This window comes from Oncorhynchus nerka, linkage group LG25, assembly GCF_034236695.1.
Source record: "Oncorhynchus nerka isolate Pitt River linkage group LG25, Oner_Uvic_2.0, whole genome shotgun sequence".
NCBI classification, from domain to species: domain Eukaryota; kingdom Metazoa; phylum Chordata; class Actinopteri; order Salmoniformes; family Salmonidae; genus Oncorhynchus; species Oncorhynchus nerka.
Genome location: NC_088420.1, coordinates 17657221 through 17709172, shown reverse-complemented (window position 1 = coordinate 17709172; position 51952 = coordinate 17657221). Strand labels below are relative to the sequence as shown.

The 51952-nt window shown below is 42.3% G+C and overlaps 1 protein-coding gene across 1 annotated transcript; it reads left to right on the top strand.

Annotated features, from left to right (window-relative positions):
• Positions 1-7600: 7600 nt before the first annotated feature.
• LOC115109098 (zinc transporter 7) lies at positions 7601-41668 on the top strand. The gene is made up of 11 exons (XM_029633693.2): positions 7601-7762; positions 8317-8418; positions 8860-8973; positions 12774-12861; positions 13049-13181; positions 20504-20692; positions 22007-22054; positions 24580-24715; positions 39893-39983; positions 40079-40228; positions 40623-41668. Exons 1-11 carry the CDS (start codon positions 7683-7685, stop codon positions 40668-40670), a joined length of 1179 nt encoding a protein of 392 aa, XP_029489553.1. The 5' UTR covers positions 7601-7682; the 3' UTR covers positions 40671-41668.
• Positions 41669-51952: the final 10284 nt, after the last annotated feature.

Sequence of the window (51952 nt, the reverse complement as noted above, 5' to 3'; positions counted from 1 at the left end):
AGCACTTGTGTAGCCTAAGAAAGTAGCAGAAATGTGCAGAAAGTAGTTGTGAATGCATTTTATTGAATGGAAACAATAACAGTCTTGAACTTTTTTGGCAACATAGGGATATATTCTTATATACTGTACAACGAGGAATTCAACTACAAAATACTACTATAAATTCTCCCATTTTCTATTGCCCCCACTCACAAGGTGTATAAACAACAACAATAAATAAGAATAAAATAAGATAATAGATACAAAACAAAAACGTGAAGAACATAAATCAATCAACTCTAATTAACACATGTAGGACAGTATGCAAGTGTGAGTGCATGGACTTTGCAGATGTATTTCTCACATGTGCAGCACATAGCATTTGTTTTGCAGTTTTTCTTTGGGGGGGGGGGGGGGGGCAGAATTGCCATCTCCTCCTCTTGCCTGCCACAGCTGTAGCCTCAGGTGGATCAGGACAAGATTCAGCCCCCTGAACAGCTTTCACAAGCGCTGCAGGGGCTGCTGTGGTGGGGAGGCACTCCCTTCTTTGAATGTGTGCCTTTCTCAGCTGCTCCAGGAACACCCTCCTCTTGTTGCACTTATCAGGCATCCAGGTAGGGTTGCTCTTCTTCCATATCACGAAGCCATTGAATGAGGACACATCAATGATGTTATGGAAGATGACCAGGGGCCAGCGGGCAGTCATCCTCCCGCAGCTGTAAGTTCCAATCACCTAGTCCAGGTTGTCCATGCCTCCTTTGTTGTGGTTGTCCAGGATGATGGCTGTCTTCCTGTCCTCACGATCACTGATCTCAGCCATTTTGTGCAGTGTACTCAGGAGGACCACATTCTTGTTCCTCTTTGGGAGGTAAGAAACTAGAGTGGTGGTGGGGGTGAAAGCAAACTTTGATGAGAAGGCCAACCATGGTGATCTTCCTCTTCAGGAGCTGCTGGCTGAGTTCATAAGAGGTGAAGAAATTGTCACACGTGACATTGTGCACCCTCAGTCCATCTGTCACATCAAGCACAATCCGCATCCCCTGGTTCTTCTCCGGGCCTTCACTGGTCGGCTTCCCTGTGTAGACTTGCATCTTCCAAGGGTAACTGGATTGTGCGCCACAGGTCACCCATATCTTGATGCCATACTTTCCTGCCTTGCTGGGCACATACTGCCGGTGTCACACCCTGACCATAGTTTGCTTTGTATGTTCTATGTTTTGTTTGGTCAGGGTGTGATCTGAGTGGGCATTCTATGTTGGATGTCTTGTTTATCTGTTTCTGTGTTTGGGCCTGATATGGTTCTCAATCAGAGGCAGGTGTTAGTCATTGTCTCTGATTAGGAGCCATATTTAGGTAGCCTGTTTTGTGTTGGGTTTTATGGGTGATTGTCTCCTGTGTCAGTGTTTGTACCACACAGGACTGGTTTTGGGTTTTCACATTTATTGTTTTGTAGTTTGTTCATGTATAGTTTTTCTTATTAAAAAACCATGAACTTCAACCACGCTGCGTATTGGTCCGCCTCTCCTTCGACGGAAGAATCCCGTGACAGCCGGAAAGGACAGCAAACTTTTGCCAAAAGAGATTACTATCAGCAATTAGTATCAGTGTCACAGATAACAATCACATAAATCAATGATATTACAGCAATACATAATAAAATTAACATTGAAAATCACTTACATTACAGATATGAAAATAAAAATGTACCTCAGAATGGAACCAGTTGCTCATCTACCTTTACTTCAGGCCCAGGGTTGTAGAGGTATGGCAGACGCTCCACCCACGTCTCCCAGACCTTTGTTATGGCCGCCAGTTTATCTCTCACATGTCTTGCAGGTCTTGACTCAAGGTTATCAAATCGTAGCATTCTTGAGAAAGTGTGAAAGACTTTCAGTGGCATCGTGGCACGGAAAATTGCCCTTCCACTCTCTGCATCCCAGAGACTACATGTAGCCTTGCCTTGGGACCAACACACACACGCTAAGATTAGCAGCCCTGTGTAGGCACGCAGGTCAATCTCATCCATTCTTTTCCAGTTGTCTCCATATTTACGGAAACCCTCCAAATTTGTCATCTCCAGGAGGATTTTTTCGATGGCTGGTGTGATGAACATGTAGAATGTTGAGGCGATGTCCTGGGCATGGGCAACTGCATATCTTGTGGGCCCTGGGGTCGTCCTTATGACATTTTGTCCTGCCATCCTGCCCTGGTTGTCATATGGTGACAAGGACCATGTTATGTTGCTGTTTTTTGACAAAAATGTCTCTCTTTCAGCATGGGAGATTTCTTCTTAATTTGAAGATGATGCATCGTGCTCTGGGTTGTATTCTTCCCCATCTTCTTCGTCAGATACCTCCTCTTCTTCTAAATCATTGTTCTCTTGTTCTTCCTGGACATCTGAAAAAAATCTGATCTACGACCTGTTGGGCAGTGAAACGTGCACTCATGGCTTCAGCAGAGAGAACTGGGGGGACTGTCATCTGCAGCACCTTTATAGCCTCTGACTGCATTCCCAATTAGTAAACAAGACTTTCAAGTAATTCTTATTTTGTCTGAAATTTTGTTTAATTTGTCTGAAATTTTGTTTATTTTGTCTGTCGACTTGTGTCATGTGTGGGGTCGTGGAGGGGTCGTGGAGGGGAGATGCTGCACCTGCACATTAAAGTTTTAGTTTTGTCTGAGTTCAATCAGTAGCACAAATAATCTACATTTCTAATTGTGTGTGTGTGTGTGTGTGTGTGTGTGTGTGTGTGTGTGTGTGTGTGTGTGTGTGTGTGTGTGTGTGTGTGTGTGTGTGTGTGTGTGTGTGTGTGTGTGTGTGTGTGTGTGTGTGTGTGTGTGTGTGTGTGTGTGTGTGTGTGTGTGTCTTTGTGGTGTGTAATTGATTTTATAACTGTCGGGTCAAAAATACCCTAACACAATCTTTGTACCCTGCTGGTGTACAGCTTTCATGGAAATATGAACAAAGGCGATGTTTCACTTTTTTAAATGTTGGGGTCACTCTAGGAAAAGTAATCAAATTTCATTTTGAACAAATATAATTTATTAAATCAAATCAAAGTGTATTTGTCACGTGCACTGAATACAACAGGTGTAGACCTTACAGTGAAATGCTTACTTACAGGCTCTAACCAATAGTGCAAAAAAGGTATTAGGTGGACAATAGGTCCACCTATAGAGCCTTGCGGTCAGAGGCCGAGCGGTTGCCGTACTAGGCAGTGATGCAACCATGCTCACGATGTTGCAGCTGTAGAACCTTTTGAGGATCTCAGGACCCATGCCAAATCTTTTTAGTTTCCTAAGGGGGAATAGGCTTTGTTGTGCCCTCTTCACGACTGTCTTGGTGTGTTTGGACCATTCTAGTTTGTTGTTGATGTGGACACCAAGGACCTTGAAGCTTTCAACCTGCTCCACTAATGAGAATGGGGGCGTGCTCTGTCTTCCTTTTCCTGTAGTCCACAATAATTTCCTTAGTCTTAGTTACGTTGAGGGATAGGTTGCTATTCTGGCACCACCCGGCCAGGTCTCTGACTTCCTCCCTATAGGCTGTCTCGTCATTGTCGGTGAGGTAGTACACTGTTGTGTCATCTGCAAACTTAATGATGGTGTTGGAGTCGTGCCTGGCCATGCAGTCGTGGGTGAACAAGGAGTACAGGAGGGGACTGAGCACGCACCCCTGGGGAGCTCCAGTGTTGAGGATCAGCGTGGCAGATGTGTTAATACCTACCATCACCACCTGGGGACGGCCTGTCAGGAAGTCCAGGATCCAGTTGCAGAGGGAGGTGTTTAGTCCCAGGATCCTTAGCTTAGGGATGAGCTTTGAGGGTACTATGGTGTTGAACGCTGAGCTGTAGTCAATGAATAGCATTGTCACGTAAGTGTTCCTTTTGTCCAGGTGGGAAAGGGCAGTGTGGAGTGCAATAGAGATTGCATCATCTATGGATCTGTTTGGGCGGTATGCAAATTGGAGTGGGTCTAGGGTTTCTGGGATAATGGTGTTGATGTGAGCCATTACCAACCTTTTAAAGCACTTCATGGCTACAGACGTGAGTGCTACGGTTCTGTAGTTATTTAGGCAGGTTGCCTTTGTGTTCTTGGGGGGTTTTCTCTGCTGTTAAACATCGTGGCGGGTCATTTTTTACCCTTAAGACAACACAAGAGTTAAAGAGCCCCATTGGACAGGCAACTATATCTCACAAGTTCACCAAGGACCATCTCAGTACAAATTTGACATGCATGCATTTGTATGCTAATTTATCATAAGCATAATAAAAGATTTCAGCACAAAAGTGGTGGTTTATAAGTGATGGTTTACTGTATATAGCGATTCCCCAGTCTTGTAAAGGAAGAGACTCACATTCTTCAGGACTTTGATTAGAATGGGTATGCAAACTGAAACCAGGCTGACTTACACTTTGAGCCAGTGTCTGGTTGCTGGAGAAGTGCCAAGGTAAACACAATTATTTTAGTCAGACATGCCTTTGGAGAGATGAACTGTGCGATGGTGGTCTGGAGATGAAAACATAAAATCTGGGCTATTTCTTAACAGGAGGACGCTCCAATTCTCTATCCAAATCTATACTGTACTATACTCTAAATTTACAAAGTAATATTGCAATAATGCATTATGCAAGATGTTCAAAAACACATAGGTTGTACCATGGACACAAGGGCTGAAAAACATCCTGGCAAGGTTTGGATGTCTTGTGCACTGTTGTTTTGACAATTCAGATTATACAACTTTAGGAATAAACAGGCAAGACAGATCATAGGTGACATACAGAATCAGGGGATGTGTGGAACAGGATCCTTTACATTGTGTACATTTTTCCGTCTGAGGAGCATCTGTTATTCTATAGACATAAAAGAGGAACTTGTTCCTGCTTCATGTATTAGACAACATCTTGTGACTTGTTGTTTTGCAGACCACTTCATGTTAATGAGACCAGAATGGGTTAGTCATTCATTGACAGTCACGATTTATGTGTTATACTCCCAAACAAAACACTTGTTATTATACTGTTGTAATACATATTCATAAAGTTATTGAATGAAAGAAGACTTTGAAGACGTTGGCCCTTATTTTATACTCTGCCTTATACACCAGTCTCTTTGTCTTTTGGATCAGTACTGTACTGTGATTAAAAATGGCAAAAGAATATGAAAGTCATTATACAATAAAGTTTTGGTATTATACTTATCTTTCTTCATTTCAGATTGTTGAATAATCCTAAGATTATTCAAAGTGTACCAACAGTTTGATAAGGATTACAATTTCAGAGGCTAAATGAAGGCTTGGCATTAGGTGAAGGGTGTTACCCAATTTTGGGTAGCAAATTTATGGCACTGCAACGTGACAACCAGTTTAGCTGCCAGTTCCCATACTTATGCAAATTGCTAAAAAACAACATTTTTTTCACAGAAGAACAACTGTTCAACTAAATCAATCCTCGCCAACATTGTCTTAGTGGTAATTTATGAGATGTGCATGGGTGTTGTTAAACTTTTTAGGTACCCAAACTTTTTTGTACTTTCGTCAGTTCTGGGATTTTATCAAAGCAGACACGTATTGTGTGTGTCTGGTTCTTCCATTTGGATCAACAGACACAGTTACCATGGGAACATTTCCCCTCTGGAAGCACAGTTTTAATGTTCACAAACATTGCTTTTTTTCAACTGTTTAATATTCAGCCCTTATGCCCAGTTTCTCATCATTACCTTCACTTGTTGCTTGATTATCTGAGAATCCAACAGCTCTCATGTTTGTGAAGTGTCTCTTTGTCACCTACTGTATGCTTCCACTTTTCTATTTTATTTCACCAGACAGATATAATTAATGCATTGGCCAGCATACCTATATTGAATAACATATAACAACAAACTTGTAGCACAGACATCATCCATCTCTAAGCAAAGGAGGGAAATGGTGTTGGTGTAAAACACAGGGGAGGAGAGGACCTTCCTTGGATCTTTTTATAAGCACGGGAAGTTGCCAAACTTGAGATGATGTCACGCCCTGATCTGTTTCACCTGTTCTTGTGCTTGTCTCCACCCCCCTCCAGGTGTCGTCCATCTTCCCCATTATCCCCTGTGTATTTATACCTGTGTTTTCTATCTGTCTGTTGCCAGTTCATCTTGTTTGTTCAAGCCGAACAGTGGTTTGTCTCAGCGCCTGGGTTTCCCTAGCCACGCTTTTCTCGGCCTCCTGGTTTTTGACTTTTGCCTTCCCTGACCTGCCTGCCTGCCTGCCTGCCTGCCTGCCGTCCTGTTCCTTTCCGCCACCTCTGGTTTACCGACATCTGCCTGTCGTCCTGTTCCTTGGCCTCTGCTCTGGATTATCGATCCCTGCCTGCCTTGACCTGTCGTTTGCCTGCTCCTGTGGTTACAATAAACATTGTTACTTCAGTCTGCACTTGGCTCTTACCTTGATTCTTGATAGATGATGGTTATTTCCCAGCACTCCCTGGTTTCCCCTAATGTGGTATCCTCACTGGGATTCATGCATTCTCCTTTTATAATAAAGAGCAGGAAATGAGTGCCTATATGGATGCACTTGCAGCACTATTCTCACAGTGGAAGAATCAATGTTGTGTAGTGTTTGCAGTCCAATGTATAGCCAGTCATACGTTTTCTAAATATATTGGCTCTAATTTTTGTCTGTCTTTTTTACTCAACAGCCTAAACAGCAATGTAGATTTCATGTCATCACCAGCAATGGGGTCTAGCTTGCTTATCCAGAGCTTGGGGGGTATCTAGTGGTCAAAAAGAGAAATACATAGGCAGATTCTTCATATTGCATGTTGTACCTTTCTTTTAGCAAACTCGGTCTAAAGTTTAACAAAATTGCATTACATCATTGAGGGCTTAATTTCAATACATTTCTGATAATTGACTAGTTTTCTATTATATGAAAAAAAATAGGGTAGCCTATGTTTTTCCTATAATGGAAAACTGAATTTTGGCAACCTTAATACTAGATTGTTAAATGAGGAACTCAAACTTTGTTCCATTTTAGACTTTATTTGGGAAATGTGAATTATAAGCTTCCATGAGCATGTTTTTCATTCAAATTAAAATAAATATATTATTTTGTTGAATAAATCAGAAATTACTCTGCGACACAGGATAAACATTTTTAATTACTTTTTGTAATGACATTGTATTTGTAAGCACTATTGTGCAATCAGGGTAATGTAGCCTACTCAGGGTGAAGAACTGTAGGCTGAATTGATCTGAGACAGTATCTGATGTGATGGTGAAAGTGTTGTATTAAAAAATAGTTCTTTTTTTACCCCTTTTTCTCCCAAATTTCGTGGTATCTAATTGGTACTTACAGTCTTGTCCCATCACTGCAACTGAACGATAACTATATGATGGGGAGCAGCATAGCCTTCTATTACGATTAACGATTCTGGGTAGCAGTAGTATCTGATGGGGAACAGAACCCCCGAATGTAGGATAGCCAACTGTATCCATACACCAACATATCATTGGCTTTATTTTAGTTATGTCTCAAAACCTATCCACCTTATTATTCTATTTAACCTGTGCCATACTCGCTTTAGGTTTATAGTAATATGTTTGGCAGCGCGAGCGCCCTCTATCAACCGGATGCATGTCTCATCTCCTGCTTGAAGGAGCTGAGTTGGTGGTTGCAGCACAAACCAACAGTCGCTACCTAGCCACAGTCTGGGACTGCTAAAATGTTACCATTATCTATAAAAGACGACGAGTACAAGCCAGCCAAATTCAACCTCCTTGCCAAGATTTCAGGATGGTTCAGGTAAGTTGTTTTGTTCGTACTGTCTTTTTATGTTTTATTTAGCTATTTTGAATCTATGCTAATTCAGATATCTGAAAATCAAGCCAAAATCTGATGCTTCTTGAAACATAATGGATTTATTAGCTAGCTACTTTACAATCTATATTGGTTGACCAGATAGATATTGTTGTCAGCTAACGTTACATAGACATATTTATAGGGGACATTAGTTGGCTAGCTAACTTAGCTTCAGATGCCGGAATGGAGGTCTTAACTAGCCAACACAGCTGGAAGTTAGCTAACGTTACTTCCGACTTACTTAGCTATCTAGTAGTAGCTATCTAACCTAGGGCGGTTGTATAATATTCAATATTTATATGCGGTCAACATGCTTTACAGCTAAATGTATGTAATATTTGCTATAACTAACGTTACTTCTCATTCATAAACTGCCAAACAAAAGCAATACGCTTGACTGTTGTGATTAGCGCAGGGCTAGCTTGTTTGATAACTCGCGCTAGCTTGCGGCTTTCATCAGCTGGGATTCTAACTCAGTGCAATTTCTTATTTTCCAGATCAATCCTATCTGATACAACATCACGCAATTTGTTTTTCTTTCTCTGTCTGAATCTGTCCTTTGCTTTTGTGGAATTATCGTACGGCATATGGAGTAACAGGTAAGTTCTGACCGTATATAAATCGAAAAACACGCAACTCTTATTTCAGGATGTGCCACGTATGTCTAAGCATTGTGCCATAAACCGTTGCTTGCACTGCCCCTATCAGTGGGAATGCACCACAAACTATATATATTTGAGCTACTTTGATAATTGTTATTCCCCAATGTGTATTAAAATGTCTATTCAGCTTGACGTCTGTACATTAATTTCTGCTAGGACATCCTCTCTGCAACGTGTTCAAATGACCTGGAACCAGCTGATTATCTGTCTGGTCTCCCAGGCTAGTATTCAAATGTCACTTTAATAAAATGTAATGTCTTCCCATAGACAAGTAACGAGCTATCTAGAACTAAATGTATGCAAGAATAAATATGTTATTGTTTTATCAGCCATTACTTAGTTATTCATAAAAGTACTGTTTTTTTTTTTTGCTTTCAGTTTAGGCTTGATATCAGATTCCTTTCACATGTTCTTCGACTGCACTGCACTTTTAGCCGGACTTGCAGCCTCAGTGATCTCCAGGTGGAGGTCAAATGACTCCTTCTCATATGGGTAGGTATGCAATCAATGTAGACCAGGGGTTTCAAACATAGGTGGGTGGTTTGATCTTTTGTTATAGCAGTATCGAAAGGAGTTTGTAAGATGTTTTAATTGAGGTACACTGAGCACTCACATACCCGTCTCCCGTGTTTTCAGTGTTGCTCCTAGAGGATTTTCCACCACGTACCAACAGACTACACTGTCGTACGGCTCCAGAAGTGTCTTTAAACCGGTATCATATTAACCAAGTTGACTAATAAAACCAAGATTATTTCTTGACAACAAGGTTCTTGCGTGGTACTCTTTAGATGCCAAGGGAAACCCCAACAGAAGGTTCCACAAAAGAGGAGTACTCACGTTTGACTCCCCTCCAGAGAGCTGATTCTGAAGCTGCTTTCAACCAACACGGCTAAAATCCTTAGCATCCTTTACATAATAGCGACGAGGAAAGGATATTTTCAGGTGAATAAAAAAGAAGCGCAATCGTTAAGTTGCAACAGGAAGACATCTCCAGAACAGAAGTAGAGAAAATGTCTAACAGGCCTCTTGGCAACGCCCTTTATATTCTAATCGGACAGTACCAAATGTTCTCTAAACATAAGCCAGAGAGGCGGTGACTATGCCACCTGCTACAGAATCGGTGTTTATAATGTCATCAATACTAAACTCAGCAAAAAATGAAGCGTCCCTTTTTCAGGACCCTGTCTTTCAAAGATAATTTGTAAAAATCAAAATAATTAATTGTAAAGGGTTTAAACACTGTTTCCCATGCTTGTTCAATTAACCATAAACAAGTAATGAACATGCACCTGTGGAACGGTCGTTAAGGCACTAACAGCTTACATTTACATTTAAGTCATTTAGCAATCTTAAGAGCGACTTACAAATTATTCACCTTATGACCTCCAGTGGAACAGTAGTGCATCTAAATCTTTTCAGGGGGAGGGGGGTGAGAGGGATTACTTTATCCTATCCTAGGTATTCCTTAAAGAGGTAGGGTTTCAGGTGTCTCCGGAAGGTGGTGATTGACTCCGCTGTCCTGGCGTCGTGAGGGAGTTTGTTCCACCATTGGGGGCCAGAGCAGCGAACAGTTTTGACTGGGCTGAGCGGGGACTGTACTTCCTCAGTGGTAGGGAGGCGAGCAGGCCAGAGGTGGATGAACGCAGTGCCCTTGTTTGGGTGTAGGGCCTGATCAGAGCCTGGAGGTACTGAGGTGCCGTTCCCCTCACACTCCGTAGGCAAGCACCATGGTCTTGTAGCGGATGCGAGCTTCAACTGGAAGCCAGTGGAGGGAGCGGAGGAGCGGGTGACGTGAGAGAACTTGGGAAGGTTGAACACCAGACGGCTGCGGCGTTCTGGATGAGTTGTAGGGTTTAATGGCACAGGCAGGGAGCCCAGCCAACAGCGAGTTGCAGTAATCCAGACGGGAGATGACAAGTGCCTGGATTAGGACCTGCGCCGCTTCCTGTGTGAGGCAGGGTCGTACTCTGCGGGTGTTGGAGAGCATGAACCTACAGGACAGCTTACAGACAGTAGGCAATTAAGGTCACAGTTATGAAAACTTAGGACACTAAAGAGGCCTTTCTACTGATACTGAAAACACCAAAAGAAAGATGCCCAGGGTCCCTGCTCATCTGCGTGAACGTGCCTTAGGCATGCTGCAAGGAGGCATGAGGACTGCAGATGTCAGGATGGCAACAACAACTGCCTGAGTTACACCAGGAACGCACTATCTCTCCATCTGCTCAGACTGTCTGCAATAGGCTGAGACTGAACTGAGGGATTGTAGGCCTGTTGTTAGGCAGGTCCTCACCAGACATCACCAGCAACAACGTCGCCTATGGGCACAAACCCACCGTCTCTGGACTAGGCAGGACTGGCAAAAAATGCTCTTCACTGACGAGTCACAGTTTTGTCTCACCAAGGGTGATTGTCGCATTCGTGTTTATCGTTGAAGGAATGAGCGTACACCTAGGCCTGTACTCTGGAGCGGGGTCGTTTTGGAGGTGGAGGGTCCGCCATGGTATGGGGCCGTGTGTCGGCCTGGGCTTGTCATTGCAGGCAATCTCAACGCTGTCTTCCCTCATGTGGTACCTTTCCTGCAGGCTCATCCTGACATGACCCTTCAGGATGACAATGCCACCAGCCATACTGCTTGTTCTGTGTGATTTCCTGCAAGACAGGAATATCAGTGTTCTGCTATGGTCAGCGAAGAGCCTGGATCTCAATCCCACTGAGCACGTCTGGGACCTGTTGGATCGGAGGGTGAGGGCTAGGGCCATTCCCTCCAGAAATATCAGTGAACTTGCAGGTGCCTTGGTGGAAGAGTGAGGTAACATCTCACAGCAAGAACTTGCAAATCTGGTGCATGAGGATGAGATGCACTGCAGTACTTAATGCAGTTGGTGGCCACACCAGATACTGACTGACTTTTGATTTTGACCCCCCCCCCCTTTGTTCAGGGACACATTCAATTTCTGTAGGTCACATGTCTGTGGAATTTGTTCAGTTTATGTCTCAGTGGTGAATCGTATGTTCATACAAATATTTACACATGTTAAGTTTGCTGAAAATAAACGCAGTTGACAGTGAGAGGACTTTTTTTTTCTCAGTTTATAATAATCAGTGTGTCCTCAGTACTCGTTCCTTCAGTAGCTCTGATGTCAATCACTATCAGATGATACGAGAACAACCTATAACATTCAAGTATCAAGTCTAGTGACCATCAACCCCAACACACATCACTGTCACAAACAGAACTGGAAATCATGTGTGTTGCAGGAAGGGAAAACATATAAATGCATTGTGTTAATTACTCTTAACTGAATATTAACTTTATTCATTTTAAATATTCCCATTACAAATAAATATAACACATTTTTTAGAGCGGCTGTCCAGACCTCAACTAAGATTGTATGCGGTCCGTGGGGCAAATTGAGCTTTACACCCCTGATGTAGAGTGCTAGCAAAGAGTGAAGCTACAAAGGTTACGTTGTCTCAAACTAATAAGGTGTGTCTGCACATGTTTACATTGACCTTTTCTGACGTCTCCATTTTCCAAGCGTATACGGATACCTGCATTATTTGTGATCTTATGCCTTTATTGATATCCAGGGGATTCCAATCGTGGTGAGCACTAAAACTTTCTGTGACAGAATGTGCACCTTCACTTAGGGTTGGTGCGGTAATTGTATAATCGTGTAACCGATGATTATGGATGAAGACTGATGAAAATAAAACAAGTCATAACCATTTATTTTTTGTGAACTTAATTTTTAAGTCGATAAACTCTACCCAAAAGTAGTGAAGTAAAAGTAAGCCTGGTTCACATAACAGCTGTTATAAAGTGAGAGGAGCGGAGACACAGTTTTAGAATTTTGTGTTGTGGAACAAACGGCTGACTGAAGACTGCTGAAGTCGGAAGTTTCAATTTCCATGGGCACATGGTCTCTACAACGTGATGAAACTTCATTGCAACAAAACCTTGCTGAAACAAGGAGCAAACTATTATCATGAAATGCATGCACTCAATGGCTTACCAAAAACAGGGCACACTGTGACAGTTCGGAGGAGAGGAGCATTGTGCTTCATGAACGACTATAGCGGTGGTCGTTTGACTGACAAATAAGACATGTAAAATTCCATGACTGTCACAGCCCTACCTTCAGTACACATTTGGATGTGTGTATTGCTACTCATGTAACAAAGGTGGTGCAGTTGTTTTAAATCCCATTGGTATTTGGATAGGTGATTATAGCCTTTTATTGTTTACCTGTGTGTATTGTTTTTCTCATTCTTATCTCTTTTTCCAGGTATGTGAGGGCAGAGGTGTTGGCAGGGTTTGTGAATGGCCTGTTCCTCATCTTCACTGCCTTCTTCATTTTCTCAGAAGGTGTAGAGGTATGTCACAGAAGTCATTTTCATGATATCACATAATGAAACCAGGTTGATGGGCCTAGTGTTTGGACAATATTTTTTTTAACTGAAATTGACAATTGTATCTACCTTTTTTATTTAAGATGATCCATTCTGAATAATGTTTTTGTGATGTTGTTTGACTGGTCTTGTCTCCTGCTGCTCCTGACAGAGAGCTTTGGAGCCGCCACACGTGAATCACGATCGCCTGCTACCAGTGTCCGTCGCTGGACTGCTGGTTAACCTGGTTGGCATCTTTGTGTTCCAGCACGGGGGCCACGGCCACTCTCACGGCGGGGATGAAGGTAGGACCAGGACATCTCTCTCTCTCCAGTGTCACTTTGCACCTCCATACATGATCCCCTAATCATCACACTCTCCCAAGTGGTCAGTCCTTTCCTGATCATTTCTCTCTTCAAAGTTCCTGTACTTCCTCCTTGTGCTTCTATGCTAGGTCTAAAAGCATATAGTATTGGGGTGGAGCCATGAGGTGGTTTGCCTTATCAATTTTTCTCCTAAGGTTCCTTTACTTGGCTGTCCCCCAAGTTGTTCACTCAAATCCTTCCCAGGCTCACGTGTGGCTTTCTCTACTCTTTCTTTCCCAAGTATCTCTCTCTCTTTCCCAAATCCCTCTGCTCTCTGCCTAACCCCTGTCCACTCTGAAGTCACCAGTCCCTGTACCCTTTTCAAACACACTAATATTAGCTTGTCTCATATACTGTATGAAGGAAAGCTAGTTTTGTCGGGAAACTAGTCAGACAACATGCACATGTCTTGAAGCTGAGTTTCACATGCAATTAGAGATTAGAAACACCCCTCTTATGGACGTCAAACTTTCAGCCTGCTGCACAGACACTGAAGGCTCTAGTCTAGAGCGTGCAGTAAATTGTGTTCGAGGGCATTTTTAAAATCTGAATGATTAAATGAGTGAGATAGATGTCGTTGTTGCAATAGTTTGTGAGTTGACATGTTAAATTATTTTGGCATATTAAATTATGTTAATTTCGCTAATGTGTACAGTTTGCTACTACCTTACACAAGGTTGCATTTTCACCCCATAAAATTGTGGAATTACACCGTTTTACCTCAGATTGGTAATGTTAGTATAAAAGTTTAGTCATCACGATGACATAAGATTGATTGCTTTAAACAGATCAATATCTTTGGTTTTGTGCCATTAATTTTATCACTCGCGCTGGGATGCTCAGGACTTAAATCTTGTTAATGAAATCACACGAATAGTTAAGTTTCTAGCCACACAACAATACATGGATTTGACTGTCAAATCATCACTTACATAGCAGTCAACCGTTGTCAGTGTTGGTATTCTATGCCGCGTTGTGATTCTTTTAAGTTAACTAACAAAAACATTGTATGTTCTGTTTTCCATGATGGCAGCCTCCCAAAATAAACATCTGACATTCCAAAATATACATATAAGCCTTTTACAAGTTTCATCTAACCAGCCATGTATAGGTTACTCAAAGTTTCCCTGTGGCCTTTGAATAGTGTTAGTTCAAACCGCGCTACACCACAAACGTTCTATTGATTTCAGTGTGATATTAATGGAAGTGATTAACAAAAGTGTTGCGTTACACTTACCGTGTTGCGACCCACATGAAACAAAATGCAACACTTCAAAATGTCTTCTACAATCGGTGTGGTTTTTGAGCTGTGTTCGTTTTAACAGGAAGTGCGACCTCTTGCGCAATTGATTTCAACGTGATATCGATATGAGTAATTGACAAGTGTTGCATTTCTCTTTCCGTTTTGTTGACCCCCCAAAATTCAAATGCATCACTCCAAAATGTAGCCGACGGTCTTCTGCAGGTTCTCTAGCCAGTGATTAAAAGATATCTCCAGTTTCCATTTGTAGTTTTTTTAGTTAGTTTGAACAGCATGGAATCTAATTTCGATAGCGGTGATTTGTTGCCACTTGTCAAAAACAACCGGTATTTGGTGCAGTTTACGGTGCTTGTTTAAAAAAATGCAAGTGATATGATTGCTATTGTTGCACGTACAGTGGAAGTCGGAAGTTTACATACACCTTAGCCAAATACATTTAAACTCAGTTTTTCACAATTCCTGACATTTAATCAGAGTAAAAATTCCCTTTGGATCACCACTTTTTTAAATGTGAAACGTCAGAATAATAGTAGAGAATGATTTAGTTCAGCCTTTATTTCTTTCATCACATTCCCAGTGGGTCAGAAGTTTACATACACTAAATTAGTATTTGGTAGCATTGCCTTAAAATTTAACTTTGGTCAAATGTTTCGGGTAGCATTCCACAAGCTTCCCACAATAAGTTGGATGAATTTTGAGCCATTCCTCCTGACAGAGCTGGTGTAACGGAGTCAGGTTTGTAGGCCTCTTTGCTCACACACACTTTGTCAGTTCTGCCCACAAATATTCTATAGGATTGAGGTCGGGGCTTTGTGATGGCCACTCCAATACCTTGACTTTGTTGTACTTAAGCCATTTTGCCACAACTTCGGAAGTACAGTGGGGCAAAAAAGTATTTAGTCAGCCACCAATTGTGCAAGTTCAATTGTGCAGCCACCAATTGTGCAAGATGAGAGAGGTCTGTAATTTTCATCATAGGTACACTTCAACTATGAGGCGGAAAAAATCCAGAAAATCACGTTGTAGGATTTTTAATGAATTTATTTTAAAAAATATGGTGGAAAATAAGTATTTGGTCAGTAACAAACAAGCAAGATTTCTGGCTCTCAGACCTGTTACTACTTCATTAAGAGGCTCCTCTGTCCTCCACTTGTTATCAGTATAAAAGACACCTGTCCACAGCCTCAAACAGTCACACTCCAAACTCCACTATGGCCAAGACCAAAGAGCTGTCAAAGGACACCAGAAACAAAATTGTAGACCTGCACCAGGCTGGGAAGACTGAATCTGCAATAGGTAAGCAGCTTGGTTTGAAAAAATCAAATGTGGGAGCAATTATTAGGAAATGGAAGACATACAAGACCACTGATAATCTCCCTCGATCTGGGGCTCCATGCAAGATCTCACCCCGTGGGGTCAAAATGATCACAAGAACGGTGAGCAAAAATCCCAGAACCACACGGAGGGACCTAGTGAATGACCTGCAGAGAGCTGGGACCAAAGTAACAAAGCCTACCATCAGTAACACACTACACCACCAGGGACTCAAATCCTGCAGTGCCAGACGTGTCCCCCTGCTTAAGCCAGTACATGTCCAGGCCCGTCTGAAGTTTGCTAGAGAGCATTTGGATGATCCAGAAGAAGATTGGGAGAATGTCATATGGTCAGATGAAACCAAAATAGAACTTTTTGGTAAAAACTCAACTCGTCGTGTTTGGAGGACAAAGAATGCTGAGTTGCATCCAAAGAACACCATACCTACTGTGAAGCATGGGGGTGGAAACATCCTGCTTTGGGGCTGTTTTTCTGCAAAGGGACCAGGACGACTGATCCGTGTAAAGGAAAGAATGAAAGGGGCCATGTATCGTGAGATTTTGAGTGAAAACCTCCTTCCATCAGCAAGGGCATTGAAGATGAAACGTGGCTGAGTCTTTCAGCATGACAATGATCCCAAACACACAGCCCGGGCAACAAAGGAGTGGCTTCGTAAAAAGCATTTCAAGGTCCGGGGGTGGCCTAGCCAGTCTCCAGATCTCAACCCCATAGAAAATCTTTGGAGGGAGTTGAAAGTCCGTGTTGCCCAGCAACAGCCCCAAAACATCACTGCTCTAGAGGAGATCTGCACGGAGGAATGGGCCAAAATACCAGCAACAGTGTGTGAAAACCTTGTGAAGACTTACAGAAAACGTTTGACCTCTGTCATTGCCAACAAAGGGTATATAACAAAGTATTGAGAAACTTTTGTTATTGACCAAATACTTATTTTTCACCATAGTTTGCAAATAAATTCATTAATAATCCTACAACGTGATTTTCAGGATTTTCTTTTCTCATTTTGTCTGTCATAGTTGAAGTGTACCTATGATGAAAATTACAGGCCTCTCTCATCTTTTTAAGTGGGAGAACTTGCACAATTGGTGGCTGACTAAATACTTTTTTGCCCCACTGTATGCTTGGGGTCATTGTCCATTTGGAAGATCCATTTGCGACCAAGCTTTAACTTCCTGACTGATGTCTTGAGATGTTGCTTAAATATATCCACATCATTTTCCTACCTCATGATGCCATCTATTTTGTGAAGTGCACCAGTTCCTCCTGCAGCAAAGCACCCCCACAACATGATGCTGCCACCCCCGTGTTTCATGGTTGGGATAGTGTTCTTCGGCTTGCAAGCCTCCCCCTTTTTCCTCCAAACATAACTATGGTCGTTATGGCTAAACAGTTCTATTTTTGTTTCATCAGCCCAGAGGACATTTCTCCAAAAAAGACTATCTTTGTCCCCATGTGCAGTTGCAAACCGTAGTCTGGCTTTTTTATGGTGGTTTTGGAGCTGTGGCTTCTTCCTTGCTGTGTGGCCTTTCAGGTTATGTCGATATAGGACTTGTTTTACTGTGGATATAGATACTTTTGTACCGGTTTCCTCCAGCATCTTCACAAGGTCCTTTGCTGTTGTTCTAGGATTGATTTGATCTTTTCGCACCAAAGTACGTTCATCTCTAGGAGACAGAATGCGTCTCCTTCCTGAGCGGTATGACTGCTGCGTGGTCCCATGGTGTTTATATTTGAGTACTATTGTTTATACAGATGAACGTGGTACCCTCGGGCATTTTTAAATTGCTCACAAGGATAAACCAGACTTGTGGAGGTCTAACATTTTTTTTCTGAAGTCTTTGCTAATTTATTTTGATTTTCCCATGATGTCAAGCAAAGGGGCACTGAGTTTGAAGGTAGGCCTTGAAATACATCCACAGGTACACCTCCGATTTGACTCAAATTATGTCAATTAGCCTATCAGAAGCCTCAAACGCCATGACATAGTTTTCTAGAATATTCCAGGCTGTTTAAAGGCACAGTCAACTTAGTGAATGTAAACTTCTGACCCACTGGAATTGTGATCAAGTGAAATGATCCGTCTGTAAACAATTGTTGATAAAATTACTTGTGTCGTGCACAAAGTAGATGTCCTAACCAACTTGCCAAAACTATAGTCTGTTAACAAGAAATGTGTGGAGTGGTTAAAAAATGAGTTTTAATGACTACAACCTATGTGTATGTGAACTTCTGACTCAAACTGTGTGTATCATCGTGGCCAAAAGTTGAGAATGACACATTAATTTTCAGTCTGCTGCCTCAGTTTGTATGATGGCAATTTGCATATACTCCAGAATGTTATGAAGAGTGATCAGATGAATTGCAATTAATTGCAAAGTCCCTCTTTGCCATCCAAATGAACTGAATCCCCCAAAAACATTTCCGCTGCATTTTAGCCTTGCCACAAAAGGACCAACTGACATCATGTCAGTGATACTCTTAACCCAGGTGTGAGTGTTTTTAAGGACAAGGCTGGAGATCACTCTGTGCTGATTGAGTTTGAATAACAGACTGGAAGCTTCAAAAGGAGGGTGGTGCTTGGAATCATTGTTCTTCATCTATCAACCATGGTTACCTGCAAGGAAACACGTGCCGTCATCATTGCTTTGCACAAAAAGGGCTTCACAGGTAAGGATATTGCTGCCAGTAAGATTGCACCTGAATCAACCATTTATCGTAAGAAAAAAGTGTTCAGGGCGCCCAAGAAAGTCCAGCAAGTACCAGGACGGTTTCCTAAAATTAATTCAGCTCGGGGCACCACCAGTACAGCGCTTGCTCAGGAATGGCAGCAGGCAGGTGTGAGTGCATCTACACGCACAGTGAGGCAAAGAATTTTGGAGGATGGCCTGGTGTCAAGAAGAGCAGCAAAGAAGCCACTTCTCTCCAGGAAAAACCACAGGGACAGACTGATATTCTGCATAAGGTACAGGGATTGGACTGCTGAGGACTGGGGTAAAGTCATTTTCTCTGATGAATCCCCTTTCCGATTGTTTGGGGCATTCAGAAAAAAGCTTGTCTGGAGAAGACAAGGTGAGCGCTACCATCAGTCCTGTGTCATGCCAACAGTAAAGCATCCTGAGACGATTCATGTGTGGGGTTGCTTCTCAGCCAAGGGAGTGGGCTCACTCACAATTTTGCCAAAGAACACGGCCATGAATAAAGAATGGTACCAACACATCCTCCGAGAGCAACTTCTCCCAACCATCCAGAAACAGTTTGGTGACGAACAATTACTTTTCCAGCATGATGGAGCACCTTGCCATAAGGCAAAATGGGAACAAAGCATTGATATTTTGGGTCCATGGCAAGGAAACTCCCCAGACCTTTAATCCCATTGAAAACTTGTGGTCAATCGTCAAGAGGTGGGTGGACAAACAAACAACCCACAAACTCCAAGCATTGATTATGCAAGAATGGGCTGCCATCACAGGATGTGGCCCAGAAGTCAATTGACAGCATGCCAGGGCAGATTGCAGAGGTCTTGAAAAAGAAGTGTCAACACTGCGAATATTGACTCTTTGCATCAACTTCATGTAATTGTCAGTAAAAGCCTTTGACACTTATGAAATGCTTGTAGTTATACTTCATTATTCCATAGTAACATCTGACAAAAATATCTAAAGACACTGAAGCAGCAAACTTTGTGAAAATTAATATTTGTGTCATTCTCAACTTTTGTCCACGACTGTAGATATTACAGTTTATATTTTCAATACATCACATTGTTTCTGCATATTGGTTATTGATTTGGACATTTAACCTGATATTTATCTAAATGTCTTGTCAGCAGGAAGCAGCGACAGTATCATTTTCAACTTTAGTTTTAGGAATATAAATGCATCTTATAAATGCATCTTTCAACTTGACTTTTTGCATCACTGCCTGGTATGGCAACTGCTCGGCCTCCAACCACAGGGCACTACAGAGGGTAGTGTGTACGGCCCAGTACATCACGGGGGCAAAGCTTCCTGCCATCCAGGACCTCTATACCAGGCGGTGTCAGAGGAAGGCCCAAAAAATGGTCAGACTCCAGCCACCCTAGTCATATAGACTGTTCTCTCTGCTACCGCACGACAAGCGGTACCGGAGCTCCAGACTTCTTAACAGCTTCTACCCTGAAGCAATAAGACTGCTGAACAGTTCAAATGTTCAAATCAAATGGCTACCCAGCCTATTTGCATTGACACCCCACCCCCACATGTACATATTACCTCGACTAACCGGTGCCCCTGCACATTGACTCTGTACCGGGACCCCTTGTTTAAACAAATAAATAATTACTTAACCAACAATGCAGTTAAGAAAAATAAGTGTTAAGGGCTTGTAACTAAGCCATGAAAGGTCTACACCTGTTGTTTTCTGCGCATGTGACATGTAATTTGATTTGACATTTACTATAGTATGACTTTTGTCAGGTTAATTAGCTGAACACGTTCCTCAAGCAGGGAGCACCCTGAATAGAAGAGCACCAATGCCAAGTGTATATTCTTTCACCTTTATGTTCAATAGAATGTCAACTGATTTACATGTTTTCCTCTTGACACAGATGTAGGTGTTTGAGCACAAGAATAAACTGGGCCGCTGACATTTTTTCAGTAATAACGATGATAATCTGTGTCTATCTCTGCAGGTCATGGCCACAGCCACTCTTTGTTCAATGGCAGTACGGGCCATGGACACAGCCATGGGGGTCATGGGCATGAGTCCAAACACGGAGATGGGCACGGGCACAGCCATGGAGATGGGCACAGCCATGGAGATGGACATGGGCACAGCCATGGAGGGCACGGTCACTCCCACGATGACCCCCACTGCCATGGTGAGACCACACCTGGCACAGAAAACAAAATGGCTGTAATGCAGTGTGAGAATTCTCAGTCTCTTGTTCCAGAATTGGTAGTTATTTCAGTGGGTTGCAATGTTTTATTTCCATTTAGGTAAATACACAAAACATTTGAGGAGAGTGAATATGCGGTGTATGAAAATGCAAACACCAGAAACATTTTTGTAGATTCATATTGAAGATACTTTAAATGAGTTTTCTGCTTCTCAATGTGTTGTCATTATTTAGGGATCCAATACCAAATAAATTCTTACCCATTCCTTGTTAAAGGTGCAATTTGGGTTGCTACATCCATTTCTGGACTTTTAAGTTCATGATACCCAATGATTCTGAACGAGTGTAACTTATAATTGCCTATGAGCTTAGTTCGACTGTCATACCCCATCAGATACCCAAACATGCTTTTTTTTTACGCCATTGTAAACAAACACTGTATAGCCTCATGGTTAAAGCTATAATTTTGATAGCTATGGATGCAAGGACTGACCATCCATGGTGTCTGAATTTGAGTGGTCACATTTTTCCAGCCCTCAGCCCTCATACCTCAGCTATTTATCAAATCAGTGGCGGGGTGGCCGCTTTATTGTTTGAACAACCTATTTACCCTTTAAATCTCTACACACTGAATTAGTGCCCTCTAGCTGAAAATTACTCTTTGCCTGTAACGCTAGGTGGCGCTATTACCACATTGCTGAAACCTTCCAAATCCTGTCAGCTCTACAAGCGGGACTCAAAGATGTACTGTTGGGGAAAGGGAGCTGTTTTTTAAGGCCTGATTGCTCAGTATGTGCAATTGACTGTTCACTAACACTTTTACCACAATTCAGTCTTTGCTAGCACTACACGGTTTGACATGTGAGCTGGCACTTTGTGTATGTGGCAGCACTTCACTCACCTTTTCAGTCACGATCCTGTATGGTTCAGTTGGTAGAGCGTGGCGCTTGCACTACAAGGGTTATGGGTTCGAGTCCCGGGGCCACCCACCCACCCGTACGTCCCGGGGCCACCCACCCACCCGTACGTCCCGGGGCCACCCACCCGTACGTCCCGGGGCCACCCACCCGTACGTCCCGGGGCCACCCACCCGTACGTCCCGGGGCCACCCACCCGTACGTTTGGATAAAAGTGTCTGCCAAATGACAGTTGTTACTATATATTGTGTCCCAGCAGAAGTCTCGCTGAACCTATGCAGGCAGTTGAAATGCTGTTGTGAATCCAAGTTGTTGTTTGCCCTGTTTTCTATAGTTAATACTAATTGTCTGCTGTATTTAATGTATGTATTTATTCCAGATGAACTGCACACACCAGGCAAGGGCTCCAGCAAACAGATTTTGCAAGGTACTGAACATTTAAATGACTTAGCTAATTTGATGCACAGCATAATCCAGCTATTGACTAATTTGTTCACCTACTGTATGTACGCTGCGCACAACGTTTAATTTTTATTTGAAAATATTTGCTTACGCCACCATTCGTCACCTCCGTAATGGCCGATTTAATGTGTGTGAGATTGTAGTCATGAATTTTCATCCAGTTCAAGATAATAAAACAAAATGTATTGTCTCCTGTACAATTGCAGTGCTAGATTGGGCTTCAGAAAAATGCCCCAAATCAAAGTTATAGGCACAGTAGCAATTTATAATTTGTGGTTGAAGTGCCCTTTAAACACCGGGAAAATGTTTTGAGGCTAAAACTTTTTTTGTGTATCTATTAATATAATTTCACTGTCTTAGCCTGTAAACCGTTTTTATTCTCCACACTGACTAGGTGCAGTGAAATGTGTAGTAGTAATAGTACAGCGCCCCGGAGCAAATTAGGGTTAAGTGCCTTGCTCAAGGGCACATCAACAGATTTCTTTACCTTGTCGGCGCAGGTAACCTTTCGGTTGCTGGCCCAATGCTCTGACCGCTAGGCTACCTGCCGCCTATATCTCAACTTCTGAAGTTTCAATCGACGTGAATATGAAAGGACTAATTAAAGTCTGTGTTGTGGGGAAATTGGCGTTGTGTAACCTTTTGACCTTGGGACTGTGGGGGGAGGTTGTAGCTTGCTCTCAAGGAGAGCAGTGCAATGCATAAGCCCATGGGAACAATGTGACATACATGTGACATGTCAGCCCAGAGTCAGCGGAAGTGAGTCCAGTGTCAGAGCTGCGCCTTACATACAGTCCAAATCAACCTGCCCAACTGGGTTTAAAAAAAACTTCAGTTGTAACTGATACAAATCAAATCAAATTTTTATTTGTCACATACACATGGTTAGCAGATGTTAATGCGAGTGTAGCGAAATGCTTGTGCTTCTAGTTCCGACAATGCAGTGATAACCAACAAGTAATCTAACTAACAATTCCAAAACTACTCTCTTATACACAGTGTAAGGGGATAAAGAATATGTACATAAGGATATATGAATGAGTGATGGTACAGAGCAGCATACAGTAGATGGTATCGAGTACAGTATATACATATGAGATGAGTATGTAGACAAAGTAAACAAAGTGGCATAGTTAAAGTGGCTAGTGATACATGTATTACATAAGGATGCAGTCGATGATGTAGAGTACAGTATATACGTATGCATATGACATGAATAATGTAGGGTAAGTAACATTATATAAGGTAGCATTGTTTAAAGTGGCTAGTGATATATTTACATTTCCCATCAATTCCCATTATTAAAGTGGCTGGAGTTGGGTCAGTGTCAATGACAGTGTGTTGGCAGCAGCCACTCAATGTTAGTGGTGGCTGTTTAACAGTCTGAATGCCTTGAGATAGAAGCTGTTTTTCAGTCTCTCTGTCCCAGCTTTGATGCACCTGTACTGACCTCGCCTTCTGGATGATAGCGGGGTGAACAGGCAGTGGTTCGGGTGGTTGATGTCCTTGATGATCTTTATGGCCTTCCTGTAACATCGGGTGGTGTAGGTGTCCTGGAGGGCAGGTAGTTTGCCCCCGGTGATGCGTTGTGCAGACCTCACTATCCTCTGAAGAGCCTTACGGTTGAGGGCGGAGCAGTTGCCGTACCAGGCGGTGATACAGCCCGCCAGGATGCTCTCGATTGTGCATCTGTAGAAGTTTGTGAGTGCTTTTGGTGACAAGCCGAATTTCTTCAGCCTCCTGAGGTTGAAGAGGCGCTGCTGCACCTTCTTCACGACGCTGTCAGTGTGAGTGGACCAATTCAGTTTGTCTGTGATGTGTATGTCGAGGAACTTAACTTGCTACCCTCTCCACTACTGTTCCATCGATGTGGATAGGGGGGTGTTCCCTCTGCTGTTTCCTGAAGTCCACAATCATCTCCTTAGTTTTGTTGACGTTGAGTGTGAGGTTATTTTCCTGACACCACACTCCGAGGGCCCTCACCTCCTCCCTGTAGGCCGTCTCGTCGTTGTTGGTAATCAAGCCTACCACTGTTGTGTCGTCCGCAAACTTGATGATTGAGTTGGAGGCGTGCGTGGCCACGCAGTCGTGGGTGAACAGGGAGTACAGGAGAGGGCTCAGAACGCACCCTTGTGGGGCCCCCGTGTTGAGGATCAGCGGGGAGGAGATGTTGTTGCCTACCCTCACCACCTGGGGGCGGCCCGTCAGGAAGTCCAGTACCCAGTTGCACAGGGCGGGGTCGAGACCCAGGGTCTCGAGCTTGATGACGAACTTGGAGGGTACTATGGTGTTGATTTCCGAAGTCAGAGTACTTATGTGTTGAGCATGAATGTTAAAAAGTTTAATGATAATAAAAAAGTTTAATGATAATAAAAAAGTTTAATGATAATAAAAATCAAATGTTTTAACTTCTGCCCAGTATTGGTTGCGGGACTTATTTGTAGATAAGGATGATATGAAATACTTATGACGACCAATGTTGTTTTGCAGGGGTGTTTTTACATATCGTAGCAGACACCCTGGGCAGCGTTGGAGTGATCATCTCGGCCATCCTGATGCAGAAGTATGACCTGATGATCGCTGACCCCATCTGCTCCATGTGCATCTCCATTCTGATCGGAGTCAGGTGAGATGACCGTACACAGCAGTAAATTCCCAACAGGTCACACACTCATTTTACAGATATTCCCATAAAAGAGAAACTTAAAGGCCATCGTCAAACTTCTGCCAGAAAGTAGCACATACACATAGAAAGGGTTTTCACCAGTACAGTTTGGAAGCATTATCTTCAGGATGGAACCAGATACCGTAAGTACAGCTCAAACCAGGACATACCTTTTTTTAGGTTATATAACCTTTCTTTGTTTGATTTTTGCACTTTTGCAAACAGTTCTTAAAACACGGCCCAGTAGTTGTGATTTTGGACTCATTAGTGTAGTTCACTTGGATTGTTTTTGACTTGCCATGGTAGCAGAGAACTCCAGAGAAATGTCACAATCCCCATCCATTGAATGCTCCACAAGTAGGGCCACACCCAAGGAATATTGCACACTGGCTTCTCCCATGACATTGAATATAGGTATTCGTATCCAGTTTAATGTCTTTAGTAGGGCTGATGCCAGTATTACAATATTTTTTTCAATGGCAAAAATGAACTCTGATCATGTTAGGTTCTGAACAAACAGAGTAAAAACTCAAACGGACTAGAAAAAGCTCAAACCAAGTTTATTCACCCACTGGGTCATACAGCTGCAAAGACGAAGCATGATTACACAAACACATATATTTATACCCTCCTTGGTGGGGTCAATCCTTACACATCTAGACAGCCATTAATACATCTCTGTAGCTAGTCAGGAACTTAATTGGTTCCTCTCACTGGTGTAGTCATGGCCCTGCCTGACGCTAGAACCTTCGTGGGCGCGAAATGTACAGTATCAGTCAAAAGTTTGGATGTACTCATTCAAGGGGTCTTTATTTTTCTATTTTCTACATACATTTTATATTTGAGCTTCTTCAAATAGCCACCCTTTCCCTTGATGACATCTTTGAACACTAGGCATTCTTTCAACCAGCTTCACGAGGAATACTTTTCCAACAGTCTTGAAGGAGTTCCCACATGCTGAGCACTTGTTGGCTGCTTTTCTTCACTCTGCAGTTCAACTCATCCCAAACCATCTCTATTGGGTTGAGGTCAGGTGATTGTGGAAGCCAGGTCATCTGATGCAGCACTCCATCACACTCCTTCTTGGTCAAATAGCCCTTTCCCAGCCTGGAGGTGTGTGTTGGGTCATTGTCCTGTTGAAAAACAAATCATAGTCCCACTAGAGTGCCTTGGAAAAGTATTCACCCTCTTGGTGTTTTTCATATTTTGTTACATTACAATCTGTATTTAAATTGATTTTTATTTGGATTTCATGTAATGGACATAACCAAAATAGTCCAAATTGGGGAAGTGAAATAAGAAATAACTTTAAAAATAAATAATAATTGTTACGAATCCCTTTTGGCCCGACAGTCTAGGGGGGATGGTAAATGAGACCCGTAACATAACTCATGCAAATTATTATTGTGACAAAGTAAAAGTGTGAACGAAATAACCACGACAACAGAAATCTACCGTCAAACTCCAGGTTTATTTATAAACACACGGTAATGGGGGGAGCAGGAAAAGGGGCTGAGCTGGACCCAAGGAAAGAAACAATAAGTATTCAAAAACACCCCTAGGCTAGTCTAGCCTACTTTAACAACAGCTAACTAACCAAAAATACAGTGGGTGGTCCGCCCAGTTCTAACTAGTGTATTTAACAAAGTTCACCTACGGGTAGTGTATGCCCATTGGCGACTTGTCTTGGTTTCCCCTTTTCCCACCAGCAACAAACAAACACCATAACCAAAACAATACTCACAGGGGATGACAAAGTGCTATGGAGGTGCTCAAGCAAAAGAGAGGTTAAGACACAAAGTAAGAGTGAAACACAGAGACCTACAGACATGGCATTTACAGAGAGATTGAGCTAGAGATTGAGCTCTAGAACAAACAAATGATGGGGTTTTTAAACCATGGGGAAGGAACTGTGATAGGATAGGAAGTAGGTGGTTGTTTCTGATTGATGATTGATTGTTGACTGATTGGGGAGTGATGGTTTTCACCTGTGAGGGGAGAAGGAGAGAAAAGAAACACACACACAGGATACACACACACACAGGATAACTGTATCCGTAACAATAATAATAACTTTTTTTTTTTAAGTTTGTGGTGCATGCATATGTATTCACCCCCGTTGCTCTGAAGCCCCTAAATAAGGTCTGATGCAACCAGTTAACTTCAGAAGTCACAATTAGTTAAAGTCCACCTGTGTGCAATCTAAGTGTCACATGAGCTGTCACATGATCTCAGTGTATATATACACCTGTCCTGAAAGGCCCCGGAGTCTGCAACACCACCAAGCAAGTGGCACTATGAAGACCAAGGAGCTTTCCAAACGGGTCAGGGACAAAGTTGTGGAGAAGTACAGATCAGGGTTTGGTTCTAAAAAAATATCAAACTTTGAACATCCCATGGAGCACCATTTTAAATCCATTATTAAAAAATGGAAAGAATATGGCACAACAACAAACCTGCCAAGAGAGGGCCGCCCACCAAAACTCACAGACCAGTCAAGGAGGTCATTAATCAGAGAGGCAACAAAGACCAAAGATAGCCCTGAAGGAGCTGCAAAGCTCCACAGCGGAGATGGACTTATCTGTCCATAGGACTACTTTAAGCCATACACTCAACAGAGCTGGGCTTTACGGAAGAGTGTCCAGAAAAAAATAAGCAAACGTGTTTGCCAAAAGGCATGTGGGATACTCCCCAAACATATGCAAGAAGGTACTTTGGCCAGATGAGACTAAATTTGCGCTATTTGGCCATCAAGAAAAACGCTTTGTCTGGCGTAAACATCACCCCGAGAACACAATCCCCACAGTGAAGCATGGTGGTGGCAGCATCATGCTTTGGGTATGTTTTTAATCGTCAGGGACTGGGAAACTGGTGCGAATTGAAGGAATGATACGGGGAAATTCATGGGGGAAACCTGTTTCAGTCTTCCAGAGACTTGAGACTGGGACGGAGGTTCACCTTCCAGCAGGACAATGACCCTAAGCATACTGCTAAAGCAACACTCAAATGGTTAAAGGGGACACATTTAAATGTCTTGGAATGGCCTAGTCAAATCCCAGACCTCAATCCAATTGAGAATCTGTGGTATGACTTAAAGATTGCTGTACACCAGCAGAACCCATCCAACTTGAAGGAGCTGGAGCAGCTTTGCCTTGAAGAATGGGCGAAAATCCCAGTGGCTAGAATGTGCTAAGCTTATAGAGACATGCCCCAAGAGACTTGCAGCTGTAATTGCTGCAAAAGGTGGCTCTACAAAGTATTCTCTTTGGGCGGGGGGTGGGGTGAATAGTTAGTGTAGAGAACAAGTATTTGATACACTGCTGATTTTGCAGGTTTTCCTACTTACAAAGCATGTAGAGGTCTGTAATTTTTTTATCATAGGCACACTTCAACTGTGAGAGACAAATCTAAAACAAAAATCCAGAAAATCACATTGTATCATTTTTAAGAAATGAATTAGCATTTTATTGCATGACATAAGTATTTGGTACAGAAACCTTTGTTAATACGTTTCCTGTAGTTCTTGACCACGTTTGCACACACTGCAGCAGGGATTTTGGCCCACTCCTCCATACAGATCTTTCAGGTTTCGGGGCTGTCGCTGGGCAATACGGACTTTCGGCTCCCTCCAAAGATTTTCTATTGGGTTCAGGTCTGGAGACTGGCTAGGCCACTCCAGGACCTTGAGATGCTTCTTACGGAGCCACTCCTTAGTTGCCCTGGCTGTGTGTTTCGGGTCGTTGTCATGCTGGAAGACCCAGCCACGACCCATCTTCAATGGTCTTACTGAGGGAAGGAGGTTGTTGGCCAAGATCTCGCGATACATGGCCCCATCCATCCTCCCCTCAATACTGTGCAGTCGCCCTGTCCCCTTTGCAGAAAAGCATCCCCAAAGAATGATGTTTCCACCTCCATGCTTCACGGTTTGGGTGGTGTTCTTGGGGTTGTACTTATCCTTCTTCCTCCAAACACGGCGAGTGGCGTTTAGACCAAAAACCTAATGTCCATTGCCCGTGTTTCTTGACCCAAGCATGTCTTTTCTTCTTATTGGTTTCCTTTAGTAGTGGTTTCTTTACTTCCATTCAACCATGAAGGCCTGATACACGCAATCTCCTCTGAACAGTTGATGTGTATTTCTTGAACTGTAAAGCATTTATTTGAGCTGCAATTTCTGAGGCTGGTAACTCTCTATTGAACTTAGCCTCTGCAGCAGCGGTAACTCGGTCTTCCTTTCCTGTGGTTGTCCTCATGAGCCAGTTTCATCATAGCGCTTGATGGTTTTTGCGACTGCACTTGAAGAAACTTTCAAAGTTGTTAATTTCCACCCCAACCTTGTCACAACACAACTGATTGGCTCAAACCCATTAAAAAATTAATTCCACAAATTAACTTTTAAGGCACACCTGTTGGATTCCAGGTGAGTACCTCATGAAGCTGTTTAGAGAATGCCAAGATTGTGCAAAGATGTCATCAAGGTGAAGGGTGGCTAATTTGAAGAATCTCAAATATAAAATGTATTTTGATTTGTTTGGTTTTTGGTATTTTATTAGGATCCCCATTAGCTGTTGCAAAAGCAGCAGCTACTCTTCCTGGGGTCCACACAAAACATATAATACAGAACATCATTAGACAAGAACAGCTCAAGGACAGAACTACATACATTTTTAAAAAGGCACATGTAGCCTACATATCAATGCATACACACAAACTATCTAGGTCAGATAAGGGAGAGGCTTTGTGCCGAGAGGTGTTGCGTTATCTGTTTTTTGAAACTAGGTTTGCTGTTTATTTGAGCAATATGAAATAGAAGTTCCATGCAATAAGGGCTCTATATAATACTGCACATTTTCTTGAATTTATTCTGGATTTGGGGACAATGAATACACCCCTTGTGGGATAAGTGTGTGTCAGAGCTGTGTAAGTTGACTATGCAAACAATTTGGGATTTTCAACACTGTTTCTTATAAAAAGAAGTGATGCAGTCAGTCTCTCCTCAACTCTTAGCCAAGAGCGATTGGCATGCATAGTATTAGTATTAGCCCTTTGATGACAATTAAGAGCAAAGCGTGCCACTCTGTTCTGGGCCAGCTGCAGCTTAACTAGGTCCTTCCTTGCAGCACTGGACCACACGACTGGACAATAAAAAAGATTAGACAAAACTGTAGCCTGCAGAACTGACTTTGTTGAGTGTTGTCAAAAGCAGAGCATCTCTTTATTCTGGCTCGACCTCTCATCTTTGCAGCCATTCAATCTATGTTTTGACCATGACAGTTTACAATATAAGGTAACGCCAAGTCATTTAGTCTTCTCAACTCCTCTCCTCAGCCACACTGTTCATTACCAGATTCAGCTGAGGTCTAGCACTTAAGGAATGATTTGTACCAAATACAATGCTCTTAGTTTTAGATGTTCAGGACCAGTTTATTACTGCCCACCCATTTCAAAACAGACTGCAACTCTTTTGTTAAGGGTTTCAGTGATTTCATTAGCTGTCGTTGCCGATGCGTGTATGGTTGAAACATCCGCATACATGGACACGTGCTTTGTTTAATGCCAGTGGCAGGTCATTGATAAAATAGAAAAGAGTAGAGCGCAACCCTGCGGTACACCACACTTTATATGTTTGACATTAGACGCTTCCATTAAAGAAAACACTGAGTTCTATTAGATTGCCATATTGTGGATTCAGAGCGGAGGTTGAACAGCCATAGCACTTAAGTTTTTTCAACAACTGGTTGTGGTCAATAATATCAAAGGCTGCACTGAAATCTAACAGTACAGCTCCCATAATCTTCTTAGCAATTTCTTTCAACCAATCATCAGTCATGCATTTGTCAGTTCAGTACATGTTGAGTGCCCTTCTCTATAAGCATGCTGAAAGTCTATTGTTAATTTGTTTACAGAGAAATAGCATTGTGTTTTTTACAACAGTTTGCTAAGAGCTGGCAGCAAGCTTATAGGTTTGCTGTTAGAACCAGTAAAGGCTGCTTTACCACTCTTGGGTAGCGGACTTACTTTGGCTTCCCTCCAGGCATGAGGACAAAGACTTTCCTCTAGGCTAAGATTCAAAATGACATATAGGAGTGGCTATAGAGTCAGCTACCATCCTAAGGAGCTTTCCATCTACGTTGTCAATGCCAGGAGGTTTGTCATTATTGATCGTTAACAACAATTTTCCACCTCTCCCACACTAACTTTACAAAATTCAAATTTGCACTGCTTTTCTTCCATTATTATTATTATTTTTTTTATACATTAATATAATTGCTCACTTTGTTGTGGGCATTTCCTGCCTAAGTTTGCCCACTATGCCAATGAAATAATCATTAAAATAATTGGCAACATGAAATGGTTTTGTGATGAATAAGCCATCTGATTCGAAGAAAGATGTGGAATTTGGCTTTCTGCCCATAATTTCATTTAAAGTACTCAAGTTTTTTTCTGTCATTCTTTATCATTGATCTTGGCTTCATAATAAAGTTTCTTAGTTTTTGTTGAGTTTAGTCACATAATTTCTCAATTTGCATTATTAAGCCAGTCAGATGTACAGCCAGAGTTATTAGCCACCATTGTGTTATTTCACGATGTCTTCATTATTATTCTACAATGTAGAAAATAGTAAAAAATAAAGAAAAACCATTGAATGAGTAGGTGTCCAACTTTTCACTGGTACTGTATGTTTGTGAGAGAGGACTGTAGTAGGAGGGTCATTGTGGGGGCCCCCCTCCCAGAAGTTTCTCAATTAATTCATTCTCATATCATCTGTTGACTTGACCTCGAGACAAATTCCTCCATAGTTCCACAGACAACCTGCCTTATCAGGAATTGAAACTAGAATGTTGCCCTTTTGGCTCTCTCCATAGGACCAGAATATGAACTTTCTGCATTTCCCCTTGTCTCACTCAGTAACTTTCCATAGCTCAAATTCCTATCCACCTTTCATTGACCCCAACCTATACATTCCTTATACATGTGAAGTAATCAATAAGATCTAGTATGGAAACATGAGTAAATATATTTCAACAGTCCTTTAAAAACCTATGTAAAATATAGTGTGCTTTAGCTTGCAAAATAAATCATTTTAAATCTGGATGACAACATAAAAGTTTGGTTTCCAACGTTAGCTTTCCTAAGGAAGTGTCATCTTTTCCCCCCGCTATGACACTAACGAGTATCGCGATGATGGTATTGTCCCGGCCCTAGTCTTTAGTGGTGGATCAGTGTTCACCGTAGACACACTGGTGCTGCAGAACAAGAGGGAATGACAGAAGGCCTGCGTGCATTGTCATGTTTCGCTGCTTCAAACCTATACACAAAGGGTTGGATTCAATCCGTATTGCAGAAGATCTGCGTTACAGCTCGATTTAAATGCAATGTTCCCTCTTTCGCGGAGACTGCAGTCACAGTAAATGCTGCATATGTCGGCTCAATCGGAAATGACCTTTTACATTAACGCAGATCTTCAGTGATACAGGTTGAACCCAGCCCTAAAGAATGCCCAGCATTGATTGGAATGCTCTTTGTATCCTGTATCTGACTTAGGGAGCTGAAGTCAACATGACTTGTGATTACATCAGGTTTCAGCCCAACATAACTTTTTCCTTGATCACCTCGCCATTCCCAACGGAGACAGTGGTAGGTGCTGTAGCCCAACTAGTAGTCAGTGTGTGGCCCTATGAGAAGTGAGGTGACATTTTGGCATCTTAAAAATATATCTTGCTTTTCATATTTTGTTACGCAGTGAATGGTGGAACTAGTGAAATCCAGAGGGTCTATTTGGTGAGGAATGGGTCTTGAGACCCAGAGCAGGAAAGAGGCATGAGTAGTCTCCATAGTGGCTCTGCTGCTCATGTTTTAGGGGGATTTTCCTTGGTGTGCCGCTGTATGTTGTACAGTAAAGGCAAAGTGTTCAGGGAGTGGGCCCCTTTATCCAAATGATAAACTCTGCCTCTCTGGTAGACTTGTTCTCCATTTCATAGTGTTTGAGTCAGTTCTTTCTTCCTCTCTGGAATGTGATTGTTCTGTTAATATCTGTGAACAAAGCCATCCTTGAGTGTGAATTTCTCCCTCTTTCTCTGCCTGAGTGGGGTTTTGTCATTGAGACTTAAGCCAAAGCGTTTTTGTCGTTAGCTATCCGTGAAAGGCTATTTGTTTTTTACAATTCACATGTTTGACAGTAAGGACAAGGGAACCCGCCTAGGCCTATTTTACAGCATGTTGCGTTCCTTCTTGGAACAGAGCGAGGCTCATGAAGGACTCATTTTAATACAGGTGCGATATGGGACAAGTCACGGAAGAATGAAAAGGGGGGAGGAGCAATTAAATAGCACAAAACATTGACAAGCAGATGTAAACCTCAATATAAGACACATTAACATACACTTAACCTTAACTTTGTAAAAGCACCTCCTCTGCAAGAGTTTTTGGGGTCTTATTTCAGCATTTTTGAGCTTGTTTGTTAATCGACTGGATGGAAGAAAATGGCGAGAGGGAGGCTGTCAACCAGGGATTTGAAAAAAAAATCCCCTTTGTGGCTATTTTGTCCCCCCACTGAGAATGTTGTCCGGGTCTAGTGAGTGTGCGTAGGCTCAGTACAAGATAGTCATTGCAGATAGTTTGGGTACCATAACTATTTAGCAGTCTTATGGTTTGGGAGTAGAAACTGCCTGCCTGTTGGTCCAAGAGCCGATGCTCCGGTACCATTTGCCGGACGGTAGCAGAGTGAGCAGTCGAGTCTTCCTCACACCGCCTGATATAGTGGTCCTGAATGACAGGGAGCTCGGTCCTAGTCATGTACTGGGCTGTCCGCACCGCCCTTTGTGCGGAGGTGCACTTGCCATATCAAGCGGTGATACAGCCAAGATGCTCTAAATGGGGCAGTTGTAGAACTTTTTGAGAATCTGAAGGCCCATGCCAAATCTTTTCATCCTCAGTGGCAAGAGGTGCTGCCATACCCATTTCACGACTGTGTGGGTATGTGTGGACCATGTTAAGTCCTTAGTGTTTTGGACGCCATGGTACTTGAAGCTCTCGACCCGTTCCACAACAGCCACATCGATGTGTATTGGGGCATGCTCTCCCCTCTTTCTCCTATAGTCCACAATCAGCTCCCCTTCCATACCAAGTGTGACAACACCCTAAGGTTGTTGGCTCAATGAGACATTTTGTGTTTACACTGCCCTGCTAAGAGGGGGGCAACTGTCGGGAGAGTGTTGTACCTCCGGAGGTAGTGGTTAAGACGTGACAAGTTCTCAAGTTTACATTCCAGTATATGTGTAGTCTGAGATTTTTTGTAAAAAAATATAAATGTAAGAACCTTTATGGTAATGCTGATTAGAGATTGTGTGCTGAGAGGGATTCGTGTTAGTGTGGCAACTCGTCACAGATGTGTTTGGACAGTACATACCCAGGTGCCATACAAAGGCCTTTATCTTACCCAAATGAACCTAACAGGGTTGAGTGGTCGTAAGTAGACTTGAATTGGAGTATATATTGACCCAATTGTTGAAGGCTTAACGAACAAGTCCTTCATAGAAATGGAAAGCATTCTCTAAGATGTGTCACTTCTATACCCACTGTAATGACACAGTTAGTCAAAAAGGCCTGCTCTTACGTTTTACATTCCCTCTCATGAACTGGACTTGGCAGTAGACATAGTTTTGGCTGGTAATGAATGTGAGATTTCAGGCTGAGGTCAGGTAATGGCCAAGGGAGATATGGAACCCTTCTTCCACATTACTACTGTGAAAGCCCTTTCTGGTGGTCACAGGACGCTATGTTTACATTGTTCAATCTTTCATTGTCTTTGTTCCCTCCCGTTTTCTTGACTCAATGAGTTCATGCATAATAGCTCTTAAACAACCAGTATTCACTTATTTTGTAGTTTCTTATAAAAGTGGAGTTTTTTTGTTTTAATTACATTTTTTGGATGACAATGCAGTGGAGCTTCTGCTTCCCCTGTCTCCCTCGCTCCCCCGTTGGTTACATTAAACAATTCTAGTGTAGCCAACAGTAATAACAGGTTTTCACTTGATCCTTTCAATCAGAGGGACTTCAGATTGAAGCGTTGGTCTTGGTTGTGGGGCGGAGATTTCACTAGCATGTCATGCATTGCCATTGGCTCTCTATTTTGTTAATTACAGGTTTCCGAGTTCCTTTTGAATTCTTATTTCGCCTCATCCTCTTTTCAGTGGCTTTGGTCATGTTCAAGGCCTTGCATCTGAGACTATTTATGTATCCATCTTGCCTTCTCAAAATGGCTAACTTCTCAGCCCACTTTTATTCATGGTGGGTCTGTCCCTTAATTTTTTAAATGTTGTAACAATGAACATATGCTTCCGTTCAGAATGTGTGGATGGAGGTAGGGCTGTTGTGGTGACCGTATAGGCATGAAGGCAGTCAAAATCATGTTACCGTTTAGTCACGGTTATCAGGCTTCTCCAAGCTCTGATGCTGCTGATGGTCATTAGTAGCCTACCAAATTTGCTAACTGCCTGGTACTCAACACTCTATTGTCCCGCTAACCACACTGACATAAACTTTAATCATATTAAGCACATTGCTACTCTTTACAACAGGAGTATAGCCTACTTGGCTTGCATGAAAATGGGAAAAGCATCCTTCATTCGCTATTTACAGTGCCTTCAGAAAGTATTCAGACCCCTAGACTTTTTCCACATGTTGTTACGTTACGGCCTTATTCCAAAATTGATTTAAATAGTTGTTTTCCCTCAATCTACACACACTACCACATAATGACAAAGCAAAAACAGGTTTTTAGAAATTTTTGCTAATTTATAAAAAAAAAATAAACATATTACATTTACATAAGTATTCAGACTCTTTACTCAGTACTTTGTTGAAGCACCTTTGGCAGCGATTACAGCCTTGAGTCTTCTTGGGTATGACACTACAAGCTTGTCACATCTGTATTTGGGGAGTTTCTCCCATTCTTCTCTGCAGATCCTCTCAAGCTCGGTCAGGTTGGATGGGGAGCATTGCTGCACAGCTATTTTCGGGTCTCTCCAGAGATGTTAGATCAGGTTCAAGTCCGGGGTCTGGCTCGGCCACTCGAGGACATTCAGAGACTTGTCCTTGAAGCCACTCCTGCCTTGTCTTGGCTGTGTGCCTAGGGTCGTTGTCCTGTTGGAAGGTGAACTTTATCTACAGTCTGAGGACCTGAGCACTCGGGAGCAGGTTTTCATCAAGAATCTCTCTGTACTTTGCTCCGTCCATCTTTGCCTCGATCCTGACTAATCTCCCAATCCCTGCCGCTGAAAAATGCTGATGCTGCCACCACCATGCTTCACCGTAGGGGTGGCATTGCATTCAGGCCAAAGAGTTCAATCTTGAGAATCTCTTGTTTCTCATGGTCAGAGTCTTTAGGTGCCTTTTTGGCTAACTCTAAGCGGGCTGTCATGTGTCTTTATACTGAGGTCTGGCCACTCTACCATAAAGGCCTGATTGGTGGAGTACTGCGGAGATGGTTGTCTTTCTGGAAGTTTCTCCAATCTCGACAGAGGAACTCTGGAGCTCTGTCAGAGTGACCATCAGGTTCTTTGTCACATCCTTGACCAAGGCAGTCTCCACCAATTGCTCAGTTTGGCCGGTTGGCCAGCTCTAGGAAGAGTCTTGGTAGTTCCAAACTTCTTCTATTTAAGAATGATGGAGGCCACTGTATTCTTGGAGACCTTCAATGCTGCAGAATTGTTTTGGTACCCTTCTGCAGACGTACCTCGCACAATTCCTTCGAAGTCATGGTTTGGTTTTTGCTCTGACATGCACTGTCAACTGTGGGACCTTATATAGACAGGTGGGTACCTTTCCAAATCATGTCCAATCAATTGAATTTACCACAGGTGGACTCCAATCAAGTTGTAGAAACATCTCAAGGATGAAAAGCGGAAAAACAGGATGTACCTGAGCTCAATTATGAATCTCATAGCAAAGGGTCTGAATACTTATTTACATAAGGTATTTCTGTTATTTATAAATGTATACATACATACATACATACATACATACATACATACATACATTTTGGGAAATGTTCTAAACCTGTTTTCACTTTGAATTATGGGGTATTGTGTGTAGATTGCTTAGGAATTTTTTTGATTTAATTGATTTTGGAATAAGGCTGTAACATAGCAAAATGTGAAGTCAAGGGGTCTGAATACTTTAGCCTAGATGCCATGTAACCCCCCCGTTTCAAGCCAATTAAGCATATAGGAGTACCTATTCTTAAACCGCTCAACACAGAATAGCCGCATGTGCGCACTACCTCAAATCGTTTGGAGAAAATATCCTTTCAATTTTATTCAGCTTAGGTCAATTGTGTTCTTCATACTATAAAATATGCAGTGGAATTCTAAGAAAATCTTGTCTGCTATTTGAACTAGTGTAGCCCACAGCCATATGGCATAGCCAGATCAGGCTATTCTGTTCTTCTGAAATAGACTACATTTTTCTTCAAATCATGCTTCTTTAGACCTGTCTAAAATAAATAATGGATTTATTGTGAAGGTGTAGGCTATATTAAATGGAACATTTACGTTTTAAAAAATCATCTAAATCCTAGGTTGGATCAGTGGCTTGTAGGCTGTGTGGAAGCCAGGAGGAGCTAAATGTTTTTAAGTCTGTTAAAAGGGCTATATGAATTAGTATGATTATTAAGCTTTGCTATGTGGGCCTCTGGTGACTCAGTCCATGATGTTGCCTCTACTCAGCTACACAGGAAGGCTTGGAACAATAGTATGATGTCAGAGCACAATCTCCGCGTGCTGGGAGCTTTCCTGTTTTCAGATGATTGTCCAGAGTATTGGCAAACATGGAGGCAGCTGAGTAGGTCATAAATGTCACTTTACATGAACATTTGTATTTTAGCAGACATTAAGCACAAAGGGCTTATAGAAAGTTATGAATTTATGATTTGAAGAGCATGGTACTTACTTTCTTGAATCAAATGAGGCGACACAAGAAGAGACAAGCTCCTGACTACGAAAATGACTTTTCAAGCAATACATTATGGCCTTAATACACTGAGGTTATTGGCTTCTTCCTCAGTAGCATACATGGTTCAGTACAACAGACAGTATTACACAAACCTCTTGTGTGTGCTGAATTTAAGTGTGGTACCACAGTTTACTGGCCAGCTTTGCTGAGCAGTCAGGAAATGGATGGATCACTAAAAGGCTCCACATTACTGTTAATGTCAGGCTGGCACAAAAAAGCTTCTGTAATGGCTGCCCATACCTTCGTGATCTTAACTTCTGTATTACCGAGTAAGCTATTATTCTAAAAGTACAGTACAGACAGACGTAAACAAACTTAATGTATTCATTTAGCTAAATTATTGTTTGGCTTTTCCAAGTTTTTACAAAATGACATAAAACAAAAATGTCATGGCTGTTATTACAATTATTGTTCTACTTATTCTGTTTGGCTTCAGACTAGTGCAGTAGAAATCTGTTTGCAGATTGAAGTTGTTCCTGACTTCAAATTTGCTCAAAGTTTCTCTTTTCTCATCACCCATTTTCGGTTTCATAATTACATGGTGGATTATAGGGTAGAGAGATTTGCTACATTTGGACCAGACCCGTATGACTCATCAAAGATGAAGCTGAAGAATGTACAATAGCCTAGCAACAAGCAGGCTCAAACACTGGTACATTCTTATTTATAAGGCCATTTTATCTATCATCTCTCCTAGCTCGAAATGAAAACATACACAAGGTCAGATCTCAATATTGTTTTATGCTAACGGTCCCGAAAATTAGAACCAAGCATGGAAAAAGTTCCTTTCATTACTCCGCTCCCTGGTCTTGGAATTCCCTCCAAACCAAACTAAAACTACAGGACCTGGTGTCCCTGGAGGAGTTCAAAGGACAAATTGATAGTTTGACACATGTAGTTGTCACCCGATGTCACTAGTTTGTGTTGCTTTATGTATGGAAGCATGTTTTACTTCACACACACTGTTTGCTGTTGTCAGTGTCAGACCTTTCGCCTCTTGCCAGGCTGTGATTGTAAGTACGGATTTGTTCTTAATGGACTTGCCTGATTAAATAACACATTATGCTGATGAGCTGGTTATAGTAGTGTTACTAATGTGTGGTGTACGGTAGTGCAAGGAAGACTGTAGACGTGGAGGAAGGGCAACATTTATTTTTCCCATGTTGGCAAGGACCAATTGGGTTGTAGGGTGGGATTCTGGGATGGTGGGGGGGGTGTGGTTTTGGGGACAGGGAAAGACTCCAAACCCTCTAATGGCTCACATATGCTGTGGTGGTCGGCCTTGTGGCTTTGGAATACAGGTCTGGCGGAACGTGCCATGACAGATGGGCTTTTTGAGACTGTGGGTGCAAGATTGTTGAGAGGAGACGAAAGAAAGGCGCAAGAGTGGCTGGCATGGCACTGTCCAGCCGCGTGAAGGCACTGTCCAGCCGCGTGAAGGCACTGTCCAGCCGCGTGAAGGCACTGTCCAACTATGCGAGTAGTTTCGACTGCAGCCAGCTTGGTCTGCAAAGTACTTCTGCTCTCTGAAAGAAGCTTCTATGACTTCCAACTCTGCAAGGTATGGCTAGGTGGTTTGATGGCAAAACATCCCTATTTGACCTAGACATGCCATTTGTGAGGAATTCTAGATAATTGAGAGGTTTATGTTGGAACGAAGAGACTTGGGGGCTCTATTCAATCTGGAAAGCTGAAGAGTTACAGATTCCGCGATAGAAATGGGAAGGGAATTTCCGACAGCCTTCATATGCAGCATTTACCATTATTGCGGTCTCTGCTAGAGCAGGTACATTGCCGTTAAATTTAAATCACAATGTAAAGCTGAACTTGCGAGATGGGGCTTGAATTGAGCTCTAGAGCAGAAATATTACCCATATTTCCACTAATTAAAGTAACATTTGTCACTCCTGTGTTATGGGTCCCTACCTATCTGCCTGCCTCGCCGAGCAAGCTCTGTCATTGTCCAGGGTTCATGTTGTTCAGATTGACTCCCGACCCAGTGGCACGAATATCACTTTGGCATGCCTTGGCCCTGGGCCTGCCAGGTTTGTGAGTGTTAACAGGAAAGTGTAGGGTTGGGGTAAATAAGTCACGCTGAACTTTTATTTGGTCCTTTTCCTCTGCCAGTGTGGTGCCCTTGCTCAGGGAGTCCATTGGGATTCTGATGCAGCGAACTCCGCCTTCTCTGGACAACACCCTGCCAGAGTGCTACCAGAGGGTAAGTGCTGCACAACCATGCCTCAACCATACCCTCACATCAAAGCTGAAAACATGGTGGGAAATGGTACTATAAATGTGTGTGTGTGTTTGCAGGTGCAGCAGTTACAGGGTGTGTACAACCTGCAGGAGCCTCACTTCTGGACCCTATGCACAGATGTCTATATCGGCACTCTCAAGCTGCTAATCGCACCCGATGCTGATGGCAAATGGATTCTTAGCCAAACACACAACATTTTCACACAGGTAGGAACGGAAGCCATCCCTTTGTAATTGAACACACATGGCCATTCTCCTACAAGTACACATACTGATTAGCCAGCAGCAGATAGGAAACCACAAAATCACTGGTAACATTTGAAAACAACCAACTGGTCAGCAGACAAAATGAAGTTGCTCCTTGGTTTATGGGCAGATGATCAGTCTATTCAAGTCCAGGTGGAAGGTGTGAAACAGATGTAGCAGCCGAGTTCGACAAGCTAGGTATTAAGAGCTCTGCCATGACCACATTAGAATGACATTACACCTGTACTAGGTAATGACGGGCCACAAATGTCAGAGACATGAAAGGAGAAAATCTTCACTGTGACGGATGTTGATGCAAAGCTTGACAGTTTGTCTCAATTGTACTTATCCACAGGCTGGAATACGGCAACTGTATGTCCAGATTGAAGTGGCAGCGATGTAGGGGGACTCGTTCCTCTCTATGTCCCCGGGAGTCCTGGGACCAAAGCCCTCTGTGCTGCTGTGGGGGTTCCTTCCCACCATGTTCCCCCCACATCTCTCTGGGTCTCAAAGTTTACATCCCAAACCAAGGACCAAGACAGAAGCAGCTATAGGACAAGTACACTGACTTTTGGGAGGAAACAAAAAAACGATGGAAACCAAAACCTGCCAATTATGTGACGTCTGCGAGGAAAACAAGAACTTTGCTTCAGACACTGCACACCCACACACACACACACACACTTCCACCCATTCTACTGTTTAGGACATTTGTCTGAGAACTCACGGGCCATACTGCATGTCTTGGTTAGATCCTTTTTCCCATTAAGATGGGGTTTTAATTAATTGAACTATTGTCTGATAGGAGTTTAAGTACATTTCAATGGACGTTTTGTGTTAAGCCAACGTTTGTACATCTATCATACCAGTCCCACATAATTAACTAGGGGGCATATTCCGTTTGGCCATTTAGTTGCACTTTGCACACTTGAGCCATTCAACTGTCATTCTGGGTTTCTTAAGTGCCTTTTGAATCAAATAATGGACAATCAGTCATATCCTCATGTGAGAAGCCATTCGTTTACTATGTGTGACTGGAATCATCATGTCCTTCAAGACCCGGAGGGAGTCAGACGGCCGACATGGGTCTTATTCCAACTCTGTTGGTTCCATCTTTGATCGAACATCCTTTTGAGAGTTGTCAGGGTAATTTTTCCTAAGGGAAAGTTGTAAGAATTCCTCTTGACCACGCTTGACATAATTCCCTGGATGGCACACAGCAGCTTTATTGGAACCATGAACAGCTGCTTACCACCTTGTTAAAGGGGATGGTTGAAACAGACATCAAAATGAAGTTCGCCTAAAACCCAGGATTTTATTATCCTCATTGGTCTTAAGTTTGCAGTTGGCCAGTTCCAATCTTCTTTTGAAATGTAATAAATGATTTTACTGCACATTTTATATTCTTTCTCATTATTTGTGTTTGCAGGAATGGAGGTTGACATGGGATAATAGTTTAAACTTCACCTTGAAAAGGTTTGGCTAAGCTTGTGTATATCTCAATGTTTGTTTAGTTCCACTGTTAATTGTTACATATTTGACAGAGGTGGTGCATATCTTTAAACAAGGAAATTGCTCTGTTTGTCATCCATGATTTCCTATCTGTAAATAATTACTTTACCAAATGTCATACTATTAAGGCTGGTTTTACAGACCCAGAAAAAGGTGGCTATAGCATTCCAGGTTGTCTCCGATTTGCCTAAGAAAATAAAAATGGGAAGTAAGCAAACACTCGTAACAATTTGATCACCTAAAAGCATTCTCTTTGGATAATCTCAATTAAAAAGTGGTTTGAAAGACCAGGAATTGGTTGGTCTGGGTAACTGACCCTAAAATAACTGATTGCATTTTCCTTAGTCTGTGTTGTCATTTTCCAATACAAGACTACAGCTTCACTTTTTACCAAGTCACTGTTACTGAGCAGTTGTGTTCCTCCGTGACCTTTTTCTTCATTTCCTCCTCAATCAGGCTAATGACATTTTATGACAATACAGACAATGACCAGCGAGCGTCAAGAATTTGTTGACCCTGATTCCAAGGCCATAGTGAGATTAAACTACCGGATACATTGGCGTATTGAGTACAATAGCCCTAAAGCAATCACTGGCTCTCCTTTTTATGGCATGCTGTTGATCCATCACCCTGACCCTACTGCTGCATTTGTGTCGTTCATCTGTTAGGCGAGTCAACAACGGTATGGATAAGAGTTGGTAGGCCTATACAACACATGGCCCTGGGTGGAACTGTCTCACTGTCTTTGTGGAGAACCTTCAGAGATTCTGAGAGTCAGTTTTGAGATGGGGTGTGTGCATTAGGAGTTGTACGTTGAGCTGTCTGTCATGAGGTCCTGCTGTATGTCGGGGGTGATGGCTGACAGACAGCATGTCTATCTCCAGCGGGTGCAGGTGACCCGTCACGATCATGGAGTGTAGCGGGCCGCCAGGTCACAAGATGCCGTCTTGGATGGCCTGGTCCTCGGCTCCCACCCTGGCCAGACCACACATATCTTCTCCTCACTAATGGCTGGAGGGAGGGAGAGAGACAATCAGTGGTATTGCTTTTATGTACATTCAAAGCCCACTATTTTGTTTGAAAAACAATGAAATGGTTGCCCTGGAGGTCTGGAGTAATGTAAGGCCAATGGGTTCATACTGACCAGACCTACAAGTCACAGGAAGTCGTGGCACCTTAATTGGGGAGTAAGGGCTCATGGTAATGGCTGGAGTGGATTGTTATCAAATACATCAAACATGGTTTCCATGTGTTTGATGCCATTTCATTCTCTCTGTTCCAGCCATTATTATGAGCCGTCCTCCCCTCCGCAGCTTCCACTGCTACAAGTGCTGTGGAGGAGACAAGCCCTTTGAAAGCAGTGAAGACATTCACAATGAAGGACGTGGCCTTATGCCAAGCACCCAGCACTGTACTGTGTAGGTCAAACGGAATATCTCTTTTATTTCAGCACGTTGAAATCTAGCTGTTTTTTTGTTGTTGCCAGTGCTTCATTCTGGTGCTAGATCAGAACTATAATATAAGTTTTGTTGTTGCCAGTGCTTCATTCTGGTGCTAGATCAGAACTATAATATAAGTTTTGTTGTTGCCAGTGCTTCATTCTGGTGCTAGATCAGAACTATAATATAAGTTTTGTTGTTGCCAGTGCTTCATTCTGGTGCTAGATCAGAACTATAATATAAGTGCAACATGTAGTGTTGGTCCCATGTTTCATGAGCTGAAATTAAAGATACCTGTAATTTTCCATAAGCACAAAAGGCTTCTCTCAAATTATGTGCACAAATTTGTTTACATCCCTCTTAGTGATCATTTGTCCTTTGCCAAGATTATCCATCCATCTACCAGGTGTGGCATATCAAGAAGTTGATTAAACCGCGTGATCATTACACAGCTGCACGTTGTGCTGGGGACAATAAAAGACCACTCTAAAAATGTCAAGTTTTGAGGGAGCGTGCAATTGGCATGCTGACTGCAGGAATGTCCACCAGAGCTGTTGCCAAAAAATGTTATGTTCATTTCTCCACCATAAGCCGCCTCCGTCGTTTCAGAGAATTTGGCAGTGCATCCAACCGGCTTCACAACCGTAGACCATGTGTAACCAATCCAGCCCAGGACTTCCACGTCCGGCTTCTTCACCTGCAGGATCGTCTGAGACTAGTCACCCGGACAGCTGATGAAACTGAGGATTATTTGTCTGTAATAAAGCCCTTTTGAGGGGAAAAACTCATTCTGATTGGCTGGCCCACCCATGGCTGTGCCCCTGCCCAGTCATGTGAAATCCATAGATCAGGGCCTAATGAATTTATTTAAATTGACTGATTTCCTTAAATGAATTGTAACTCAGTAAAATCTTAGAAATTATTGCATGTTGCGTTTATATCTATGTTCAGTTTATAATAACAGTGGAGTCTCGTGTAAATCTACAGAAAATGTCTACAAGAAAAGCGATATACAGTTGAAGTCGGAAGTTTACATACACCTTATACATTTAAACTCAGTTTTTCACAATTCCTGACATTTAATACAAGTAAAAATTGTCTTAGGTCAGTTAGGATCACCACTTTATTTTAAGAATGTGAAATGTCATAAGTGATTTATTTCCGCTTTTATTTATTTTCATCACATTCCCAGTGGGTCAGAAGTTTACATACTCAATTAGTATTTGGTAGCATTGCCTTTCAATTGTTTAACTTGGGTCAAATGTTTCGGGTAGCCTTCCACAAGCTTCCCACAATGAATTTTGTCCCATTCCCCCTGACAGAGCTGGTGTAAGTGAATCAGGTTTGTAGGCCTCCTTGCTTGCACACGCTTTTTCAGTTGAGACTGGTGTTTTGCAGGTACTATTTAATGAAGCTGCCAGTTGAGGACTTGTGAGGCATCTGTTTCTCAAACTAGACACTAATGTACTTGTCCTCTTGCTCAGTTGTGCACCAGGGACTCCCACTCCTCTTTCTATTCTAGTTAGAGCCAGTTTGCGCTGTTCTGTGAAGGGATTAGTACACAGCGTTGTTCGAGATCTTCAGTTTCTTGGCAATTTCTCGCATGGAATAGCCTTTATTTCTCAGAACAAGAATAGACTGACGAGTTTCAGAAGAAAGATCTTTGTTTCTGGCCATTTTGAGCCTGTTATCGAACCCACAAATTCTCATGCTCCCGCTACTCAACTAGTCTTAAGAATGCCAATTTTTCAGCTGTGCTAACATAATTGCAAAAAGGTTTTCTAATGATCAATTAGCCTTTTTAAAATTATAAACTTGGATTAGCTAACACAACGTGCAATTGGAACACCGGAGCGATGGTTTCTGAGAATGGGCCTCTGTACACCTATGTAGATATTCCATTAAAGATCAGCCATTTCCAGCTACAATAGTCATTTACAACATTAAGTGTCTATGCTCTGTTTCTGATCAATTTGATGTTATTTTTATTGACAAAAAAATGGCTTTTCTTTCAAAAACAATGACATTTCTAAGTGACCCCAAACTTTTGAACGGTAGTGTGTGTGTGTATATGCACATATATGTGCACCAGTAAATCTGGGAGAAATATAGACTGAACAAGCAGTTCAGTATTAGTGTGACATAAGATTAACTGTTGTCCAAAACAGTTGATTTACAAAGTGATTTACTAAGTGGTGAAGAATCATTCCACAGATGTGGACCATTTGTTTTTTCCCTTTAACTGGCCATGAACAACTTATTTTCCAAATGACCCAAGACCAATCTGATTATCTCTTTTAGCCTTCTCTGGTCACCTTTGCACCATTACATTTTCAGGAAAATGCTTCTGGAGAATGCAAAACCACACCAGCATAATAGTCATACATCATTTTGATGGATAATATGAAACATCAAATTTCCCTGACGCTTACACAAAGACAATCAACAATGGTCCTGCTAGTTCCATTATAGTGATGGGGATTCCCTCTTTGTCATGTAGAATTATGGAGTACATGTTGTCTGAGGGAGTCATCATGATAGATGACCCAATCAGAGTAATGCATGTCTCTGCTTATGTTGTCTGCACTTGTTCACCCTTTTGGGGTGTGGAGGTGACTGCTAATGCCAGGCTTCCCCAGTTACACAATTGAATAATGGGGTTAATGTCAATGGGGTTAACATCAGAGAGCTCACATATATACAAACCCACACATACACCCTTTTGCAGCTGGGGACACATAGGACACTTAGGGGAGTGACCCTAAACTCACAGACTCCGCTTCAACCAGCATCCATTACCTTGAATTATAGGGCTCTCCCGTGTGCGCTTCGCTAGCTCAAATAAATATAAATGATGAGCTTTCGGGCCATCTGCCTCATAGCCGTCTCCCCATTACACAAACAAACAGTCTGCTATTGTGACTGTGATTGAGGCCTGCTTAATATGCACCCAGGGATGGCACACACAGGGGGAAAGGGCTGTTTGTATTTGGAGCAGAAACAGTCATAATATGAGGGCTTTGTTCAGTCCCAGCCTCCCAAGGGTGAAAGTGTGTAGAAATGAATGACACACACGCAAACACACTAAATCAAAAAAATCATATCAAACTTTATTTGTTACCTGCGCCGAACACAACAGGTGTAGACTTTAACGTGAAATGCTTAGGTTGGTGTCATTAAGTTGGTGTCATTAAAACTCGTTTTTCAACCACTTCACAAATTTCTTCTTAACAAGCTATAGTTTGGGCAAGTCGTTTAGGAGATCTACTTTGTGCATAACACAAGTCATTTTTACAACAATTGTTTACAGAAAGATTATTTCACTTATAATTCATTTAATCACAATTCCAGTGGATCAGAAGTTTACTTACACTAAGTTGACTGTGCCTTTAAACAGCTTGGAATATTCCAGAAAATGATGTCATGGCTTTAGAAGCTTCTGATAGGCTAATTGACATAATTTGAGTCAATTGGAGGTGTACCTATTTCAAAGCCTACCTTCAAACTCAGTGCCTCTTTGCTTGACATCATGGGAAAAGAAAAAGAAATCAAAAATGGTAGACCTCCACAAGTCTGGTTCATCCTTGGGAGCAATTTCCAAACAGCTGAAGGTACCATGTTCATCTGTACAAACAATAGTACGCAAGTATGATCACCGTCATACCGCTCAGGAAGGAGATGCGTTCTGTCTCCTAGAGATGAATGTACTTTGGTGCAAAAAGTGCAAATCAATCCTAGAACAACAGCAAAGGACCTTGTGAAGATGCTGGAGGAAACAGGTACAAAGGTATCTATATCCACATGACCTGAATGGTCGTTCAGCAAGGAAGAAACCACGGCTCCAAAACCGCCATAAAAAAGCAAGACTACGGTTTGCAACTGCACATGGGGACAAAGATCATACTTTTTGGAGATGTGTCCTCTGGTCTGATGAAACAAAAATAGAACTGTTTGGCCACAATGACCATCGTTATGTTTGGAGGATAACGGGGGAGGCTTGCAAGCCGAAGAACACCATCTCTACCAAAATAGATGGCATCATGAGGAAGAAAAATTAGGTGGATATATTGAAGCAACATCTCAAGACATCAGTCAGGAAGTTAAAGCTTGGTCACAAATGTGTCTTCCAAATAAACAATGGCCCCAAGCATACTTCCAAAGTTGTGGAAAAATGGCTTAGGACAACAAAGTCAAGGTATTGGAGTGGCCATCACAAGGCTCTGACCTCAATCCTATAGAAAATTTGTGTGCAGAACTGAAAAAGCGTGTGCGAGCAAGGAGGCCAACAAACCTGACTCTGTTACACCAGAAGGAATAGGCCAAAATTCACCCAACTTATTGTGGGAAGCTTGTGGAAGCCTACCTGAAACGTTTGACCCAAGTTAAACAATTTAAAGGCAATGCTACCAAATACTAATTGAGTATGTAAACTTCTGACCCGCTGGGAATGTGATGAAAGAAATAAAAGCGGAAATAAATCATTCTCGCTACTATTATTCTGACATTTCACATTCTTAAAATAAAGTGGTGATCCTAACTGACCTAAGACAGGGAACTTTTACTAGGATTAAATGTCAGGAATTGTGAAAAACTGAGTTTAAATGTATTTAGCTCAGGTGTATGTAAGCTTCCGACCACAACTCTATATGTCTAATGAGTATGTATGTGTGCATATAGTGTGTAAATATATAGTCTAGTGAATGTGTGTAGGGTCAGTGCAAATAGCCCATCCTTGACAAGGATCGACAAGTTGTGCGTTCCGAGATGCCGTTCTTCATACCACTGTTTTATTGAGCTATTATTTGACTGTTTGTGGCCACCCTGTCAGCGTGCACAGTTCTTGCCATCCTCCTTCGACCTCTCTCATCAACGAGTTGTTTTCCCCCACAGGGCTGCCGCTGACTGGATGTTTTTTGTTTGTCGCATCATTCTCGGTAAACCCTAGACAGTGTCATGTGTGATACTGGATCCGGCGCGCCAGGCACCAACCATCATACCACGCTCAGAGTCGCTTAGGTCACTTGTTTTTCCCATTCTAACGTTCAATCAAACAGTAACTGGATGCCTCTCTGCTTGCTTTATATAGCAAGCTATGGCCAATTGACTCCTGTCTGTCTGTAGGCACCATCTATGAATGGGGTGGTGTACCTAAAACTGTCCAGTGAGTGTATGCATACTACTCTGTACATATTTTCCACTTTGTAAATCTGTTTGTATTGATAACTTCAAAGAAATTGTAGCACTCACCAATCAGGCATAGTGTGTGCATCCCTAAGTCCCTGTTCTTCTTGGTTTCATCATAGAATGTTTCCGGTCTCCAGGTGTCTGTCCAGAACACAATGGACACAGTCTCTCCAAAGTTCTACAGCTGTCCAAAAGAAATGTACACAACATGATTTAAAGCTAGAATCCTTATTTGAAACAATAACAAAGCAGCCACACCGCCTCTGGTTTGGTAAAAAGCTGAGGGATGGGCCTGGAGAAAGGTAACCACTCAAATTCATAGAAAGAGCCATGGATGACCATATCATGACAATATTTTTAAACATGTTGAGAATATACCGTTTTTGTTTACATTGTTTACTAACATTGGTGTAAAACAAGCTTATATTTTGCATTCTGATGGGGTACAACAGCATTGGACAAGAATGGTCAGTTTCTCAAATAAAGAGTTTGTGGTTCTGGTTCACTTGTCTGAGAATCAGTGCGTCTCTTAGTGCTCTTGTGAGCTTATCGATTGTGTGTGTGTGTGTGTGTGTGTGTGTGTGTGTGTGTGTGTGTGTGTGTGTGTGTGTGTGTGTTTTTTTAACCGACTTTGTTTTTCAGTATATAAAAAATCACATGGCAAAGACGTGCAAGCACACAGACCCAAAACATGCACTAGGACCCGACCCAACCCAACCCACCCCTTTCCCCAATAAGCTAACACAAGAGCACTGCAGTGCAAGAACAAAACACTGTTTGATAGGGCCGGTCTGATAAGACACATTAAACTGGCATTTTCATAATATATTTCTTACCATTTAAAAAACTGAATTAGAGAGCAGTTGTAATAGCTCATTTTAGCCATCTATTTACCTCTTATTTGAAACCAATTTCAAATTGTTACACTAATGTTTTACAAAATATACTAATTCTCAACCCACATATTCCAAGTAATCTGAGCTGAAGTTGGTCATTTTCTAACATGTGTTATTAGTAGTATCACGAGGAATACATTTAAAACAGAAAGGTAAATTCTACAGAGATGGTGAAACACAGTAGAAACAGTGTGATCCACAGGCAGGGAAAACACACCAAATCTTGACCCCTTGCGACGGGCATGGGGCACTTCATTAGAAAGCACAAGCCTCCTTCTCTTCGGTCATTGCTCACTGGCAATGGCTTTGAGATGCCAGATCGCTTCCAGTTAGTGCATCTGATGCGCTCCACTACCCACTAATGAAGACCCTGCCAATTGCCAGCACTGATGTTAGCGGCGCTAATCCGTGAGGTACTGGGGAGAGACACAGCTGTGCTAAGCTAGCAGCCCCCACATCAGAGGCAGGGTGGGACAGCTGGGCTCGTGCGCTCACAATGCTCCCCTGACAGGTCAATGCAGGGCCACATTATGATGTCCTGGGCTGGCCTGGACATTCAGCGGGATACGTGCTGCTCTGCCATCTCAGTTCAAAGATATTCTTTCCCAATGGCATTTATGTTCTTTGATTGCTTTCATGGGACATTGCTACAGAATAGTTAAGATGAAGGGACTTATTAGACCATAATTAATATGATGGCTCTTTTGACAATGTTTGTGGGGATGTAGTGAGTTTTAGGTTACAACATGTCTTTGAGTGGACTTACCTGGAGGCCACAGCATTCATCTGCGTTCATGGAGGCATTATGGATGACCCTGCATTGTATTCCAGCATTCACTTCTCTCAGGACCATGTCACTGTGGGTGGTGGAGGTAGAACCAAATAAACATCAAGTGTTACTATAAACATGGCCTGATGCTGCCTTAGAAACCTGACAAAGTAATGAAGTCTACCATTTCACTTTGCTGCTCTATTTCCATTCCAAACCAACTGGCAGTTTGCTACAGTAAGGTTGGTTTTGGATGTACTTTGGGCAGTCAGACTCTTATTGTTCGACTGCTTGATTTATTTATTTCAAAAGCCAAACTTGGCCCAAACAGAATCCTTGGTTTTTAGATGTCATTAACATTATTAAACCCCAACATTCCTTGGAGCAAATCATGACCGTGATGGAAAGTGGAGAATTTGACTGAACTCTTGCTCCCCTCCTCCTGGTCAGTGGTTTTGGTGGGGAGAAGAGCAGAGAAACATTCTGATCTTCACCAGGACGTTGAGTACCATTCAAGTGGCTCTAGCAGATGGGAGTGCAGTACAATGAATCAGTGGATCTTTCCAGAGATGTTGAGTACCATTCAAGTGGCTCTAGCAGATGGGAGTGCAGTACAATGAATCAGTGGATCTTTCCAGAGACGTTGAGTACCATTCAAGTGGCTCTAGCAGATGGGAGTGCAGTACAATGAATCAGTGGATCTTTCCAGAGACGTTGAGTACCATTCAAGTGGCTCTAGCAGATGGGAGTGCAGTACAATGAATCAGTGGATCTTTCCAGAGACTTTGAGTACCATTCAAGTGGCTCTAGCAGATGGGAGTGCAGTACAATAAATCAGTGGATCTTTCCAGAGACGTTGAGTACCATTCAAGTGGCTCTAGCAGATGGGAGTGCAGTACAATGAATCAGTGGATCTTTCCAGAGACTTTGAGTACCATTCAAGTGGCTCTAGCAGATGGGAGTGCAGTACAATGAATCAGTGGATCTTTCCAGAGATGTTGAGTACCATTCAAGTGGCTCTAGCAGATGGGAGTGCAGTACAATGAATCAGTGGATCTTTCCAGAGACTTTGAGTACCATTCAAGTGGCTCTAGCAGATGGGAGTGCAGTACAATGAATCAGTGGATCTTTCCAGAGACTTTGAGTACCATTCAAGTGGCTCTAGCAGATGGGAGTGCAGTACAATGAATCAGTGGATCTTTTCAGAGACGTTGAGTACCATTCAAGTGGCTCTAGCAGATGGGAATGCAGTACAATGAATCAGTGGATCTTTTCAGAGACGTTGAGTACCATTCAAGTGGCTCTAGCAGATGGGAGTGCAGTACAATGAATCAGTGGATCTTTCCAGAGACTTTGCTGTGTTTACACAGCAGTTAGGTCCAGTTTTGTCCTACTAGTTTCCATAGAACATTTCCCCATTGGAAAATAGCTGCAAAAACACTTTGCTTAATTGTGTGGTGCTCCGTTGAACATCGCAGTCATACCAAACGATTTTGTGAGATAAGTGTTTTTGTAGCAATTTCAATTAGTTCCGTTTCCATTTGTATGGAAAGCAAATGGAAACTGCAGTTGGTAGTCATTGCGGACTGAAACATACCAAGGTCATGAGATTTAAAATATTTGTGGCATGCGATGTTGCTTATGATGGCAAGCATCAACTGCAGGTTTAGAGGAAAAACAGTGGTGTTCATCAAAGCAACTTATTTCAACCAGTTTGTAATGATGTTATTTCAACCAGATTCTAACCTGTTTATAATGAGGTTACTGTATATACTTACTAACTTATGATGGTGAGTGATGTGTGTACAGTATGTGTGATATAACATCTCACCATAGTCAATCACTGTGTGTCAAGAAGTGTTAGTACATTCATTTCATTAGAGCA

Excerpts from the sequence above, each read along its gene's own strand:
- LOC115109098 (XM_029633693.2), top strand. The coding sequence starts at position 7,683 with ATGTTACCATTATCTATAAAAGACGACGAGTACAAGCCAGCCAAATTC. Across the intron at positions 13,182-20,503 it reads CTCTCACGGCGGGGATGAAG|GTCATGGCCACAGCCACTCT; the intron begins GTAGGACCAGGA and ends CTATCTCTGCAG. Across the intron at positions 22,055-24,579 it reads CAGCAAACAGATTTTGCAAG|GGGTGTTTTTACATATCGTA; the intron begins GTACTGAACATT and ends GTTGTTTTGCAG.